The 72,089-nt window shown below is 33.0% G+C and overlaps 1 long non-coding RNA gene across 1 annotated transcript; it reads right to left on the bottom strand.

Moving 5' to 3' along the window:
* Positions 1-43,224: 43,224 nt before the first annotated feature.
* LOC138702255 (uncharacterized) lies at positions 43,225-63,520 on the bottom strand. The gene is made up of 3 exons (XR_011332826.1): positions 62,878-63,520; positions 43,737-43,801; positions 43,225-43,264 (listed from the first exon to the last, which is right to left on the bottom strand). It is a non-coding gene; the product is annotated as an uncharacterized lncRNA (long non-coding RNA).
* Between the last annotated feature and the right edge of the window lie 8,569 nt (positions 63,521-72,089).

Raw genomic sequence — 72,089 nt, 5'->3', positions numbered from 1 at the left:
ACTTTCATAAATGTAGAAAATAATGATATATTATTATTGTATTTTTCAAAATGAAAGCTTAACCATTGTTATAACTTTATGAAGATTTAAAATAAGACACATGTTCATGTAAACTTATTTCACAAAAATGTTTTTGACAATCATTTCCCAAAGTTTTCAACGACTTATGAATCTGTAGAATTTTATTTGCATTGGCGGACTTTGTGTTTTCCAGTCCTTAACTCTTTATGTCTACTTAGTGTTTGAAATCAGAGATAAAATAGACAAATTAATATTATTTGTTATCTTATTATATGGCTCAAAACCCCAGGATAACTTGCTCTACTTCCATCAGAGTACCTTGAAATTTTCCTCATCGTCTTAGGAGTTGGCTAATTGGGCATCTGTCTTGCTGAACTTGTAATTTTTTCCGTATTGAATAAAAAATATTCTTTATATTGACATGCATGCTTATTCTCAGTGATTACAGAATGAAATCTATATTTTTTAAGTTAAACAGTTTACTGTGAATTCCATGTGCCTCTGTTTATTTGCAGGTATGTTGATATGATGTCACGATGCTCTGACATCGCGAACTTTGACTAATCAGAAAGAAAAGTCTTCAGTTATGAAGTCAGTTCATACACGTGCGATGCATTGGATTGCAATACAAAGAAAAAATATATTGGATTGCAATACAAAGAAAAAAAATATTGGATTGCAATTGAGGGAGACATATTCATCTTCGTGAACATCGTTAAACACAGGTTCGTGAAATAAAGTTAATGGAAGTAGTTATATCACTTTCATAATGTAGGAAATAATGATGTAGGGGAGAGTTGGGTAGTATCAGATATCGGGTAATATCGGACAGTGAGTTTCTTTCATCTGCCACCAGATGATAGTACCTGAATGACATGGTTACGTTTCTGTGATGTCACATATGGAAACGTAACCATGTTATTCAGGTACTACCATCTGGTGGTACATGAAAGAAACTCACTGTCCGATATTACCCGATGTCCGATACTACGTAACTCTCCCCTATATTATTACCAAGCCCCGGATTCTTAGGTTCGAATCTATTCTGTTGCTATCTCGTTACTCTCCAAATATCGCTTTTCTTTTTCGTTTTATGGACAAACAAATACTTTCTTTTGAATATCCTTTTCAAATCCGGATTAATCACCATTAAATTATCGGTAGATGAATTTTGGAATTAGTTTTATTTCATTTACAAATTCATGGGCTGATTCTGCGATTTTCTGTTCGTCCTGGGTGTTTCAGTGGTTATCACGGATCTGAAGTTTATGGGTTCAAGTCTAGCCAAGGACGATGAATTTGTAAGAGTGATAAAATCTATAGCGTGGATTTCTTTAGAAGTGAAATTAAAGTTGGGAGTGCTCTGTTGTAGATGTACGGTACTAAAATGTAATTCCTTATTACTGAAAAAGAGAAGCCCAAAATTTACTAGACATTTCTTACCCGCATCTAAATTTGGAGGTAGGACAATGGGGCTCACCCACTTCAGAAGCACAGTGTGCGTGGTCTTGTCCCATCATCCATCTTCAGTCCATACCGTATTATACCTCCTCTCCCATCTCTTCTGTTATATCAGCCCCTCCTTGTTTACATTTTCCTCCGTATCTAATATATGTATTTTCATTTCATACAGATAGAAATTTACAGATTTATATTATTTACGTTGTCTAAATAAACAGAGATACAGTATACAGATAAATTCAAAATACAAATAAAGTAAAATAACAATACATGTAAGAAAAAGCAAAGAATATAATAATGTTCAACAAATTTGAGAACGGAATAAGCAGTGTTTGTAGAGGTGTTGTAATGTTACATCGTTGTTCAGACTCTGGTGTAATGGAAAAATCTTTCTTTTTGCAGGCAAAAGAAAATCGATGTGAAGTCAAAGTCATGTGTGGAATAGATTATGGAATGGAGGGCTTCCCAGACTACCTCAACAGTGGTAAGTGTTTTATTGGAATTATTAATATAATATTCTAAACTTTTGTTCTTTCGTTTTTGTATTATTTTCTTACTCAAAAGTAGGAGGCAGTAAGATAATCTCTAGATTCTCTCGAAATCATTGAAAAAGCATCGAGATCTGAGGGCCATTTAGCCAGCCATGTATGCACTTTACAATCATAAAATAATTCATATAAGAGATAAGGATTGCTATTGAACCTTTATCTTAAATTCGCCACAGATGGAACATAAGTTGAACTAATTTAAACATTTGTGAGACATATTAGCACCACAACTTAAATGAATTAACACAGAGGCACATGCAGAAGTTACAGTTCATTTTTTTACTGTTGACTTACCATTCACATATTTGAACATAGTTAAATTAATTGCAATGTTTAGAGGAATAAATATTAAAGTGATATATTCGAAATATACACAGCACCGAATAGCTGTACCTACTGTTACGTATTTACTTACTGTATTTTCAAGTATACTTACTCATTGACACGAGACGAAATTGTAGGAGGTACAGAACATTTGATGTCTCGCAAAAGAATAAATTAATTTGAAATTAATGATCGGTATAAAGTCATAGGCCAGAACAGCTTTGTTACTCTTAACTTCCAGAGCAATTTCTTATGAATATCCTTTTCAAATCCGGATTAATCAGCATTAAATTATCGGTTGATGAATTCTGGAATTAGTTTTACTTTATTTACAAATTCATCGGCTGATTCTGTGATGTTCTGTTCGTCCTGGGTGCTGAAGTTTATGGATTCAAGTCTGACCAAGGATTAATAATAATGTTTAATAAACTTGAGAATGAAATGAGCAAAATTTGTAGTGGTATTGTAATATTACATCGTTGTTCCGACTCTGGTGTAATGAAAAATCTTAATTTTTTGCAGGCATTAGAAAAGTGACGTGAAGTTGAAGTCAGATGTGAACTAGATAATGGAATGGGGAACTTCGCAGATGACCGCAACAGTGGTAAGTATTTTTGTTAGAATTTAGAAATTAATATCATTTTAATGATTTAAACAAATACAGAAATACCGATAAACACAAAATACAGTAGATTAAAATAACAATACTTATAAAAAACCGAAGTTTACAATAATGTTTAATAAATTTGAGAGCAGTGTTTGTAGTGATATTGTAATATTACATCGTTGTTCAGACTTTGGTGTAATGGAAAATTTTAATTTTTGCAGACAGGAGAAAAGCGATGTGAAGTTGAAGTCACATGTGAACTAGATTATGGAATGGGAAACGTCTAAGATGGCCGCCACAATGGTAAATATTTTTGTTAGAATTTAGAAATTAATATTATTTTCATGATGTAAATAAATACAGAAATACCGATAAACACAAAATACAGTAGATCAAAATAACAATACTTATAAAAAAAACCGAAGTTTATAATAATGCTTAATAAATGTGAGAGCAGTGTTTGTAGTGATATTGTAATATTACATCGTTGTTCAGACTTTAGTGTAATGGAAAATCTTATTTTTTTTCAGGAAGAAGTGGAGTCAGGTGTAAAATTACCTCAACAATGTAAGTGTTCAGGTTGGAATTATTTTGGTCATTATCTTGTAGAGGCGTTCTCAACCTAGTATTTAAATGACATTTGTTGCTCTCTTCATCCGAGTACAAGCGCTCCTAAAGTACTTTTTTTCAAAACAAACTTTGTTGTACGAACCGGAGAAATAGTTGCTAGCCATAAATATTCGGAGAAATAAGGATATACATTTTCAAAATTAGCTTTACAGGAAAGTTCCCTGAATTATTTGAGGATTATTTCAAGATTAATATTGCTTTTATAGAAGTAACTGAACGAGCTTAATAAATAACTTCAAGGTCAATAAGACATAAATTTGAGATATAAAAGAAATTATATTTTAATTTCAGTTAAAGTTAGATCTTTTGAGCAAATTCGAAGGACGTTTTGTTTAATATAATATATAACTCTTTTGAATTTAGTGTGGAATTAATAAGGGAAATCAAGGCTATTCAGGAGAATAATGTGGTTAGTAGTGCGGAACTTGATAGATCTCCGGTCCTCGTTAGTGCTAAAATATTTGTTAGAAAAAGGGAAATAGATAGTCTTTTGGGGTACAGAAGACATCAAAACTTTTAGTACTGCGTAGTTTTTCTCTTAAATGTTAGGCTATATTCGATACGAGCTATCTACGCGAAAACGCGTTTTCAGCTATTAAACACCTCAAGAACAAAGCACGATCACAATTAAGTGATCCACATCTGGAGGACTACTGCAGGCGACCTCTCCCTGGACATCACTGAAGTTCTGGGTTACATTCCAAGTTGAAGGATTTCCTCAACTTGGTGAGTGTTAAGAAATGCATCTATTCAGTAATTTACTAACACTGTTCGATTTCACGATGCTGGGTAGTTTGATGTGGGTGGTGCCCACTGTAGTAGAAAGGTTGAGAACGCCAAATGGAAATATGTATCTACTTAATAGAGAAATTAATATGTCCATATTTGAAATAAAAAACATAAAGACTGTCCACTTGAAGAAACGAGGCACGATAGAACGATTCAATAGAGATGATTATTTATAGAAGATTCATTTGAGCCTACTTGTTGGGTTGTTATTAAGTCTCCTTTACATCTATAGAACAGACAGAATTGAGAATAACTGAAAAAAAACAGACGTTACCTGACAAAGTTTGACTATACATCTTGAATACACAACTTTTAACACTGTATCACTTCGGAATATGTAGTTTATTGCTTTCACGTTTTAAATGCTAGGTAGGGTACCTTGTTGACTAGTTTCAGCCTGTTGTAGGCTATCTTCAGATCTGGGTGGTCCTGGTTTTCGCGCCTTATGATTGCGTTTCCTGTGGGGTGTGTGCTTGTTTGGTGAATGTGGAGTCAGAAAGCGTGTGTGTTCTGAAATTGAGTTGTGTGTTGCGAATATGATGCGAGTATGTTTTTATGTTCCTGTATATTTCGTATTGTTCTAGTATGGCTAGTTCCTGGTTTATTGGTTGAATGTGCTACCGGTTAAAAGTTTTCGATCACCTGTGGTTAAAACAGGGATTTTGTTTTGAATATTCTATCATACCATAATGCTAGAGAGAGGAAAATATTTATTTTATTGGTCTATTTAGTTTTTCCGATTGTACATTTAAATAAAGTATATAGTTGTTTTCATACCTGATCGAAAACTTTTGACCGATAGTGTATGTAGAATTCCCATGTCTGTGTTTATGTTGCTGGAGGTGTGGTTGGTTCTGCGTATGCTGTGATTTTGTATGGCGAAGATCAGGACTACGCAGTTCTAAAGATAGCTCAGAACAGGCTGAAACTAGTCAAAAAGAAACTGTAACGTAGTATTTAATACGTAAAAGCAATAAACCATATATTCCAAAAATCTATTCTATCTATGCAGCTATTCTATCAATCGTCTTTAAACACACAATTTCATCTCAAACAGCAGAAATAACTAAAATGCTCTCTCAATTAATATCACTCAATAAAAGAATTGTATTCCAATGGATACCATCCCATTGTGGAATCCTGGGAAACGAGAATGAGGATGCTTTAGCAAAGAAGGGCAGCACTGCTACTTACAGACCTGTTACTAAATCTACGTATTACTCTGTGAAGAGATTTATTAAATCTACATACTTAGACTTCAACAAACAAAATTTGATAACTCAATCCCAAGGGAAAAAATGGAACTCTCTGCATCAAAATCCACAGTTAATTCCCGATTTACCACGAAAATCGTCTGTAGCTTCATTTAGATTGGCAACAGGCCATGATTGTTTGGCTAAACACCTGCGTAGAATTGGAATATATCAGTCCCCTAACTGCCCATTGTGCAACTCAAACCAAGAAATTGATTCGGAACACCTCAAAATCTGTGCTTCATTGGCTGGTCATGATAATATCTTTGAAAAATATTGGAGTGCAAGAGGTCAAATGACTTTATTGTCAAACGCCTGGCATTAGAAAACAACAACATATATTCCAAAAATAAAGTTTGATATGGAGGGTGGAGATGAGGTCTGCAGTGAGATGGGTCGAAGTAGGTGTGGTCTGTGAACCAGATTCGGACTTAATATTTAAAGAACTTCTCGGATGATTTGTCCGAAAATGTTGTGTTCATAACTATCATAGAACTGGATGTTTGTGTGGCTGTGGGGAGTGCGTAATGAGTCAGTGAGAGAAGAAACTGGACGAGGAAATGAAAACCGGATTAGGATCAATAGAAAATCTCTCCCTAAACCAAACTATCCTAGAGGTTATTGGTACATAAGAAATTGCTATCTCCTTTGAAAGTGATCAGAGTACAGGAGTACAAAATCAGAATGAAGACGAAGCTTTTACATATTTAAAATAATACAATGTAGCTGTTGCCGAATTGTGGAATAGAAATATGGGAAGCTTAGTTAACACAGTCTTTTTGTATCAGGCTACCAGTGTGAATAGTGTAAGAAAGTTTAGCGTACTTGACCAAGAGAGCAGAAATAGCTAAAATAGCCAGAGCGTGGATTCCATTCTTTTTTTAATCTGTATTTTACGATACTTTATCAACTTTTTAATAATAATATATTTATTAAACACACTATGTACATGAGTCCAGAAAATAGTTCGATTAATTAAAATGTCTTAGTGAAACTTACAGCAGAGTCCATATAGGCCAGTTTTTATCTGATGCTTTTCCAATTCACTGCGGGCTAAAGCAGGGAGATGCACTATCACCTTTACTTTTTAACTTCGCTCTAGAATATGCCATTAGGAAAGTTCAGGATAACACAGAGGGTTTGGAATTGAACGGGTTACATCAGCTTCTTGTCTATGCGGATGACGTGAATATGTTAGGAGAAAATCCACAAACGATTAGGGAAAACAAGGAAATTCTAGTTGAAGCAAGTAAAGCGATAGGGTTGGAAGTAAATCCCGAAAAAACTAAGTATATGATTATGTCTCGTGACCAGAATATTGTACGAAATGGAACTATAAAAATTGGAGATTTATCCTTCGAAGAGGTGGAAAAATTCAAATATCTTGGAGCAACAGTAACAAATATAAATGCCACTCGGGAAGAAATTAAACGCAGAATAAATATGGGAAATGCGTGTTATTATTCGGTTGAGAAGCTTTTGTCATCTAGTCTTCTGTCAAAAAATCTGAAAGTTAGAATTTATAAAACAGTTATATTACCGGTTTTCTTTATGGTTGTGAAACTTGGACTCTCACTTTGAGAGAGGAACAGAGATTAAGGGTGTTTGAGAATAAGGTTCTTAGGAAAATATTTGGACTTAAGAGGGTTGAAGTTACAGGAGAATGGAGAAAGTTACACAACGCAGAGCTGCACGCATTGTATTCTTCACTTGACATAATTAGGAACATTAAATCCAGACGTTTGTGATGGGCAGGACATGTAGCACGTATGGGCGAATCCAGAAATGCATATAGAGTGTTAGTTGGGAGGCCGGAGGGAAAAAGACCTTTGGGAAGGCCGAGACGTAGGTGGGAAGATAATATTAAAATGGATTTGAGGGAGGTAGGATATGATGGTAGAGACTGGATTAATCTTGCTCAGGATAGGGACCAATGGCGGGCTTATGTGAGGGCGGCAATGAACCTCCGGGTTCCTTAAAAGCCAGTAAGTAAGTAAGTACTATGTACATAAGTATAATTAGGTAAAGTCAGCATCTTTTGCATAGTGAGATAGTGACAATGTCCTTTCTTTGCATTCGATAATGTGGTATGTATCGCAGGGTCCTCCATATATGGTGCACTGACATCCGTCGGAGGGACTATGGCATCCCTTGAGTAGGAATATTCGGTAATGTAGTCCGTGGGCTGCTACTCTCGTGATAGATGTCGCAGGTGGTAGTTGGCTTCCTTCCATTCGCTGCTTGTCATCACCAGGGTGCTGAGGAGTCCGTGGTTAATGTATTTTGCTTTCTCTCGCCTATCTTCCAGGAATCTGGTGCTTTGTGGTTTTGCTATAGGCTGTGAGTTGCCATCAGGTCCTCTGATGCTTTATCAACTGCTATAGTTATTTCGTATCTGTGTGAGGTGAAGTTGATAATGCCAGCGAAATTAGTCCAGCGTCGAACCCTGCTATTTTGTAAAAAGGACACCATTTCCCCCCCCCCCAAATTGGGGATCATGTAAAGAGATGAGGGGTCGCGAAACTATTTACAAAATAACACAAAAACGCTTTATTAATATTTGTACGGTATCTAGAAACGTAATGTTGAACATAAAATAAAAATATATTTGAGCAGTTACAAAGTAAAAAGTAATTAATGTGAAAATTGCGCCTGTTCTTTCAGAAAAGAGCCTCTTATATCTGGACTAAGTATTTAATACATACACAGTTATATCATTTTTAATTTAGAGATTTCTCAGTTTTGTTTTTATCGAAATCATAGACAAGAAACTTACATTGCATGAATAATAGGTTACAAATGTTATAAAAGATTTAGTAGATTCATTTGCAAATTCTAGGAATTATTTTATGCAAAAAAAAATTGGCCAATGCTTTGCGCAAAAAATATTTAGTTTTAACTTTCCGTCAGTAGTTGTAGGCTATGTGTTTCAATGAGTCTTTCTTTCTCTCCTTCTTTCTCTCCTTCTTTCCTTCCTTCTTTCTTTCTTTCTTTCTTTCTTTCTGTCTTTCTTTCTTTCTTTCTTTCTTTCTTTCTGTCTTTCTTTCTTTCAGTCTTTCTTTCTTTCAGTCTTTCTTTCTTTCAGTCTTTCTTTCTTTCAGTCTTTCTTTCTTTCTGTCTTTCTTTCTGTCTTTCTTTCTTTCTGTCTTTCTTTCTGTCTTTCTTTCTTTCTGTCTTTCTTTCTTTCTTTCTTTCTTTCTTTCTTTCTTTCTGTCTTTCTTTCTTTCTGTCTTTCTTTCTTTCTGTCTTTCTTTCTTTCTTTCTTTCTGTCTTTCTTTCTTTCTTTCTGTCTTTCTGTCTTTCTTTCTGTCTTTCTTTCTTTCTTTCTTTATTTATTTCTTTCTGTCTTTATTTATTTCTTTCTGTCTTTATTTATTTCTTTCTGTCTTTCTTTCTTTCTGTCTGTCTGTCTTTCTTTCTTTCTTTCTGTTTTTCTGTCTTTCTTTCTGTCTTTCTGTCTTTCTTTCTGTCTTTCTGTCTGTCTTTCTGTCTTTCTTTCTGTCTTTCTTTCTTTCTTTCTTTCTGTCTTTCTTTCTTTCTGTCTTTCTTTCTGTTTTCATTCTGTCTTTCTTTCTTTCTGTCCTTTTTTCTGCCTTTCTGTCTGTCTGTCTTTCTGTCTGTCTGTCTTTCTTTCTTTCTTTCTGTCTTTCTTTCTTTCTTTCTTTCTGTCTTTCTTTCTTTCTGTCCCTGTTTCTTTCTGTCTTTGTTTCTTTCTGTCTTTCTTTCTTTCTGTCTTTTTGTCTTTCTGTCTTTCTTTCTTTCTTTCTCTTTCTTTCTGTCTTTCTTTCTTTCTGTCTTTCTTTCAGTCTGCCTTTCTGTCTTTCTTTCAGTCTGTCTGTCTGTCTTTCTTTCTGTCTTTCTTTCTGTCTGTCTGTCTGTCTTTCTTTCTGTCTGTCTGTCTGTCTTTCTTTCTGTCTGTCTGTCTTTCTTTCTTTCTTTCTGTCTCTTTCTTTCTTTCTTTCTTTCTGTCTTTCTTTCTTTCTGTCTTTCTTTCTTTCTGTCGTTCTTTCTTTATTTCTTTCTGTCTGTCTTTCTTTCTTTCTTTCTTTCTTTCTTTCTTTCTGTCTTTCTTTCTTTCTGTCTGTCTGTCTTTTTTTTCTTTCTTTCTTTCTGTCTTTCTTTCTTTCTTTCTTTCTTTCTTTCTTTCTGTCTTTCTTTCTTTCTGTCTTTCTTTCTTTCTTTCTTTCTGTCTTTCTTTCTTTCTTTCTTTCTGTCTTTTCTTTCTTTGTCTTTCTTTCTGTCTGTCTTTCTTTTTCTTTCTTTCTGTCTGTCTTTCTTTATTTCTTTTGCCTGTCTGTCTGTCTTTTTTCTTTCTTTCTTTCTTTCTTTCTGTCTTTCTTTTTTTCATACTTTTTTTTTGCCAATTTAACGTAACGGATTCAGTAGGCTTATCCAGCAGTGACTGTCGTAATTGTTCGAGTTTCTTCCTGAAAATACTCAAAACACTGTTGTTTAAAATCGTACTTCTGGCGGTATCCACGGGTTTTGGGTAAAATTATAGTTGCTTGCAATTTTACAGAATTTGTATTTTTCGAGTAGAGTCTAGAAGCGGTATGGTTGTGGGGGGTGTGGTCGGAAACTGAAGTCTCGCCCAAAAGTGGGTCGCCCCTTCAAAAAGTTTGGGAATCACAGCCCTAGAAAATATCGGCACTCCTAAGTATGAAGGCTACACTTCTAACCACTATTTTACACTGTAATTTTATTAAACATCACTGTTGCTGTTCTACAAAGTAATCCTGAATATGAGCATTAACCTGCTAAATACTTTTCTACACTGAAATTTTAATAAATAGGCTAACATTGTTGCTATTCTTGTAAATAATACTTCTGAATATGACCACTACACTGCCAAATACTACTTTACATTGCAATTTTATTAAACAGCATTGTTGCTACTCTGCTAAACATACTCCACTTCTAAATGAGCTGTTCAGAGCAGAAATGTTGTAAGTCAAAATTGAGTAATGAGGTTTAAAGAAAAAATTCTGTACAATACAGCGCAAAGTAGCAATTAATATGTACTTTGTGCTATCCACTGATACTAATAGTTTAAATAAATTGAATATTAATTGCTACTTTGCGCTGTATTTTATAGAATATTTACTTTAACCCTCATTACCCATTTTTTACTTACACTACTTCCGCTCTGAACAACTCTAATATTGGGGTTATCTTTAATTCGCCACGTTTCAACTATTGAGAACGCCTGAGAACTCTGCACAACCCCAGTACAGCTGCGGCAGAGAAGTTGCCGAACAATTTAGGGTACGATATGAAATTTACTGTATTAAAAAAATAAACACAAGGGCGTTCAAAGCAAAGAAGGCAGGCAGGTTTTGTAAACAAACTTTTTTTTTTCGTACGGTACGTAACATTATCGACAATATATTGTCATTTCTCTGGAAGTTCATAAATTCCATTCTTCCAAAATGTGACTGTTTTCTGGTTGATAAACTGTTGAGTTTGCATTCTTCGAAGATGGCGAGGCTTTTTCCATTAAGGAAATTCTGCAGGGCTCTGAATAGATAAAAGTCGGAAGAAGCAATGTCAGGAGGATATGGCGGGTGGGGTAACACATGCCAATCGAAATTCCGAAATTTTTGACAGCTAACATAGAAGTATGTGATCTGACGTCGTGCTGAAAGACGACTCCATCAGTGTTGGTAATTCCGGTTATTTGTCTTTAATGGCTGCCTTGAGACGATCCAACTAGGAACAATATTTCTCTGACTTGATGGTCTTGTCAGTAGGAAAAAATTCGTGATATAGAATTTCTTTTCAATCCGACTAAATTTATAGCTTATCCCTGCTTATCCCCGCTAGTTTAGGAACTGATAGTGGTGGCTCCCCTTTCTTGCTCCAGGATTTTCTCCTTCGGACGTTGTACACAATGCACTTTTCTCCTGTTACCAGCCATTTCAGAAAAGTGTCATTTTGATTGCGTCTCAGTATGGAGTCGCTGATGTAAACGCGCTGAACCAAATTCCCTTTATTCAGTTGGTGGGGAACTCGTATGTCTCGGAGATTTATCTAACCAAGTTTATCAATTTCATATTGTGGTATGCCGATAAGCTATTAATATTTGACTATAATTATTTATTTACTGTGCCACTTTGCTTATCTTAAAAGTTAATTATTTACATTAACGTTTTCGATACATTTGTATCATCTTCAGATGTAGAGTGTTAAATGAACATTTATGATGAAAACCTTGCCTTATGGTGTGGAACTTATCATGATTTTCGGATCTTGCTAATGTGAATTGCTCTAACTTAACCTAATACACATGTCACATTAAGTTAAAATCACTTGCACTCCCTATAAACAATTTAAAAGATTTAAAATTATTTAAAAGTGATATAAAACTATAAATGTAATCAGGAATATAAAACGTTGTAGGACACTTTAAAACACTGTAAGCACTTGTTGGCTATGTTTGCTAGTTTTTAACTTCGTTAGATGGGGCTACTTCTGTTGATCTTGATTTTAACAACGAACTAAAACAAAGTGCTGTTTTTATCACTAACATGTCTATATTATTATTAACAATGTGTATTATTAAAGCATTTCATTCGATTTTGGTCAATAGATTGATGTGAAAATCATAGATATATGTTACTATGTATCGGTGGTTTGACATATATCTATGATTTTACATCAATCTATTGACCAAAATCGAATGAAATGCTTTAATAATACACATTGTTAATAATAATATAGACATGTTAGTGATAAAAACAGCACTCTGTTTTAGTTCGTTGTTAAAATCAAGATCAACAGAAGCAGCCCCATCTAACGAAGTTAAAAACTGGCAAACATAGCCAACAAGTGTTTACAGTGTTTTAAAGTGTCCTGCAACGTTTTATATTCCTGATTACATTTATAGTTTTATATCACTTTTAAATAATTTTAAATCTTTTAAATTGTTTATATGGACTGCAAGTGATTTTAACTTAATGTAACATGTGTATTAGGTTAAGTTAGAGCAATTCACATTAGCAAGATCCAAAAATCATGATAAGTTCCACACCATAAGGCAAGGTTTTCATCATAAATGTTCATTTAACACTCTACATCTGAAGATGATACAAATGTATCGAAAACGTTAATGTAAATAATTAACTTTTAAGATAAGCAAAGTGGCACAGTAAATAAATAATTATAGTCAAATAATTATAGTCTAACCAAGTTCGTTTAAGTGCCTGGCTACGCAAGCGTGAGGTAAATTTGGCTCCTGTGCCATCTCCGTGAATTGTTTAAAATACATAATACTATTTATTGTTTCCACGTCCGTAACTACAGGCGTCCAGTGCGAGGTTTGTCTTGTAGGGAGAAATTTCCAGCACGAAATAGAATAAACCACTTGTGACACACTCGATTCGTCACTGCATATTCTCCGTAAACAGCACAGTTTTTCTGTTGGTTTTGTGAGACTATTTTATCCTTACGAAAATAAAACTGCATAAGATGCCGAAAATGTTACTTTTTGCCTTCCATGTAATTTTTGTAAACACTCGTAATTCCACGCTGCTGCATCCAACGTCCTTCACAAACACGTACTGACCTATCCAATATTGCATCAGGTTGTTGAACTCTATGTGGCAGGGGTGTTCCGGCAACTATGATAACTTCGCTGTACAGAGGGTAGAGCGTCTTCAGGCGGAATACAGGGTGATTCAGATCACCCGTAATAGTCATTTATTTCGGAAACTAGTGAATTAAAATTTTCGAGATAAAAATATTTATTACTAAAGCACATGTGAACTTTCACTTCAGCTTGATTTCATCAATCAATCTTAACAGGAAGTAGGGCCAGTGGCGTATCACTTTAAAATTTCAAATGGGAGTAGTGGTCAAATATGATACCATTTGATAGAGCTCTTCAAAATAAACAACTTTCAGAGGAAACGTTTTTATTAATTCCTACTCTTTCAATGAGAAAACGTACAAAAAAAAGCAGTGGGTGATTCGGACCAACGTTGTCATTTATTTCGGAAACTAGTGCATTAAAACTTTCGAGACAAAAATATTTGTAACTAAATCACGTGGTCTTTCACTTGAGCTTGATTTCATCACTCAGCCTTAAAAGGAAGTAGGGTCAGTGGCGTATCGCTTTAAAGTTTCAAATGGGAGTCGGGTCAAATATGGTACCATTTGATAGAGCTCCTCAAAACAAACAACTTTCATTGGACACGTTTTTAACAATTCCTACTCTTTCAATGAGAAAACGTACGAAAAGATAATGTCATTAATACTGAGTAATGTTACGAAAAGAAAATGTAAACTAGATAAGTACATTTAATATTAACATGCAGTAGTACACACGTACAATTACCTGGCTGAGTGTACACCTGGTGGCCGGCAGGGGTCAATACAAGTAAACTACCCCTTCCCCTTTTCGTATTGCAACATTTCTCAATATTGATGGCATTGTTTTTCATACGTTTTATCATTGAAAGAGTAGGAATTAATAAAAACGTTTCTTATGAAAGTTGTTTCTTTTGAAGTGCTCTATCAAATAGTACCAAATTTGACCAGACTCCCATTTGCAATTTTAAAGTGATACGCCACTGACCCTACTTCTTCTTAAGATTGATTGATGAAATCAAGCTCGAGTGAAAGTTCACTTGTGCTTTAGTAATAAATATTTTTGTCTCGAAAATTTTAATGCACCAGTTTCCGAAATAAATTACTGTTACGGGGGTCTGAATCACTCTGTACATGAAACTTACGATAAAATGAACCAACTTATGGCATAACTCAATAACTATATTATGTACTGATAACTATAACATTAACCCACCGCTGAGGAGTAACTGTTAGCAAGTCTGACCATAAAAGTAACGGGCCTGGGTTCAAATCCTGGTTGGGACAGGTTACCTGCTTGAGGTTTACTCCGAGATTTACCCTCAATCCATTAAGAACAAGTTCTGGATAACTTTCGGCGCTGGACCGCGGACTCATATCGCTGACATTATCACCTCCATTTCACTCAGACGCTAGATAACCATAACAGTAGATAAAGCGTTGTAGAATTAAAAAAGTATTAAATTATAAGCAAACTCATTTATGCGTTTCATAAATGTAGGAAATAATGATGTGCGTTTAAGTAAAATTGTTGACGAATTCATACTGCTACATAGACAGCTGCAATAGGAATTGTGGTGCTGCATAATAAATGTCTAAATTCATGCTAGATCTTTTGTAACCCTGACAACACTTTAGTTGACTGTTTTACATAAGAAATGAATTTACCTTAATGCTTATAGGGCAGTAATAACGACGGAACTGTTGGAAAAACATTGTTCAGATTGATAAGAAGACATATTACATTCCAATAGGTCTTGTGGTACTTTTGTTTGTAATAGTAATTGACGACATTATTCTAATTCTTGGACTGCTGATGTCGTGACTCTGGTCTTGTATAATGATTGCTAAATCCAAGAAGCTAGGATTTATACAACTCTGACAGAATATTTCTTAGTGGTTTCTCATAATAATAATAATAATAATAATAATAATAATAATAATAATAATAATAATAATAATAATAATAATAATAATAATAATAATAACAATAATAACAATAATAATAATAATAATAATATAAAATAATAATACATAATAATAATTTATTTTTTATTTATTTATTAATATTTATTTATTAATTTGTTTATTAATATTTGTGTGCTGAAAAACGGCCATAGGCCAATTATAGTTCAGCACAACACACAAACAGGTGCAAGAATAAATAAAATAATATCTTAAATCAAGAAAAACATACATAAATAAAATTGAGAACAAGGACAGTAAATACTAATAAACTACAGTATACTTCGAAAGATCTAAATTCTTCCCATGCAAATTGGCATATTGTAATAATAATAATAATAATAATAATAATAATAATAATAGTAATAGTAATAATAATAATAGTAATAATAGTAGTAATAATAATAGTAATAATAATAATAGTAATAATAATAATAGTAATAATAATAATAGTAATAATAATAATAATAATAGTAATAATAATATAATAATAATAATAATAATAATATAATAATAATATAATAATAATATAATAATAATAATAATAATAATATAATAATATAATAATAATAATAAAATAATAATAATAATAAAATAATAATAATAATAAAATAATAATAATATAATAACAATAATAATATAATAATAATGTAAAATAATAATATAATAATAATATAAAATAATAATATAATAATAATATAAAATAATAATAATATATAATAATTTATTATTTATTTATTAATATTTATTAATTTATTTATTTATTAACATTTGTTTGCTGAACAACAGCCAGAGGCCAATTATAGTGCAGCACAATACACAAAGAGAAGATACAAAAGTGCAAGAATAAATAAAATAATGTCTTAAATCAAGAAAAACATACATATTAAATAAAATTGAGAAGTAGGACAGTAAATACTAATAAACTACAGTATACTTTGAAAGATCTAAATTGTTCCCATGCAAATTGGCATATTTTAAAAATAATAGTAGTAATTGAATTTACACTCTTTCTATAAGAGCAATTAAGACAACTGAAAAGTAGGTTAATTACTTTCCAAATTCAATGCATTATTTATTACATTCCAATACTCGCTTAAGTGTTGTAATGATGAATATTAGGAAAGTCCAGGATAACAGAGAGGGCTTGGAATTGAACGGGTTACATCAGCTGCTTGTCTATGCGGATGACGTGAATATGTTAGGAGAAAATCCACAAACCATTAGGGAAAACACGGGAATTTTACTGGAAGCAAGTAAAGAGATAGGTTTGGAAGTAAATCCCGAAAAGACAAAGTATATGACTATGTCTCGTGACCAGAATATCGTACGAAATGGAAATATAAAAATCTGGAATTTATCTTTTGAAGAGGTAGAGAAGTCTAAATATCTTGGAGCAACGGTAACAAATATAAATGATACTCGGGAGGAAATTAAACTCAGAATAAATATGGGAAATGCCTGTTATTATTCGGTTGAGAAGCTTTTATCATCCAGTCTGCTGTCAAAAAATCTGAAAGTTAGAATTTATAAAACAGTTACTGGTATATTACCGGTTGTTCTTTATGGTTGTGAAACTTGAACTCTCACTTTTAGAGAGGAACAGAGATTAAGGGCGTTTGAGAATAAGGTGCTTAGGAAAATATTTGGGCTAAGAGGGATGAAGTTACAGGAGAATGGAGAAAGTTACACAACACAGAACTTCACGCATTGTATTCTTCACCTGACATAATTAGGAACATTAAATCCAGACGTTTGAGATGGGCAGGGCATGTAGCATGTATGGGCGAATCCAGAAATGCATATAGAGTGTTAGTTGGGAGGCCGGAGGGGAAAAATACCTTTGGGGAGGCCGAGACGTAGATGGGAAGGTAATATGACAATGTATTTGAGGGAGGTGGGATATGATGATAGAGACTGGATTAATCTTGCTCAGGATAGGGACCAATGGCGGGCTTATGTGAGGGCGGCAATGAACCTCCGGGATCCTTAAAAGCCAGTAAGTAAGTAAGTAATGATGAATATTGTTTCACTGCTTCATACTGATATTTGAACAGCACAAATTTTATTCTTACTGCACTTTCGATAATTACAAGTACTACCAACACCACCTCATTCTAGTGCCGAGGTCATGGAAAGCATGGGGCTCTACCTCCAAGCCCCCCAAATGCCTTCATGGCATGTTATGGGGATGCCTTTACCTTTTACCTTTTACCAAATTCATACCAGAACTTAAGCAAGTCTGAGAGCACCTTTATCATCATGCAAAAAAAAAAAATACTGTACATAGAGCTGCATTAGTGAAAGAGTCATGGGATAAAATTGTTTGCAGACTGGAAATACTGGAATTGTAGCACTCCCGTGGTTTTAGGTGTGTTGTTGTTTTGAATAATTGTTGAAAACTTAATACTGCTACTTGGATACCTACAATAGGGAGTCTGGTTTTGGATAACAATTTTCTAAATTCATGCCAGGACTTGTACTGACAGTGGTTTTGTTTCGTGTTTTTACATAATAAATAACTTTACTCTGAGGCATATAGGGCAGTAATGATGACAGATTGTTGGACAAAAACTTTCCAAATTCATATCAAGATTCATTACAGTACCATATTGTTTGTGGTCTTGTAATATTGAATAGTGACGACATGTTTGTGATTTCTGGACAGGTGGAATAGGGACTTATGACTTTAACTATAACATAGCCTTTCTGCATTATGTTCACATAACACATGGTTTTACCACAGTCTAGTATATACAGTCACGAAGCTCAATACGTAGTAAATATGCAAACATTAGATAGGTGCTCACCACTAGGATAGCTAATATCGCCTCATTACAGGCAATGCAAAATAGTACCGGTACCGTCACAGTCTATTGTTTCTAGCACTCTCAAAACTCAAGCTTCGTGACTATATATAGTAGACTGTGGTTTTACTGTGATGCTTATGGAGCAGTGACGACAACTGAACTCTTGGATAAAATTTTTCCAAATCTATATCAAGATTTTTCAGATCCGAATGTTTGCTTATGTGCTCAAGTGCATACTCATTGTACTAAGTCAATATCTAAATATGGGATTGCTGATAGTAGATTTGTAATTACAGTTGCTCCTCAAAATGATATTTGCCCCCACGGGAGAACATAACCTATAAAAGCTGTTGCTATTGTTAAGAATAAAATTTGACTAATGTTTGACTACCGGTACTTCATATTGACAGTTCAACTGCAGCAACAAATTTAGATTAATTAGATTAGATGAGATCTTTATTAGCCGATACACAAGAAAAACGACGTAACATATAATATAATACAAATAAACTTAATTATAAATAAGCTTAACAATTTAATATTAAATGATATGCAAAAACATTCTTAAATATATAGGTTAAGCTCGGTGTTTAGTCTCCACTGTTCCAGCCAGTCTTTTCTCTGTTTAATTTTCCCTGTCTTATCTTCAACTCGGGTTATCTGGAACATAAAATGGTCAAGGGCAATATCAAGGAACATTAAATATTACAATTTTAAATTTAGATATTCATTTGTGCAAAATGGCATGTGTTAATAAAATGTTCTTTACCTCTTTTTTTTTTTTTTTAATTTTCTTATGTTAAGTTCTTTGACTTTTTGTGGAAGTTTATTATAATATAAATTGCTGCCTCTATGTGGTATGCTGTTAAGACTTCTGGTAGGCACAAATATTTTACTATTGAATTATTATTACAAAATTCATGCCAAGACTTGCTCTAGTCTCAGAGCCTATATTTGTCTTGTGCTTTTACATAATAATCTACTGAAACTCTTAGACATACAGTTACATTACCGACTGAGCCCTTATATAAATGTTCACTTCCATTCTTTTTGGGGTGTTGTTCTTTATAATAATAAATAATTGAGGACTTCGTACTGATACTCTGACAGCTGCATTAGGGATACTAGTCATGTATAATGATTTCCTAAGTACATGCGATGACTTTTATAGCTGTAACAGTGTTTTGCAGAGTGCTTTTATAAAAGATATGACGTTAGTGTGATAATTATAGGGCAGTAATAACGACTAACCTGTTGGATAAAAATGTTTCCAATTGATAGGAAGATTTATTACATTCCTATAGTTCTTGTGCTGTTCTTATTTTGAATAGTAAATGGCAATTTGATTCTGATTCTTGAACAACTGAAATAGTGACTCTAGTCCTGCATAATGATTGCTAAAATTTATACCAGGAATTTTACAAGTCTGGCATTATTTTGCTTGCTTGTTTTCCATATTAAATGAACTAACACTGATACTTACAGGACAGTAAAGTACTGAAGTTGAGGTTAATTATTTTCCAAATTCATGGCAATATTTATTAGATTTCCTTGATTGCTTATGCGTTGTAGTGTTGACTGATGTTTTACTACTTCGTACTGACAGTTGGACTACAGAAATAATTATTCTAGTGTTGGATTATTATTGCGAAATTCACGCCAAGAATTATGTAAGTCTCAGAGTACACCAATCTTGTGCTTTTACGTAACAATTAACTTAAACTACTGGGCATAGAACTGCATTACCGACTGAGCTCTTGCATAAATGTTTACAAATAAATTAGAAACATTATAATGGTAGCATTGCCATTCTTTTTGGGATATTGTTTTAAATAATTTTTGACGAATTCATACTGATGCTTGGACAGCTGCATGAGGGACACTAGTCTTGCGTAACTTTTTCCAAATTAATACAAGAACTTGTACAACTGACGGTTCCTTCGTTGAGTGCCTTTGTATATGAAATGACTTTCCTTTGTTGCTTATAGGACAGTAATGACGACTGAACTGTTGGATAGAAATTTTTCAAATTCATAGGTAGATTATTGCATTCCCATAGTTCTAGTGGTCTTGTAGTTTCGAATAGTAAGTGGCGACTTGATTCTGATTCTTGGCCATGTGAAATAGGAACTCTGGTATTGGATAATGATTTCTAAATTCACGCTGGGAATTTTACATCTCTGACAGTATTTTGCTCAGCGGTCTTTCATAATAAATGACTTTACACTGATAGATATGGTGCTGTAATGATGGCTGAAGTGTAGGTTAAATATTTTCCAAATTCGTAGCAAGATTAGTTATATTTCCATGCTTGTATAGTTGTTGAGTAATGTATGACGACTTCAGTCTGACATTTGGACAGCTGGAATAGGAATCTACTGTAAAATAATTATTGCCAAATTGATGCTAGCATCTTATCCAAATCTCAGAGCATCTTTTTTTATTTATTACATAGTAATGGACTTAATCTTACTATGCATGAAGCTGCAATACCGACTGAAACATTGCATAAATGTTTACAAATTGGAAAAATTAGAATTGTAGCACACTCATACTTTTGGAATGTTGATGTTTTGAATAATTGTTGTCGACTTTACTCTGGTACCGTACTTGGAGAACTGCAATAGGTAATTTAGTCTTGCATAATGATTTTCTAAATTCATTCCAGGACTTGTATAACACTGACACTGATTTTGTTTAGTGAGTTTCCATAATAAAAGACTTTACTTTGATGCTTAGAATGCAGTAATGACGACTGAACTGTTGATAAACATTTTCCAAATTCATAACAAGATTTATTACATTCCAATACATCATATGATATTGTAGTTTTGAATAGTAATTGACGATTTGATCCTGATTCTTGGACAGATGAAATAGAGTCTGTGTTCTTGCATATTAGGGCCTAATGCTTGTAACCAGTGCTTAGTTGCTGGTTTTTTTTTTTTTTTTTTTTTTTTTTCTTTTACAAATGTGCAGTAGGCTACTTTTGATTCATGGTATTTGATAATAAATGATTTTACATTGATACTTACAGGGCAGTAATGACGAATGATGTGTAATTACGTTAATTATTGTCCATACTCATAGCAAGATCAATTACATTGCCGTGCTTGCTTAGGTTTCGAATAATGTTCGTGGGACAACATTCTGACAATTGCAAAGCTGGAATAATCTCTTTTTTGAAATAATTATTGCAAAATCCATGTGACGCTTTAATGCTAGTCTCAGACTTCCCTTGTTTTGTGCTTATACAGAGCAATGGACTGAATCTGCTATACAGACAGCTGCATTACCGACTGAGTGGTAGCACAAATGTTTACAACATGAAAAAATTAGAATTTGAGCACTCCTATGCTATTTAGTGTGTTGTAATTTTGAATAATTTTTTATGACTTCTTACTGATACTTGGATAGATCCAATAGAGACCCTATTCTTGCATAATGAATTTCTAAATTCATGCCAGGATTTGTATAACCCTAACAGGGCTCTTGTTTTGTGGTTTACATAATAAATGACTTTGCTCTGACGCTTATAGAGCAGTAATGACAAGTGAACTGTTTGATAAAATTTTTCCAAATTCATAGAAAGGTTTCTTACTTTCCCATACACTTTGTCGGCTTCTTGTTTTAAATAGAAATAGATGACTAGATTCTGATAGTGATTCTGACATCTAAATTATGATCTCAATTCTTGGATATTAATAATTCCTAATTAATGCTAGAATTCTGAAATCTCTGACAGTACATTTGCTTAGGTGTTTTTAATAATAAATGACCATAAACCTGATAGTTATAGGGCAGTAAAAAGAGTGAAGTGCAGCTTAATTTTTTTTAAAATCCTTAGAAAGATCTATTACATTACCCCGCTTGCTTACGTGTACTGGTGTTGAATTATTTTAGGGGAGTTAATGCAGAGACTTGGACAGCTGGAACGGGGATTCCATTTTTGTACAATGATTTCTAAATTACTAGCATAATGTGTACAAGAAGACCGATAGTGCTTTACTCAGTGGTGTTTCATAATGAATTAATTATATTCATACTTAGAGGGCAGAAAATTCACTTGAACTGATGGAGAAAATTGATTTCCAAATTCATTACAAGATTTATTATATTCCCATTCTTGCTTAAGTGTACTGGTGTTCAACAATAATATTTGACGACTTCATGTAGATAATTGGACAGCTGCAATTGGGAATCCAGTTTTCCATAATCACTGATAAATTCATGCCAGGTTTCAGACAAAACTGACAGTGCTTTTGCTAATGGTTTTACATAGAAAATTACTTTACACTTATACTTATAGTGGACGAATGACAAATGAGGAGGAGGATAATTATTTATAAATTGAAAGTGAAATGTATTACATTCCAATGCTTGTTATGTTGGGTGGTGTTGAGCAATGTTTGACATTTCATATACCGGTACATAATTACACAGCTGAAATAGGGGCTCTAGTCTTGCACAGAAATTGCTAAATTCATGCCAGGACACTTACAAGACTGACAGTGTTTTTGCTAATGGTTTTTCATAGTCAATTACTTCACATTTATACTTATAGGGAAGGAATTACAACTGAGAAGTAGGATAATTTTTTCCTAACTAGGAGTAAAATTTATTACAATGGAATGCCTGATAGATTAAGTGTTGTTGAGTAATGTTTGACAACTTGATATAGACACCTGATAAATTGCAATAGCAGAGCTCTAGTCTTGCATTGTGATTGCTAAGTTCATGTCAGGACTTATGAAACACCGAGACTTATTAGCTTTGTGATTTTTCACAGTAACGTAATTTACGATCATTTTTACAGGACAGTAATGACGACTTGTGTTTAGTATAAATATTCTCTAAATTCCATGCAAGAGTTATTACATTCTCATGTCCCTAGGGGTTTAGTGGTGTCCAAAATTCTTGACGAGATCATAGCGACACATGGACAGCTCTAATAGGAATTCTAGGCCTGTACAATGATCGCCAAATTCTTGCTGGGAATTATACAATACAGGCAGTGCTTCTGTTTGTTGATTTTACATATAAAATCACCAAAACTACAATTCAGGAAGCTGCATTACTGACTGAGCTCATGTATTATATTTTTACAATTGGAAAAAATTTAGAACTGTAGATGTTGCATGGTTTATTAGGTGTTCTTGCTTTTAAAAGTAATTGACGACTTTATTCTGATAGTTAGACAGCTGCAATAAGGACTCTTAGTGTTGCAAAAATTTGAAAAATTTAAGCCAAGTTTCATACAGCACTGACAGTGCTTACATGAAAAATGACTGTACAGTCATACTGATAGGGCTGCAATTACAACTGAAGTGTCGATTAATTTTTATGAAAGTCATAGAAAGATATACTAGATTCCCATGTTTGATGAGGATTACTGGTGTTGAATGAAGTTTGGGGACTTCATGGAGAGACTTCGACAGCTGGATCAGGAATTCTGTTTTTGTAGAATGATTTCTAAACTAATACCATGATGTATACACGAAGACTGATCGTGTTTCACTATGGGTTGTTTGATAATAAATTCCTTATACTCATAATTGTAGGGGAGGAAAATCAATTCAAGTGTAGTAGGAAAATGTTTTCCAAGTTCGTTACAAGATTTACTAGATTCCCAGGCTTGCTTAAGTATAGTGATATTCCATAATAATATTTGACGAATTCATATACATAATTGGACAGTTGCAATAGGGACTCTAGACTTGGGTAGAAATTGCTAACTTCGTGCCAGGACCATTACAAATCTGACAGTGCTTCTGCTAATGGTTTTTCATAATAAATCACTTTACACTTACTCTTCTTATAGGGGAGGAATTAGAAATGAGATGTAGGATAATTTTTTCAAAACTGAAAGTAAAATGTATTACATTCGAATGCTTGAGAGGTTAAATGGTGTTGACTAATGTTTGACGATTGATATTGACAGCTGTTAAGCTGCAAAATGAGAGCTATATTCTTGCTTAATGGTTACTAAATTCATGGCAGGACTTATACAACGCTTGAAAGTTACTTAGAGTATTGATTTTTCAGAGTAGCTTAATTTACTATCATACTTATAGGGCAGGAATGTCGACTTGTGCTTAGTTGAAATTTTCTCTGAATTCCGTGCAAGATTTATTACAATCTCATGTCTGTAGGGATGTTGATGTGTTGAAAATTATTTGACGACAACATAGCAACATATGGACAGCTGCAATAAGGACTCTGGTTCGTTATAGTGATCGCTAAATTCTTTCCAGGACTTGTACAACACTGAAAGTATTTTTGTTTGCTGATTTTACATTGTACGAAATTACTAAATCTATTATTCATGAGGCTCCACTACAGACTGAGCTCAGGCATAAATGTTTGCAGTTGGAAAAATTTTAGAATTTTAGGTCTCTCATGCTTTTTTATGTATTTTAACTTTGAAAAGTAAATGACAATATTATTGGACACCTGCAATAAGGATTCCCGTTTTGGAAAAATTTGCAAGTTAAGATAGATCTGACAGAGCTTTTTTAAGTAGTTAAAAATGAGAAATGACTGTATAGTCAAACTGATAGAGGTGGAATGAAGACTGAAGTGTAGATTAATTTTTATGGTATTCATAGAGAAATGTTTTAGATTCTCATGCTTGATTACGTTTACTGGTGTTGAATAAAGTTTTGGGGATTTCATGCAGAGATTTCGAGAGCTAGAACAGGGATTATATTTTTGTACAATGATTTCTAAATTAGTACCATATTGTATAAAAGACTGATAATTCTTTGTTAACTGGCGTTTCATAATGAGTTACTTATACTTATAGACAGAGGACAGGGAAATCACTTGTACTGGTGTAACATTTTTTTTTTTTTTTTTTTTCCAAATTCGTTAAAAGATTTATTAGATTCTCATGCTTCCTGAAGTGTAGTGGTGTCCAATAATAATATTTGACGACTTCATAGAATTATTTAGCTTTGTGATTTTTGGCATTAACTTAATTTACGGCCATCCCTGCAAGGCAGGAATGAGGACTTGACTTTTGTGACTCTCCTGCTCTTTTAGGCATTTTCACTTTGAAAAGTAGTTGCCGACTTCATTGTTATATTTGGACAGCTACAATAAGTAGTCTAGTGTTGGAAAAATTTGCAAAATTTAAGCCAAGGTTTATACGGCACTGACAGTGCTTTTCTAAACAATTACAAAAAAAAAAAAAAAAAAAAACTGTACAGTCATACGATAGGGCCGCGGATTGACAAATGAAGTGTAGACAATTTCTTTCTTTAATTCATAGAAATATGTATTAGATTTCCAGGTTTGCTTACTGTTTAGGCTACTGGTTATGGATAATGTTTGGGGACTTCATGCAGAGGCTTGGACATTTGGAACAGGGATTCTTTTTCTGTAGAATGATTTCTATATTAATACTATGGTGTATACAAGAGTGATAGAGCTTTGCTGAGTGGTTTTTCATAATGAATTATTTATACTCATATTTAGAGGGCAGGAAAATCACTTGAACTGATGGAGAAAATTGTTTTCCAAATTCGTTACAAGATTGATAATATTCCCATGCTTGCTTAAGTATAGGCGTGTTCAATAATAATATTTGAAAACTGCATGTAGATCATTGGACAGCTGCAATAGGGACACTAGTCTAGCACGGAAATTGATAAATTGATGCCAGGTCCCTTACTAGTCTGACAGAGTTCTTGCTAAAAGTTTTCTCATAATAAATTACTTTACGCTCGTATTGGAGGACTTACAAGTGAGAAATAGGATAATAATTTCCAAGTTGACAGTAAAATTTATTACATTCCAAAGCTTGTTAGGTTAGGTGGTGTTGAATAATGTCTGACAACTTGATATTGACAGTTGGTAAACAGCAACAGTGAAGCTCTAAACTTGCATAATGATTTTTATATTCATGACAAAATTTATTCAACTGAGATAGTTATATAGCTTTGTGATTTTTGACAGTAAATTAATTTACGTTCATCGCTACAGGACAGGAAAGACCACTGGAGTTTAGTATAAATAATCCTTAATTTCATGCCAGATTTATTACATCCTCATGTCCCTAGGGGTGTAGTGGTGTTGAAAAATCTTAGACGACATCGTAGTGACACATGGATAGATGAAATAGGAACTCTAGTCCTGTATAGTGATTGCTAAATTCTTGCCAGGTATTATACAACACTGGCTGTGCTTTTGTTTGTTGATTTTACATACAAAATCACAAAATCTATAATTCAGGAAGCTGCATTACCGACTGAGCTCAAGCATTAATATTTACAGTTGGAAATAACTTAGAACTATAGCTGTCTCATGCTTTTTAGGATATTTTTTTTCCTTTGAAAAATTACTGACGACATTATCCTCATAGCTGGACAGCACCAACAAGGACTCTAGTTTTGGAAAAATTTTCATAATAAATGACTTTGCTCTGATGCTTATAGGGCAGTAATGACAAATGATCTGTTTCATAAAATTTTTCCAAATTCTTAAAAAGGTTTCTTACTTTCCCATACACTTTGTTGGGTTGTTGTTTTGAATAGAAATAGATGACTAGATTCTGATATTGATTCTGACATCTGAACTATGATCTCAGTTCTTGGATATTAATATTTCCTAATTAATGCTAGAATTATGAAAACTTTGGAAGTACATTTGTTTAGGTGTTTATAATAATAAATTTCCATAAACCTGATAGTCATAGAGCAGTAAAATGACTGAAGTGTAGCATAATTTTTTTTTTAATTTATAGAAATATCTGTTACATTACCCCACTTGCTTACGTGTTGAATAATTTTAGGGGAATTAATGCAGAGACTTGGACAGCTGGAACAGGGATTCTATTTTTGTACAATGATTTCTAAATTACTAGCATAATGTGTACAAGAATACTGATAGTGCTTTACTCAGTGGTGTTTCATAATGAATTAATTATATTCATACTTGGAGGGCAGGAAAGTCACTTGAACTGATGGAGAAAATTGATTTCCAAATTCATTACAAGTTTTATTAGATTCCCATGCTTGCTTAAGTGTACTGGTGTTCAATAATAACTTTTGACTACCTCATGTAGATAATTGGACAGTTGCAATTAGGAATCTAGTTTCCAATTTGACTGATAAATTAATGGCAGGTTTCATACAACACTGACAATGCTTTTGCTAATGGTTTTTCATAGTAAAGTAGTTTAACTTATACTCATAGTGGAGGAATGACAACTAACCAGAAGGCTAATTTTTTTTAAATTGAAAGTATAATGTATTACATTCCAATGCTTGTTATGTTAGGTGGTGTTGAGCAAAGTTTGACATTTCATATACCGGTCCATAATTACACAGCTGAAATAGGGGCTCTAGGCTTGCACAGAAATTGCCAAATTCATGCCAGGACACTTACAAGACTGACAGTGTTTTTCCTAATGGTTTTTCATAGTCAATTACTTCACACTTATACTTATAGGGAGGGAATTACAACTGAGAAGTAGGATAATTTTTTCCAAACTAGAAGTAAAATTTATTACAATGGAATGCTTGATAGATTAAGTGGTGTTGAGTAATGTTTGAAGACTTGATATAGACATCTGATAAACTGCAATAGCAGAGCTCTAGTCTTGCATATTGATTGCTAAGTTCATGTCAGAACTTATAGAACACCGAGAGTTATTTAGGTTTTTGAATTTTTCAGTTACTTAGTTTATCATATTCCTTACATGGCAGGCTTGCCGACATGAGTTTATTATAAGTAAGATTCTCTAAATTCAATGCAAGATTTATTACAATCTCATGTCCCTAGGAGAGTTCTGTTGTTGAAAAATTTTTGACGACATCATAGTGATACCATGGACGGTAGCAATAGGTAATCAAGTCATGTATAGTGTTTAATAAATTTTTCCCAGGACTTATACATTTCTGGCACTGCTTTTCTTTGCTGATTTGACATACAAAAAAAAAAAAACCAAACAAAAAAACAAACAAACAAACAAACAAACAAACAAAATTATAATTCATGAAGCTGCATTACCAACTGAGTTTGTACGTAAATATTTGGAATGGAAAAAATTTATAGTTGTAGGTCTCTCATTGTACTTCAGCTGTTTTTGATTTCAAGAGTAATTGACGACTTTATTCTCATAGTTGGACAGCTGCAATAAGGACTTTAGTGTTTGACAAATTTTTCAAAATTTAAGCCAGAGTTTATACAGGACTGACAGTGCTTCTTTGAAATAGTTTTACATGAGAAATGACTGTGCAGTCATATTGTCAAGGCTGGAATGACAACTGAAGTTAGATTAATTTTGTTGAAATTCATAGAAAGATCTATTAGATTCCCATGCTTGCTTCGGTTTAATGGTGTTGAATAAAGTTTGGGGAGCTCATGCAGAGATTTGGACATCTGGAACAGGGATTCTATTTGTGTAGAATGATTTCTAAATTAATACCATGATGAATACAAGACTAATAATGCATTCCTAAGTTGTGTTTCATAATGAATTAATTAGACCGATACTTAGAGGGCAGGAAAATCACTTGAACTGGTGGAGAAAATTGTTTTCCAGATTCCTTACAATGTTTATTAGATTCCCATGCTTGCTCAAGTGTACTGGTGTTCAATAACAATAATTGACGACTTCATATAGATAATTGGACAGCTGCAATAGGGATTCTAGTCTTGCATAGTACCTGTAATTGGTAAATTTATGCCAGGTCTCATAAGACTGACAATGTTTTTGCTATTGGGTTTTGTTAATAAATAATATTACACTTATCCATGTAGGGGAGGAATGACAACGGAGGAGTAGGATATTTGTTTTCCAAATTGAAATTAAAAATTTATTACATTCCAATGTTGGTTAGGTTAGGTGGCCCTGAGCAATGTTTGATAACTTCATATAGATAACTGGACAGTTGCAATAGGGATTGTAGCCTTGCACGGAAATTGCTAAATTCATATCAGGACCCTTACAACACAGACAGTGCTTTTGCTAGTGATTTTTCACATTAAATTACTGTACCCTTTTACATATAGGGGGCAAATTATAACAGAGAAGTGGGATAATTTTTTCCAAACTGAAAGTAAAATTTGTTACATTCAAATTTTTGTTAGTTTAATTGATGTTGGGTAATGTTTGATGGCTTAATATTGACACCTGGTAAACTGCAAGGCTGCATAATGAATGCTGACTTCGTGCCAGAACTTGTATATACAATACTGGTACCGAGAGTTATTTAGCTTTGTGATTTTTCACAGTAACTTATTTTACAATCATTCTTACAGGGCAAGAATGACGACATGTGTTTAGTATAAATATTCTCTAAATTCCATGCAAAATTTATTACATTGACATGTCCCTAGGGGTGTAGTGGTGTTCAGAATTTTTGACAACATCGTAGCGAAACATGGACAGCTGCAGTAGTAATTCTAGTCCTGTATAATGATCGCCAAATTCTTGCCGGGAATTATAGAACACAGGCAATGCTTTTGTCTGTTGATTTTACATACAGAATCATTAAATCTACAATTCAGGAAGCTGCATTACCGACTGAGCTCAAATAAAATTTTACAATTGGAAAAAATTTAGAACTCTACATCTTGCATGGTTAGTTAAGTGTTCTTGCTTTGAAAGTAATTGATAACTTTATTCTGATAGTTGGACAGCTATAATAACTAGTCTAGTGTTGGAAAAAATTGCAAAATTTAAGCCAAGTTTTATACAGCACTGACATTGCTCACATGAGAAATGACTGTACAGTCATACTGATAGGGCTGCAATTACAACTGAAGTGTAGATTAATTTCTATGAAATTCATAGAAAGATATACTGTTTTCCCATGTTTCATTATGATTACTGGTATTGAATAAAGTTTGGGGACTTCAATGAGAGACTTAAACAGCTGGATCAGGAATTCTATTTTTGTAAAATGTTTTCTAAACTAATTTCATGATGTATACACGATGACTGACAGTCTTTCACTATGAGTTGTTTGATAATAAATTCCTTATACTCATAATTGTAGGGCAGGAAAATCAATTGAAGTGTAGGAAGAAATTGTTTTCCAAGTTCATTACAAGATTTATTAGATTCCCGGGCTTGCTTAAGTGTAGTGGTGTTCCATAATAATATTTAACGACTTAATATAGATAATTGGACAGCTGCAATAGGGACTCTAGACTTGCATCCTAATAGCCAAATTCAACCCTGCTCTCATATAAGACTGCCAGTGTTTTTGCTAATGTATTTTGATAAGAAATAATATTATGTACACTAATACTTGTTGGGGAGGAATGACAACTGAGGAATAGGATATGTTTTTTTCTTTTTAATTGAAAGTAAAAGCTATTACATTTCATTGATTGTTTGGATAGCTGATGTTGAGCAATGATTGACGACTCGTATAGATAATTGGACAGCTGCAATAGCGATTCTAGAATTTCGCAGAAATTGCTAAATTCATGCCAGGACCCTACACAAGACTGACAGTGCTTCTGCTGATGGTTTTTCATAATAAGTCACTTTACACTTACTCTTCTTATAGGGGAGGAATTAGAACTGAGATGTAGGATAATTTTTTTCCGAACTGAAAGTAAAATGTTTTACATTGCAATGCTTTATAGGTTAAGTGGTGTTGACTAATGTTTGACAACTTGATATTGACTGCTGGTAAGCTGCAAAATGAGAGCTATAGCCTTGCATAATGATTCCTAAATCATGGCAGGACATATACAAAACTTGAAAGTTACGTAGATTATTGACTTTTGAGAGTAGCTTAATTTACGAGCATGCTTATAGGGCAGGAATGTCGACTTGTGTTCAGTTGAAATATTCTCTAAATTCCATGCAAGATTTATTATAATTTCGTGTCCCTAGGGGTGTTGTGGTGTTGAAAATTATTTGACGACAACATAGTGACACATGGACAGCTGCAATAGAGACTCTAGTTCTTATAGTGATTGCTAAATTTTTTCCAGGACTTAGACAACACAGAAAGTGCTTTTGTTTGCTGATTTTAAATTGTACGAAATCACTAAATCTATCATTCATGAGGCTCCAATACAGACTGTGATCATGCATAAATGTTTACAATTGGAAAAAAATAGAATATGAGGTCTCTCATGCCTTTTCTTTTTTATGTATTTTTACTTTGAAAAGTAAATGACAACTTTATTCTCATAGTTGGACAGCTGCAATAAGGATTGTGGTTTTGGAAAAGTTTGCTAAAGTGAAGACAGCACTGACAGTGCTTTTTTAAATAGTTTTACATGAGAAATGACTGTACAGTTATGCTGATAGAGCTGGAATGAAAACTGAAGTGGAGATTAATTTTTGTAGAATTCATAAAGGATTCTCTTAGATTCCCATTCTTGATTACTTTTGCTGGTGTTGAATAAAGTTTTGGGGATTTCGTGCAGAGATTTGGACAGCTGGAACAGGAATTCTACTTTTGTATAATGACTTCTAAATGAGTACCATTTTGTATAAAAGACTGATAATTCTTTGCTAACTGGTGTTTCATAATGAATTACTTATACTTTTAGATAGAGGGCAGGAAAATCACTAGCACTGGTGGAGAAATTTTTCTCTTTTCCAAATTCGTTAAAAGATTTATTAGATTCTCATGCTTCCTGAAGTGTAGTGGTGTTAAATAGTAATATTTGACGACTTCATAGAGTTATATAGCGTTGTGATTTTTGGCATTAACTTAATTTACGATCATCCCTAAAAGGCAGGAATGATGACTTGACTTTTGTGACTCTCCTGCTCTTTTAGGCATTTTCACTTTGAAAAGTAGTTGCCGACTTCATTGTCATATTGGACAGCTACAATAAGTAGTCTAGTATTGGAAAAATTTGCAAAATTTAAGCCAAGGTTCATACGGCACTGAGAGTGCTTCTCTAAATAGTTTTACAAAAAAAAAAAAAAACTGTACAGTCATACGATAGGGCCGGATTGACAAATGAACTGTAGACAATTTCTTTCTTTAATTCATAGAAATATGTATTAGATTCCCAGGCTTGCTTGCTTACTGTTTAGGCTACTGGTTATGGATAATGTTTGGGGACTTCATGCAGAGGCTTGGACATTTGGAACAGGGATTCTTTTTCTGTAGAATGATTTCTATATTAATACTATGATGTATACAAGAGTGATTGAGCTTTTCTAAGTGGTTTTTCATCATGAATTACTTATACTCATATTTAGAGGGCAGAAAATTCACTTCAACTGGTGCAAAAAATTATTTCCAACTCTTACAAGATTTATAATATTACCATGCTTGCTTAAGTGTAGGCATGTTCAATAATAATATTTGGCAACTTCATATAGATAATTGGACAGCTGCACTAGGGTTTGCAGTCTTTCATAATAATTCTTAAATTCATGCCAGGTCTCATATCAAGACGAACAGTGTTTTTGCTAATGGATTTTGATAATAAATAATATTCCACTAATAATAGTAGGGGAGGAATGAAATTAAGGATTGGGATAATTTTTCTTCATATTCAAAGTAAAAGTTATTACATTCCAATGCTTGTTAGTTTAAATGGTGTTCAGCAATATTTGACGACCTCATGTTGATAATTGGACAGCTGATATAGGGACTCTAGTCTTGCAGAGCATCTACACAATTCATGCCAGGACCCTTACAAGGCTAACAGAGCATTTTGGTAGTGGCTTTTGATACTAAATTTTTTTACACTCATACGTATAGGCGAAAAATTTCTGCTGACATGTAGGATTATTTAAAAAAATTGAAAATAACATTTATTAAATTTCAATGTTTGTTATTGTGAAGTGACGAACATTCCTTGACAACTTCATTGCGATACATGGTAACGTGCAGTGGGGGGGGGGGGGGTGGTTCAGTCTTACATTATTATAGAATTACTCATGTCAGGACTTATATAAAACTGTAACTTATTTAACTTAGTGATTTTTCACAATTAGTTAACTTACTATCATCCTTACAGGGCAGGAATGACGACTTGAGTTTAGTACAAATATTGTCAAAATTCCATGAAAGATGTATCACATTTTCATGTCCCTAGGGGTGTAGTGTTGTTGAAAAATCCTTGACCACATCATAGTGACACATGGACAGCTGCAATAGGGACTGTAATGCTGTTTGGTGATTGCTAAATTGTTACCTGGACTTATACAACACTGACAGTGCTTTTGTTAGCTGATTTTACACACGAAATGGGTAAATGTACAATTCATGGAGCCGCATTACCGAATGAGCTCGTGCATAAATATTTACAATTGGAAAGATTTTATAACTGTATGTTTCTCATGCTTCTTTAGGTGTCTTTGCTTTGTAAAGTAATTGATGACTTTATCCTCATAATTGGACAGCTGCAATAAGGACTGTAGTATTCGAAAAAATTTACAAATTTTAAATGAGGACTTATACAGCAGTGACAGTGCTTTTTTTAAACAGTTTTACATAAAAAATGACTGTACAGCAGTAGCAGCCGGTGATCGAAATCCTCGGTGAGGCCAGATGCAACTAGTTTAATTGCCTCCAATAGGAAATGTTTGTTTATGATATTAATTATTATTGTTATTATATTATTATTATTATTATTATTATTATTATTATTATTATTATTATTATTATTATTATTATTATTATTATTATTATTATTATTATTATTATTATTATTATTATTATTATTATTATTATTAGTGATTGTTTCAGTGTGATGAAGCAACCCATATGTGTTGAAATTCCCCTTTCTTTCTTTTCTTTTTACTTTTTTTTCTTTGACAGCAACAAACAAGGCCAAGAGAAGTTTATTTTGCATCACATTACCACATAACCATTTATGTTGCCCATACCAGGATGCAATAGAAACTCGCGTTTTAAGATTATGTGTCAGAAAAATTATCAGCGATGTCGTAGGTATCTCGGTAGTCTCTCTTTGTATTTAAAACTTCCTTTCTTTCAGTATTATTTCTTCTCAAAAAAGGACACTCTAACAATGAATTAACTGCACCAGCATTACTTCTCTCATTTGTTTCTGTTTATATTTTCCCGAAAAACATAACAACATTGGCCCACATTGACTACTGTACTACACCCTCGCTTATATGTCATAAACTGAGACATAAGGGGAGAGAATGGTGTGGGTCTCTGCCTGCCAAAGAGCTGGAATTTTGTTATTTATGGCCCAGTTAGGAAGACAAGTCACCACTGCTATTCCCACCCCACTCTACCCTTGAGGCCGGCCCATGGATGGGACGAGTGAAATCTGACCAGGCCAGCCGAATTGTACCTCAGCTACAACGTTTTAAGCGCAAACTCAAAGCCCGCAAAAGGACATGAAATGCCTTAAGCGAGACCCGGCACGAACGATTCTGGCCTCAGGAACAAATTTTACTGCAAAACAGGTCTATATACATCACAAGCCAGACCCGGAACGAGCGATCCCGGCCTCAGGAACAAATTTTACTGAAAAACAGGTCTATATACATCAAAGTTTTCAAATGCTTCTACAGCGATATATGCTTTCTTTCAAATAACTAATACATTATATGAAAACACAAAATTTGATTTCAGTTAAGCCAAGTGACTGAGGCCTGGCCTCACTTGCCTCAGTAAATCAGCCGCCACTGCTGTACAGTCATAGGGTTGGAATGACAACTGAAGTGTAGATTAATATTTTTGAAATTCATAGCAAGGTCTATTAGATTCCCATGCTTGCTTACGTTTACTGGTGTTGAATAATGTTTGGGGACTACATATAGAAACTAAAGACAGCTGGCACAGGGGTTCTATTTTTGTAGAATGGTTTCTAAATTAATACCATGAGGCATAAAAGAATGAGACTGTTTTTAAGTGGTTTTTCATAATGAATTATTTATATTAATACATAGAGGGTAGGAAAATTACTTGAACTGGTGAAGAAAATGGCTTTCCAAATTCTTTACGAGATTTATTAGATTCCCATGCATGTTTAAGTGTACTCGTGTTGAATAAATTATAGTTGGCAAGTTCATATAAATAATTGGACAGCTGCAATAGGGAATCCAGTATTGCATAATAATTCGTAAATTCATGCCAGGTCTCATATAAGACTGACAGTGATTTTGGTAATGGATTTTGATAATTATATTACACTTATACTTGTAAGGGAGAAAGGACAACTGAGGAGTAGGAATTTTTTTTTTTTTTTTTCATATAGAAAGTGAAATGTATTACATTTCAATGCTTCTTAGATTAGGTGGTGCTGAGCAATGTTTGACGACATAATAAATATATAATTGGACAGCTACAACTGGGACTCTAGCCTTTCAGTGTAATTGTTAAATTCATGCCAGGACCGTTACATGACTGAGGGTGCTATTGCTAATGTTTTTTCATAATAAATTACTTTACACTTATATAAATAGGGGAGGAATTACAACTGAGATTAAGATAATACTTCCAAAGTGAAAGTAAAATTTATTACATTCAAATACTTGTTAGGTAACGTGGTGTTGAGTAGTTTGACGTCTTGATATTTACACCTGATGAACTGCTATAGGCGAGCACTAGTCCTGTATAATGGTAGCTGAACTGTTGGCAGTATTTATACAACACAAAGAGTTATTTAGCTTTTTGATTTTTCACAGTTACTACTTAATTTACAATCTTCCTTACATGGTAGGCTTGCGGACTTGAGTTTAGGATAAATGTTCTCTAAATTCCATGCAACAAGACTTATAGCATTCTCATGTTCCTAGGGGTGTTGAAAAATTTTTGACGACCTCATAGTGGCACATGGACAGTAGTAATAGGAACTCTAGTCTAGTGTAGTGATTGCTAAATTTTTGCCACAACTTATATAGCACTGACAGTGATTTTGTTTGTTGATTTTACATTAAAAATTTTAGCCAGAAATTACAGTAATTTTTTTAAATAATCTTACATGAGAAATGACTGTACAGTCATACTTATATTGCTAGCATGACAACTTAATTCATAGAAATATTTATTACATTTCCATGCTTGCTTACAATTACAAATAATATTAATAATGCCTAAGGACTTGATGCAGACAATTTGACAACTGGAATAGGGATCGTATTTCTGTAGAATGACTTCTAAATTAATACCATGATGCATACAAGAATAATATCGCTTTTTAAGAGCTTTTTCATAATGTATTACTGGTACTGTACACATGTGTAGAGGGCAGAAAAATGATTTGAGCTGGTGGAGAATATTGTTTTCCAAATTCCTTACAAGATTGATTATATTCCCATGCTTGCTTAAGTGTAGTGGTGTTCAATAATAATATTTGACGACTTCATATAGATAATTGGAGAGGTGCAATAGGGATTCTAGTCTTGCACTGTAATTGTTAAATCCATGCCAAGTGTCATGTATGACTGACGTTCTTGCTGATGGATCTTGATAAAAAATAATATTACACTTATATTTGTTGGGGAGGTAGGACAACTACGGAGTACGACAATTGTTTTCCATATCTTGTTAGTTTAGATGATGCTGAGCAATGATTGACGATTTCATATATATAATTAGACAGCTGCAGTAGGGATTCAATTTTTGCATAGAAATTGCTAAATTCATGGCAGGACCATTGCAAGACAGAGTACTTTTACTAGTGATTTTTCGTAATAAATTACATTACACTTAAACGAATAGTGGAGGAATTGGAACTGAGATGTAGATATTTTTTTTAATTGAACGTGAAATTTATTACATTTCAATGCGTGTTATTTTAAGTGATGTGAGTAATGTTTACTGACTTGATATTGACACATGGTAAACTGCAATAGGGAAGCTGAGATCCTGCATAATGATAGCTAAATTATTGCCAAAACGTATACAACACCGAGAGTTATTTAGGTTTTTGAATTTTTCAGTTACTTAGTGTATCATATTCCTTACATGGCAGGCTTGCCGACATGAGTTTATTATAAGTAAGATTCTCTAAATTCAATGCAAGATTTATTACAATCTCATGTCCCTAGGGGAGTTCTGTTGTTGAAAAATTTTTGACGACATCATAGTGACACATGGACGGTAGCAATAGGTAATCAAGTCATGTATAGTGTTTAATAAATTTTTCCCAGGACTTATAACATTTCTGGCACTGCTTTTGTTTGCTGATTTGACATACAAAAAAAAACAAACAAACAAACAAACAAAATTATAATTCATGAAGCTGCATTACCAACTGAGTTTGTACGTAAATATTTGGAATGGAAAAAAATGTATAGTTGTAGGTCTCTCATTGTACTTCAGCTGTTTTTGATTTCAAGAGTAATTGACGACTTTATTCTCATAGTTGGACAGCTGCAATAAGGACTTTAGTGTTTGACAAATTTTTCAAAATTTAAGCCAGAGTTTATACAGGACTGACAGTGCTTCTTTGAAATAGTTTTACATGAGAAATGACTGTGCAGTCATATTGTCAAGGTTGGAATGACAACTGAAGTTAGATTAATTTTGTTGAAATTCATAGAAAGATCTATTAGATTCCCATGCTTGCTTCGGTTTAATGGTGTTGAATAAAGTTTGGGGAGCTCATGCAGAGATTTGGACATCTGGAACAGGGATTCTATTTGTGTAGAATGATTTCTAAATTAATACCATGATGAATACAAGACTAATAATGCATTCCTAAGTTGTGTTTCATAATGAATTAATTAGACCGATACTTAGAGGGCAGGAAAATCACTTGAACTGGTGGAGAAAATTGTTTTCCAGATTCCTTACAATGTTTATTAGATTCCCATGCTTGCTCAAGTGTACTGGTGTTCAATAACAATAATTGACGACTTCATATAGATAATTGGACAGCTGCAATAGGGATTCTAGTCTTGCATAGTACCTGTAATTGGTAAATTTATGCCAGGTCTCATAAGACTGACAATGTTTTTGCTATTGGATTTTGTTAATAAATAATATTACACTTATCCATGTAGGGGAGGAATGACAACGGAGGAGTAGGATATTTGTTTTCCAAATTGAAATTAAACATTTATTACATTCCAATGTTGGTTAGGTTAGGTGGCCCTGAGCAATGTTTGATAACTTCATATAGATAACTGGACAGTTGCAATAGGGATTGTAGCCTTGCACGGAAATTGCTAAATTCATATCAGGACCCTTACAACACAGACAGTGCTTTTGCTAGTGATTTTTCACATTAAATTACTGTACCCTTTTACATATAGGGGGCAAATTATAACAGAGAAGTGGGATAATTTTTTCCAAACTGAAAGTAAAATTTGTTACATTGAAATTTTTGTTAGTTTAATTGATGTTGGGTAATGTTTGATGGTTTAATATTGACACCTGGTAAACTGCAAGGCTGCATAATGATTGCTGACTTCGTGCCAGAACTTATATATACAATACTGGTACCGAGAGTTTTTAAGCTTTGTGATTTTTTACAGTAACTTAATTCACTATCATTCTTAGTAGGTAGGAATGATGACTTGAGTTTAGTATATATATTCTCTAAACTCCATACAAGATTTATTACATTGACATGTCCCTAGGGGTGTCGTGGTGTTGAAAAATCTTTGATGATGATATAGTGACACAGGGAAAGCTGTAATAGGGAATCCAGTCCCATATAGTGATTGCTTAATCTTTTGCCGGGACTGATAAAACAGTGACAGTGTTTTTGTTTGCTGATTTTAGTTACGAAATCACAACTTCTATTATTCATGAATCTGCATTACCGACTTAGCTCGTGTATAAATGTTTACTATTGGAAAAAAATTACAATAGCAGGTCTTTCGTGCTTTTTAGGTGTTTTTGCTTTGTAAAGTTATTGATGACTTTAAGGTCATAGATAGACAGACAGACAGACAGACAGACAGATAGCTGCAATAGGGACTCTAATGTTGGACAAATGTGCAAAATTTAAGCCAGGGTTTATACAGGACTGACAGTGCTACTTTTAAATAGTATGAGAAGAGACTGGGCAATCATACTGATAAGGCGGGAAATAAAACTGAAGTTAGATTAATTGTTTTGAAATTAATAGAAAGATCTATTAGATTCCTATGGTTGCTTAATTTTACTGGTGTTGAATAATGTTTGGGGATTTGATGCAGTCTTGGACATCTGGAGCAGGGATCTATTTCTGTAGAATGATTTCTAAATGAATACCATGATACATAGAAGACTGATAGTGCCTTGCTAAGAGGTGTTTCATAAGGAATTACTTATACTAAGAGGGCAAGAAAATCGCTTGAACTGATGGAGAAAATTGTTTTGCAACTTGCTTGCAATATTTGGTAGATTCCCATGCTTGACTACGTGTATTGGTGTTGAATAGTATTATTTGACGACTTCATATTGACAATTGTTCAGATGTAATAGGGATTCTATTTTGCATATTATTTGATAAATTCAAGCTTGTTCTCATATAAGAATGACATTTTTTTTTGCTAATGAATTTTGATAATGCTTGTAGGAGAGGAATGACAACTGAGATGCAGAATGTTTCTTTTCCAAATTGAAATTAAAATTTTTTACATTTCACTGGTTGTTAAATTAGGTGGGGCAGAGCAATATTTGATGACTTCATATATATATAATACAATTGGACAGCTGCAATAGGGATTCTAGACTTGCACAGAAATTTGTAAATTCATGCCGGACCCTTACATGATTGACAGTGCTTTTGCTAATGGTTTTTCATAATAAATTACTTTAAACTTATTAATATAGGGGAGAAATTATAACTGAGATATGGGGAAATTTTTTTTTCCAAACTGAGCGTAAAATTTATTAAATTCCAATGCTTGTTAGGTTAAGTAATGTTTGACGGCTTGATATTGACAGCTGGTAAACTGCAATAGGGGAGCTGTAGTTTTACATAATGATTGCTAAATCAAGATGTATTGCTAAATTGTTACCAGAACTTATACAACACCGAGAGTTACATAATTTTGTGTTTTTTTCACAACAACTTATTTTACTATCATTCTTAACTTATATGGCTGGAATGACGACTTGAATTTAGTATAAATATTCTCTAAATTTCGTGCAAGAATTATTACATTCTCATGCCCCTAGGGGTGTTGTGATGTTGAAAGGTCTTTGACGACGACATAGTGACACATGGACAGCTGCAATAGGCACTGTAGTCCTGTATAGAGATTGCTAAATTTTAGTCAGGATAGATAAATTACTGATACAGTAGTGCTTTTTTTTCCTGATTTTACATAAAATCACAAAATCTACTATTCATAAAGCTGCATTACCGACCGAGTTGATGCATAAATGTTTACTATTGGAAAAAATTTAAAATGCAGGTCCCTCATGCTTTCCTAGGTGTTTTTGCTTTGAAAAGTAATTGACGACTTTATGCTCAGCTGTAAAAAGGACAGTAGGGTTCGACAAATTTGCAAAATTTAATCCAGGATTTATTCAGGACTGACAGTGCTTCTGTTAAATAGTTTTACATGAGAAAAGTCTGTGCAGTCATGCTGATAGGACTGGAATGGTAACTGAAGGTTAATTAATTTTTTTTTTTTTGAAATCCATAGAAAGATCTATGAGATTCCCATGCTTGCTTAGGTTTACTGATGTTCAATAATATTTGGGGGCTTGATGCAGAGACTTAAACATCTGGAAGAGGGATTCTATTTCTGTAGAATGATTTCAAAATTAATACCATGATGCATAGAAGACTGATAGTGTTTCGATAAGTTGTGTTTCATAATAAATTAGATATGCTCATACATAGAGGGCAGGAAAATCATTTGAACTGGTGGAGAAAATTATTTTCCAATTACCTTGTAAGATTTATTAGATTCCCATGCTTGCTTAAGTGTACTGGTTTCAATAATAATAGAGATACTAGACTTGCAGGTCTGATACAAGATTGACAGCTCTTTGGTAATTGTTTTTAATAATAGATTACATTACAGTTCTTCTTATAGAGTAGGAACTACATCTGTGGAGTTATCATATTGCAATGTTAAGTGGTGTTGAGCATTGTTTGACGACTTCATATAGACAATTGGTAAACTGGTATAGGGGTCTAGTCTTCCATTATGATTGCTAAATTCATGCCAGGTCTTACAGAACACTGACAGCTGTTTAGCTTATTGGTTTTTCATAATAACTTGTTTTAGGCTGATACTTAAAGGGCTGGAATGACGACTTGAGTGTAGTATAAATATTCTCCAAATTCCATGCAAGATTTATTACATTCTCATGTGTGTATAGGTGCAGTGGTGTTGAAAAATATTTGACGACATCATAGTGACACATGAACTGATGGAACAGGGACTGTAGTTCTGTATAATGATTGATGATTTCTTACCTGGACTTGTACAACACTGACAGTGCTTTTGTTTGCTAATTCAACATAGAATATGACAATCTACAACCCATAAAACAACTTTACTGACTGAGCCATTCCATAAATGTTTACAATTGGGAGAATAATATATTGCTTTGTTAGGTTTTTATGGTTTGGAAAGTCATTGACGACTTTATTGTCACACTTGCACAGCTGCAATAAGGACTGCAGTGTTGCATTAATGTGGAAAAAAATCAATGCTTTATACGACATTGACGGTGCTTTTTTGAAAGAGCTGTAGGCTACATGAGAAATAAATTTACACTACTTCCTAGAGGGCAGGAATGGCAACTGAAATGTAGAGTAGTTGTGATCTTGTGGTTTTGAGTAAAATTTTCGACTTGATTCTGATACTTGGAGAGCTGCAATATGGCTCTGATCTTCCATATTGATAACTAAATTCTTTCTGGGACTTATTCTACTCTGACAGTACTTTTGTTAAATGGGTTTAAATTTTGAAAGGCTATACAGTGATTGTTACAGTGCAGTAATGACGACTGAAGTGTCGGAAAATTACTTTGCAAATATGTGACAAGATTTAGTATATTCTCATGCATTCCTTAAGGGACGTAGTGTTCAATAATGATAAACTATTGAAACTGTCCACCTGTGAGTAGGAAGTAGAGTCTGCACTGTTGATTGATCATTGCCAAATTAATGTTGGGCCTTACGCAAGTTTGAGAATTTCTTTGTCTTGTAGTTTAACATAATGATTGATTGAAATGACAGAACATAGAGCTGCATTACCGACTGAGCGCTTGGCGAAATGTTAACACATTGGAAAATTAATAATTCTAGCACTCTCATGTTTTGGGGTGTTGTTTGAATAACAGTTGACAATTTGATAAAGATACTCGGGCTGTTTCTAAATTCATGCCAGGACTTACTACAGAACTGTGATACTGTTTCCCCCTCCCCGACATAGTGGCTAAATTTATTCTGTTATTTTTATAGAGCAGTAAAGGCGACTGAAGTGTTGGATGAATATTTGCGAAATTGGTAGCAAGATTTACTACATTAGAATGTTCTCTCTTGTCTCGTTGTTTTGAATAGTAATTGTCGAATTGATCGTGACTCTTGGACAGCTCCAATAGGTTTCTGTTCATGTGTAATTATTGCTAGATTCAAGTTGGAATTTATACATCTGATAACACTTTTGCTTAAAGAACTTGGATTATAATTTGCTGGACACTGATGGTTATAGGGCAATAATGATGTCTAAAGTATCAGATACATATTTCCTAAATTCATAGCAAGATTTATGACATTCTCATGTTTGCTTATCAGTTGTGTTGAATAATGTACCGTAGTAGTAGTAATTTGTAGTGTTGAATAATGTAGTAGTAGTAGTAATTTGTAGTGTTGAATAATGTAGTAGTAGTAGCAGTAGCAGCAATGTATTCACCATAAAGATTTTTAGAAATCACAGCTTCGTCAATCTTATTTCTAGGTCTTCATCTAGTTTCTGATTATACCATAGGCATATTTATGAATCAGTAATATAGTTATTGCAGGACATCTGCTGACATGATTTAGGAAGGATTTCAAGTAAGATAGTAACTGTATTTCCACTGAGCTGAAAGAGGAAAGTTAGCAATTAGTAAATTAGGAATTGTAGCACTCCTATGCTTCTTGAGGTGTTGTTGTTTTGAATTGTTGAGGACTTGGTATCGTTATTTGAACAGTTGTAACAAGGATTGTAGGCTTACATTAATTATTTGTTAAAGTATTGATAGGTCTTATAAAAGCAGCAATGTATTCACCATAAAGATTTTTAGAAATCACAGCTTCGTCAATCTTATTTCTAGGTCTACATCTAGTTTCTGATTATACTATAGGCATATTTATGAATTTGTAACATAGTTATTGCCGGCAGGACATCTTCCGACATGATTTAGGAAGGATTTCAAGTAAGATAGTAACTATATTCCCACTGAGCTGAAAGAGAAAAGTTAGCAATTAGTAAATTAGGAATTGTAGCACTCCTACGCTTCTTCAGATACTGTTGTTTTGAATTGTTAAGGACTTGGTACTGATATTTGAACAAATGTAACAAGGATTGTAGTCTTGAATTAGTTATTCGTTAAAGTATTGATAGGTCTTATAAAAGTCTGACAACGATTTGTTTAGTTTTTTACGTGATAAATGACTTTACCATGATAGTCATAATGTAGTAACGAGGACTGAAAATTTGGTGTACCGGTATATAATTTGCAGATTCATAGGAAGATTATATATATATATTCCCATATGTCTTGATATCTTTTTGCTTGTAATAGTAATTGAGGACTTTATTCAGACACTAATACTGCTGGAATAGGAACTCTGGTGTTGGATAATGATTGCTGAATTAATGGAGGGATCAGTTAAAGTGTGACAGTAATACTATTTTTTCAATAATTTTACATACCTAATAAATGGCTTCAATGTGACTGTTGAAGTGCAATAATGACGTGTGAACTGTTGCTAAATATTCTGAAAATACATAGAAAGATAAGTTAGATAAGACAGGATAAGATAGACTAAGTTCTGATAAAGATAGAATAAGATAGTCATAAGTTTAGAAGAGCAGAATAAGATAGTTGTAAGTTTAGATAAGTAGAATAAGATAGTTATAAGTTTAGATAGCAGAATAAGATTGTTGTAAGTTTAGATACAATAGTAAGCAGAATAAGATAGTTGTAAGTTTAGATAGTAAGCAGATTAAGATAGTTGTAAGTTTAGATACGATAGTAAGCAGAATAAGATAGTTGTAAGTTTATATACGATAGTAAGCAGATTAAGATAGTTGTAAGTTTAGATGGTAAGCAGATTAAGATAGTTGTAAGTTTAGATAAGATAGTAAGCAGAATAAGATAGTTGTAAGTTTAGATAGTAAGCAGATTAAGATAGTTATAAGTTTAGTTAGTAAGCAGATTAAGATAGTTGTAAGTTTAGATACGATAGTAAGCAGATTAAGATAGTTGTAAGTTTAAATAGTAAGCAGATTAAGATAGTTGTAAGTTTAGATATGATAGTAAGCAGATTAAGATAGTTGTAAGTTTAGATAGTAAGCAGATTAAGATAGTTGTAAGTTTAGATACGATAGTAAGCAGATTAAGATAGTTGTAAGTTTAGATAGTAAGCAGATTAAGATAGTTGTAAGTTTAGATACGATAGTAAGCAGATTAAGATAGTTGTAAGTTTAAATAGTAAGCAGATTAAGATGGTTGTAAGTTTAGATATGATAGTAAGCAGATTAAGATGGTTGTAAGTTTAGATATGATAGTAAGCAGATTAAGATAGTTGTAAGTTTAGATAGTAAGCAGATTAAGATAGTTGTAAGTTTAGATACGATAGTAAGCAAAATAAGATAGTTGTAAGTTTAGATAGTAAGCAGATTAAGATAGTTGTAAGTTTAGATAGTAAGCAGATTAAGATAGTTGTAAGTTTAATTAGTAAGCAGATTAAGATAGTTGTAAGTTTAGATACGATAGTAAGCAGATTAAGATAGTTGTAAGTTTAAATAGTAAGCAGATTAAGATAGTTGTAAGTTTAGATATGATAGTAAGCAGATTAAGATAGTTGTAAGTTTAGATAGTAAGCGGATTAAGATAGTTGTAAGTTTAGATACGATAGTAAGCAGAATAAGATAGTTGTAAGTTTAGATAGTAAGCAGATTAAGATAGTTGTAAGTTTAGATAGTAAGCAGATTAAGATAGTTGTAAGTTTAGATAGTAAGCAGATTAAGATAGTTGTAAGTTTAGATAGTAAGCAGATTAAGATAGTTGTACGAGGGGAATCCAGGAAATAACGACCGTTCGCGCATATCCGCCGCGCAGCTGACTCCCCTTCCTTGTTTGAAGGTCAACTGGCTTCCTTAACATATGTTCTCATAATGTTGTGAGTACTGGTTGCAACAAGTCGCCATTGTGCATTTTGTGTTACTTCAAAATGAACGACGTGATTGATAATCCCGCCGACTGTGAGGTGAGGAGTGTGATTCGATTTTTGAATGCCCGACATTTGAAACCTGCAGAAATTTACAGGCAATTGAAAGAAGTGTATGGTGATACTGTAATGAATGAAAGAAATGTGAAAAAATGGTGCGAAATGTTCAACAATGGGCGAACAAATGTCCACAATGAAACTCGACCCGGACGCCCATCACTCATCACAGAAGACCTGAAGACTAAAGTGAACGACAGAATCTTGCAAGACAGGCGCACATCACTCGACGAATTGCATATTGCCTTTCCTGACATCTCTCGTTCTGTGCTTGGTGAAATTCTGTCGCAACATCTTGGCTACCACAAAATCTGTGCACGATGGGTTCCACGGCAACTGAGTGACCAACACAAAACTCAGAGAATGGCCTCAGCATTGACATTCTTGATGCGATATCAGACAGATGGAGACGCCTTTCTTGATAAAATTGTGACTGGTGATGAGACCTGTGTGTCTCACAACACCCCTGAGACCAAGCGCCAATCACGTCAGTGGCATCATCCCTCATCACCCAAGAAGCCGAGAAAATTCAAACAGACTCTCTCAACACAAAAAGTCATGGCTACTGTCTTTTGGGATTGCAAAGGTGTTCTTTTGCTGGATTTCATGCCAAAAGGCACTACGATCAATGCAAATCGTTATTGTGAAACTTTACGAAAACTACGGCGAGCCATCCAAAACAAGAGGCGAGGAATGCTTTCGAGAGGAGTTGTGCTTCTTCACGACAACGCCATCCCGCACACTGCTGCTTCAACTCGAGAATTGCTGGACCAATTCGGTTGGGAAATCTTTGATCATCCGCCCTATAGTCCAGACCATGCTCCTAGCGATTTTCACCTTTTCAGTAAGCTGAAAGACTTTCTGGGTGGTACGCGTTTTGGAAGTGATGTAGAGTTGAAGAAGACAGTGAATACTTGGCTTAATGAACTGGCGGCAGAGGAGTATAACACGGGAATTCTAAAGCTAGTGAACAGATACGACAAAGGTTTAAATGTAGGTGGTGATTATGTAGAGAAGTAAAGGAAGCTTCAGTTATGTAACAGACTTTGTTTTTTCAAATAAATATATATTTTTTTAAATATTACAACAAAACGGTCGTTATTTCCTGGATACCCCTCGTAACTTTAGATACGATAGTAAGCAGAAGAAGATAGTTGTAAGTTTAGATAGGATAATAAGAAGATTAAGATAGTTTTAATTTTAAATGCGATAGTATGCAGATTAAGATAGTTGTAGGTTTAGATACGATAGTAAGCAGAATAAGATAGTTGTAAGTTTAGATAGTAAGCACATTACGATAGTTGTAAGTTTAGATACGATAGTAAACAGATTAAGATGTAAGTTTAGATAGTAAGAAGATTAAGATAGTTGTAAGTTTAGATACGATAGTAAGCAGATTAAGATAGTTGTAAGTTTAGATAGTAAGCAGTTTAAAATAGCTGTCAGTTTAGATTGTAAGCAGAATAAGATAGTTGTAATTTTAGATACGATAGTAAGCTGACTAAGATAGTTATAAGTTTAGATAGTAAGCAGATTAAGATAATTGTAAGTTTAGATAGTAAGCAGATTAAGATAGTTGTAAGTTTAGATACGATAGTAAGCAGATTAAGATAGTTGTAAGTTTAGATAGTAAGCAGATCAAGATAGTTGTAAGTTTAGATAGTAAGCAGATTAAGATAGTTGTAAGTTTAGAAACGATAGTAAGCAGATTAAGATAGTTCTAAGTTTAGACAGTAAGCAGATTGAGATAGTTGTAATTTTGGATAGTAAGCAGATTAAGATAGTTGTAAGTTTAGATACAATAGTAAGCAGATTAAGTTAGTTGTAAGTTTAGATAGTAAGCAGATTAAGATAGTTGTAAGTTTAGATACGATAATAAGTAGATTAAGATACTTGTAAGTTTAGTTAGTAAGCAGATTAAGATAGTTGTAAGTTTAGATACGATAGTAAGCAGAATAAGATAGTTGTAACTTTAGATAGTAAGCACATTAAGATAGTTGTAAGTTTAGATACGATAGGAAGCACATTAAGATAGTTGTAAGTTTAGATAGTAAGCAGATTAAGATAGTTGTAAGATTAGATACGATATTAAGCAGAATAATATAGTTGTAAGATTAGATACGATAGTAAGTAGATTAAGATATTTGTAAGTTTAGATAGTAAGCAGATTAAGATAGTTGTAAGTTTAGATGGAAAGCAGATTAAGGTAGTTGTAAGTTTAGATAGTAAGCAGATTCAGATAGTTGTAAGTTTAGAAACGATAGTAAGCAGAATAAGGTATTTGTAAGTTTAGACACGATACTAAGCAGATTAAGGTAGTTGTAAGTTTAGATAGTATGCAGATTAAGATAGTAGTAAGTTTAGATACGATAGTAAGCAGAATAAGATAGTTGTAAGTTTAGATAGTAAGCAGAATAAGATAGTTGTAAGTTTAGATAGTAAGCAGATTAAGATAGTTGAAAGTTTAGATATGATAGTAAGCAGACTAAGATAGTTGTAAGTTTAGATAGTAAGCACATTATGATAGTTGTAAGTTAAGATACGATAGTAAACAGAATAAGATAGTTGTAAGTTTAGACATTAAGCAGATTGAGATAGTAGTAAGTGTGGATAGTAAGCAGATTAAGATAGTTTTAAGTTTAGATAGTAAGCAGATTAAGATAGTAGTAAATTTAGACAGTAAGCAGATTAAGATAGTTGTAAGTTTAGATACGATAGTAAGGAGATTAAGATAGTAGTAAGCTTAGATATTAAGCAGGATAAGATAGTTGTAAGTCTAGATACGATAGTAAGCAGATTAAGATAGTTATAAGTTTAGATAGTAAGCAGAATAAGATAGTTGTAAGTTTAGATAGTAAGCAGATTAAAATAGTCGCAAGTTTCGAAACAATAGTAAGCAGAATAAGATAGTTGTAAATTGAGATAGTAAGCAGATTAAAATAGTCGTAAGTTTAGATACGATAGTAAGCAGAATAAGATAGTTATAAGTTAGGTAGTAAGCTGATTAAGATAGTTGTTAAGTTTAAGTACGATAGTAAGCGGAATAAGGTAATTGTAAGTTTAGATACGATAGTAAGCAGATTAAGGTAGTTGTAAGTTTAGATAGTATGCAGATTAAGATGGTCGTAAGTTTAGATAGGATAGTAAGGAGAATAAGATAGTTATAAGATTAGATAGTAAGCAGATTAAGATAGTTATAAGTTTAGATAGTAAGCGGATTAAGTTAGTTGTAAGTTTAGATACGATAGTAAGCAGAATAGGATAGTTGTAATTTTAGATACGATAATAAACAGAATAAGGTAGTTGTAAGTTTAGATAGTAAGCAGATTAAGATAGTTGTAAGTTAATATAGTAAGCAGATTAAGATAGTTTTAAGTTTAGATAGTAAGCAGATTAAGATAGTTGTAAGTTTAGGTACCATGGTAAGCAGATTAAGATAGTTGTAACTTTAGATAGTAAGCAGATTAAGATAGTTGTAAGTTTAGATACGATTGTAAGCAGATTAAGATAGTTGTAAGTTTAGATACGGTGGTAAGCAGATTAAGATAGTTATAGGTTTAGATAGTAAGTAGATAAAGATAGTTGTAAGTTTACATACGATAGTAAGCAGATTAAGATAGTTCTAAGTTTTGATAGTAAGCAGAATATGATAGTTGTAATTTTTAGATAGTAAGCACATTAAAATAGTCGTAAGTTTAGATACAATAGTAAGCAGAATAAGATAGTTGTAAGTTTTGTTAGTAAGCAGATTAAGATAGTTGTAAGTTTAGATAAGATAGTAAGCAGAATAAGATAGTTGTAAGATTAGATACAATAGTAAGCACATTAGGATAGTTGTAATTTTAGATAGTAAGCAGATTAAGATAGTTGTAAGTTTAGATAGTAAGCAGATTGAAATAGTTGTAAGTTTAGCTACGATACTAAGCAGAATAAGATATTTGTAAGTTCATATTGTAAGCAGATTAAGATAGTTGTAAGTCTAGACATTAAGCAGATTAAAATAGTTGTAAGTTTAGATACGATAGTAAGCAGAATAATATAGTTGTAAGTTTACACACGATAGTAAGCAAAATTAGATATTTGTAAGTTTAGATACAATAGTAAACAGATTAGAATAGTTGTAATTTTAGACAGTAGGCCTAAACAGATTAAGATACCGGGTAGTTTTAAGTTTAGATAGTAAGCAGATTAAAATAGTTGTAAGTTTAGATCCGATAGTAAGCAGAATAAGATAGTTGTACGTTTAGATACGATAGTAAGCAGATTAATATAGTTGTAAGTTGATATAGTAAGCAGTGCCGTATACTGGTTAAAGGGTTCGGTCTACCGCTGACCCTATTATTACACAAAATATATGTAACAATTACTTTAATTTTAATTACTATGGTAAAACTAATAATACAAAATTATTACATTATGTTATATTATAAACTTTTTCTTTTGTAATTTCCTTGAGCTACCCCCGGTAGCCCGCAAAATACACCCCTGATAGTAAGCAGATTAAGATAGTTGTAAGTTTAGACAGTAAGCGGATTAAGATAGTTGTAAGTTTAGATACGATAGTAAGCAGATTAAGATAGTTGTAAGTTTAGATGCTAAGCAAGCAGATTTAGATAGTTGTAAGTTTAGATAGTAAGCAGAATAAGGTATTTGTAAGTTTAGATAAGATAGTAAGCGTATTAAGGTAGTTGTAAGTTTAGATAGTATGCAGATTATGATAGTTGTAAGTTTAGATAGGATATTAAGGAGAATAAGATAGTTATAAGTTTAGATAGTAAGAAAATTAAGATAGTTGTAAGTTTAGATACGATAGTAAGCAGAATAAAATAGTTGTAAGTTTAGATAGTAAGCAGATTATGATAGCTATAAGTTTTGATAAGATAGTAAGGAGAATAAGATAGTTGTTAGTTTAAATAGTAAGTAGATTAAGATAGTTATAAGTTTAGATAGTAAGCGGATTAAGATAGTTGTAAGTTTAGATACGATTGTAAGCAGAATAAAATAGTAATAAGTTTAGATACGATTGTAAGCAGATTAAAATTGTTGTAAGTTTAGATACGATAGTAAGCAAATTAAGATATTTGTATGTTTAGATGGTAAGCAGATCAAGATAGTTGTAAGTTTAGATACGATAGTATGCAGAATAAGATAGTTGTAAGTTTTGTTAGTAAGCAGATTAAGATAGTTGTCAGTTTAGATAGTAAGCAGATTATGATAGTTGTAAGTTAAGATACGATAGTAAGGAGACTAAGATAGTTGTAGGTTTTGTTAGTAAGCAGATTAAGATTGTTGTAAGTTTAGATACGATAGTAAACAGAATAAGATATTTGTATGGTTAGACAGTAAGCAGATTGAGATAGTTGTAAGTTTAGATACGATAGTAAACAGAATAAGATATTTGTATGGTTAGACAGTAAGCAGATTGAGATAGTTGTAAGTTTAGATACGATAGTAAACAGAATAAGATATTTGTATGGTTAGACAGTAAGCAGATTAAGATAGTTGTAAGTTTAGATACGATAGTAAACAGAATAAGATATTTGTATGGTTAGACAGTAAGCAGATTGAGATAGTTGTAAGTTTCGATAGTACGCAGATTAAGATAGTTGTAAATTTAGATAGTAAGCAGATTAAGATAGTCGTAAGTTTAGATACGATAGTAAGGAGATTAAGATAGTAGTAAGTTTAGATAGTAAGATTAATGAGATAGTTGTAAGTTTAGATACGATAGTAAGCAGACTAAGATAGTTGTTAATTTTGATAGTAAGCAGAGTAAGATAGTTGTAAGTTTAGATAGTAAGCAGATTAAAATAGTAGCAAGTTTAGGAACAATAGTAAGCAGAATAAAATAGTTGTAAATTCAGATAGTAAGCAGATTAAAATAGTCGTAAGTTTAGATACGATAGTAAGCAGAATAAGATAGTTGTAAGTTCAGATAGTAAGCAGAATATGATAGTTGTAAGTTTAGTTAGTAAGCATATTAAAATAGTCGTAACTTTAGATACGATAGTAAGCAGAATAAGATAGTTGTAAGTTTAGATGCTAAGCAAGCAGATTAAGATAGTTGTAAGTTTAGGTACGATAGTAAGCAGAATAAGGTATTTGTAAGTTTAGATACGATAGTAAGCAGATTAAAGTAGTTGTAAGGTTAGATAGTATGCAGATTAAGATATTTGTAAGTTTAGATAGGATAGTAAGGGGAATAAGATAGTTATAAGTTTAGATAGTAAGCAAATTAAGATAGTTGCAAATTATGATAGTTGCAAGTTTAGATATGATAGTAAGCAGAATGAGATAGTCGTAAGTTTAGATACGATAGTAAGCAGATTAAGATAGTTGTAAATTTATACAGCAAGCAGAATAAGGTAGTTCTAAGTTTAGAAAAATAAAATTTATTCTGTCACACGCTAATAGTGTTAAAATTGTTAAAAAGTTATTCACCTTCGACAGACGGCCCGTTTCGACGCTATTTGTCTTCGTCTTCAGTGTCTCTTGAACCACTCAAGAGACACTGAAGACGACGACAAATAGCGTCGAAACGGGCCGTCTGTCGACGGTAAATACCTTTTTGACAATTTTAACATTTTTAACATGTGACAGAATAAATTTTATGTTTTTAACAAAGTGTTCACGAGAACTTTAATCAATGTCAGTTTAGATAGTCAGTAGATTAAAATAGCCGCAAATTTAGAAACAATAGTAAGCAGAATAAGATAGTTGTAAATTTAGATAGTAAGCAGATTAAAATAGTCGTAAGTTTAGATACGATAGTAAGCAGAATAAGATAGTTGTAAGTTTAGATAGTAACCTGATTGAGATAGTTGTTAAGTTTAAGTACGATAGTAAGCAGATAAGGTAATTGTAAGTTTAGATACGATAGTAAGCAGATTAAGGTAGTTGTAAGTTTAGATTAGTATGCACATTAAGATAGTCGTAAGTTTAGATAGGATAGTAAGGAGAATAAGATAGTCATAAGTTTAGATAGTAAGCAGATTAAGATAGTTGTAAGTTTAGATACGATATTAAGCAGAATAAGGTAGTTGTAAGTTTAGATAGTAAGCAGATTAAGATAGTTGTAAGTTTATATAATAAGCAGATTAAGATAGTTTTAGGTTTAGATAGGAAGCAGATTAAGATAGTTGTAAGTTTAGATACCATGGTAAGCAGATTAATATAGTTGTAAGTTTTGATAGTCAGCTGATTAAGATAGTTGTAAGTTTAGATACGATTGTAAGCAGGTTAACATTATTATAGGTTTAGATAGTAAGTAGATTAAGATAGTTGTAAGTTTACATATGATAGTAAGCAGAATAAGATAGTTGTAAGTTTAGTTAGTAAGCATATTAAGATAGTTGTAAGTTTAGATAGTAAGCAGAATATGATAGTTGTAAGTTTTGTTAGTAAGCAGATTAAGATAGTTGTAAGTTTAGATACGATAGTAAGCAGAATATGATAGTTGTATGTTTAGATACAATAGTAAGCAGATTAGGATAGTTTTAATTTTAGATAGTAAGTAGATTAAGATAGTTGTAAGTTTAGATACTGGTAGTAAGCAGATTAAAATAGTTGTAAGTTTAGATACTGGTAGTAAGCAGATTAAAATAGTTGCAAGTTTAGATAGTAAGCAGATTAAAATAGTTGTAAGTTTAGATCTGATAGTAAGCAGAATAAGATAGTTGTAAGTTTAGATACGATAGTAAGCAGATTAAGGTAGTTGTAAGTTTAGATAGGATAGTAAGGAGAATAAGATAGTTATATGTTTAGATAGTAAGCAAATTAAGATAGTTGTAAGTTTAGATACGATAGTAAGCAGAATTAGATAGTTGTAAGTTTAGATAATAAGCAGATTAAGATAGCTATAAGTTTTGATACGATACTAAGCAGAATAAGATAGTTGTTAGTTTAGATAGTAAGCAGATTAAGATAGTAATCAGATTAAGATAGTTGTAAGTTTAGATAGGATAGTAAGCAAATTAAAATATTTGTAAGTTTAGATAGTAAGCAGATTAAGTTAGTTGTAAGTTTAGATATGATAATATGCGGAATAAGATAGTTGTAATTTTTAGTAAGCAGATTAAGATAGTTGTAAGTTTAGATAGTAAGCAGATTAAGATAGTTGTAAGTTTAGATACGATAGTAAACAGAATAAGATAGTTGTAAGTTTAAACAGTAAGCAGATTGAGATTGTTGTAAGTTTGGATAGTAAGCAGACTAAGATAGTTGTAAATTTAAATAATAAGCAGATTAAAATAGTTGTAAGTTTAGATAATATATTAAGCAGAATAAGATAATTGTAAGTTGATATAGTAAGCAGATTAAGATAGTTGTAAGTTTAGATAATATAGTAAGCAGAATAAGATAGTTGTAAATTGATATAGTAAGCAGATTAAGATAGTAGTAAATTTAGATAGTAAGCAGAATAAGATAGTTGTAAGTTTACATACGATAGTAAGCAGATTAAGATAGTTGTGAGTTGAGATATTACCGTAAGCAGAATAAGATAGTTGTAAGTTTACATAGTAAGCAGATTAAAATATTCGCAAGTTTAGAAACAATAGAGAGCAGAATAAGATAGTTGTAAAGTTAGATAGTAAGCAGATTAAAATAGTTATAAGTTTAGATACGATAGTAAGCAGAATAAGATAGTTGTAAGTTTAGATGCTAAGCAAGCAGATTAAGGTAGTTTTAAGTTTAGGTACGGTACGATAGTAAGCAGAATAAGGTATTTGTAAGTTTAGATACGATAGTAAGCAGATTAAGGTAGTTGTAATTTTACAGATAGTATGCAGATTAAGATAGTTGTAAGTTTAGATAGGATAGTAAGGAGAATAATATAGTTATAAGTTTAGATAGTAAGCAGATTAAGATAGTTGTAAGTTTGGATAGTAAGCAGATTAAGATAGTTGTTAGTTTAGATAGTAAGCAGATTAACATAGTTATAAGTTTAGATAGTAAGCAGATTAAAATAGTTGTAAGTTTAGATACGATAGTAAAGAGATTAAGATAGTTGTAAGTTTAGATACGATAGTAAAGAGATTAAGATAGTTGTAAGTTTAGATACGACAGTAAGCAAATTAAGATATTTGTAAATTTAGATAGGAGGCAGATTAAGATAGTTGTAAGTTTAGTTACGATAGTAAGCAGAATAAGATAGTTGTAAGTTTTGTTAGTAAGCAGATTAAGATTGTTGTAATTTTAGATAGTAAAGAGATTAAAATATTTGTAAGTGTAGATACGATAGTAAGCAGAATAAAATAGTTTACGTTTAGATACGGTAGTAAGCAGATTAGAATAGTTGTAAATTTAGATAGTAAGCAGGTTAAGGTAGTTGTAAGTTTAGATACGATAGTAAGCAGATTAAGGTAGTTGTAAGTTTAGATACGATAGTAAGCAGAATAAGATAGTTGTAAATTTAGATACAATAGTAAGCAGAATAAGATAATTGTAAGTTTAGATAGGAAGCAGATTAAGGTAGTTGTAAGTTTGGATACGATAGTAAGCAGATTAATTTAGTTGTAAGTTTAGATAGTAAGCAGAATAAGATAGTTGTAATTTTAGATAGTAAGTTAATTAAGGTACCGTAGTTGTAAGTTTTGATAGTAAGCATATTAAGATAGTTGTAAGTTTAGATACGATAGTAAGCAGAATAAAATAGTTGTAGGTTTAGATACGATAGTAAGCAGATAAGTTATTTGTAAGTTTAGATAGTAAGCAGAATGAGATTGTTTTATATTTTGATGGTAAACGGAATAAGATAGATCTTAGTTTAGATAAGCAGAATAAGATAGTTGTAGTTGTAAATAAGTAGTGTAAGATAGTTGTAAGTTTAGATAAGCAGAAGAAGATAGTAGTAAGTATAATAAGCATTGTAAGATAGTTGTAAGATTGCATAAGCAGAGTAAGATAGTTGTAACTTTAGATAAGCGGAATAAGATAGGTTTAATCTTAAATAAGCAGAATGAGGTAGTTGTATGTTTAGACAAGCATTATAATTTAGTTGACAGTTTAGATAAGCAGAATAAGATGCCCGTAAGTTTAGATAAACACGATACGATTGTTGTAAGTTTAGATAACAGAATAACATAGTTGTAAGTGTTGATAACCAGAATAAAATAGTTGTAGATTTAGGTAAGGGTAAGAAGATAGTCCATGCTTGTTGTGGCTTTGTTTTGAATGAAGTTGTAATTGTGTTTCTGGTATTTGTATATTTTCAATAAGGGATAATGGTTGCTAAATAGTTGATGGGCTTTATTGATCTGACAGAACGTTTGTTAAATGGCTTTACATATGAAAACGTGTTATTGTTGAGTAATGACGTGTGAACTGTTGGGAAATTATTTCGGTAATATATATATAAGAAGATATATTACATTCAGATGCATTTTTTACTTGTTGTATTATTGAATAATGATAGAGTACTTCATAGTGACAGCTGGACATCTTCAATAGAATGCGTGATGTAGAAAAATCATTGCCAAATTAATGCCGGGACTTATCCAATTTGGAGAGTATATGTTGTTGTTGTTGTTGTCTAATGCCGGGCTTTGGCAACGAAGCCATTAGCGTTCTTGCTCTCCAATATTTCTCTATTTGGAGAGTATACTAGTGTTGTATTTTTACATAATAATTGACATAAATTAGATGACACAGAGCTGCATTACTGACTGAGTTGTTGTGGAAGTTTTTAAGTGATATTTTTACAACCTTGTACGAACATCTCATTTTGTTCAGCATATGAATGAAATGAAGGTTATAATGCCAGTAATATGAGTCCGGGTTTCAAAACTGTTAGTTATCCAGCATTTGCTCATGTTAGTTTGAGGGAAAAGCCTGGAAAAAACCTCCACTATGTAACTTGCCACCACCAGGATTGGAATCCGAGCCATCTTGTGTCCTGGTCGGTCAGACAGAGTACCGGTAACCATTGCTCTACAGGTATGGGCGACTTGAGGAAATGGTAACATAATTGAAAATTTGTAACTGTAACGCTTGCATGCTTATTGTGGTGTTGTTGTTTTGAATAATAGTCGAGATCATGATATGGACAATTGGGTTGCTGCAATAGGGATTGCAGTGTTGCATAATGATTTTGTATATTGATGCGAGGACTTGCACAACTGTGAGAGTGTTTTTTTAATACTTATTGAATAAGTTATGTTGTTAGTTATAGAGCTATAAAAACAACTGAACTGTTGGATGAATATTTTGCAAGCTCGTAGCAAGATTTACTGCATTCTTATGCTTTTCGTTGTGTTATTTAGAATAGTAATTTTGGACTTTATAGTCCATTGTGATTCTTGGACAGTTGCAATACGGTTGGGATCTTGCATAATTATTGCTAGATTCTAGTTGGAACTTATACACGTGTGACAATACTTTAGTGTAATTACAGAATTGACATTATAATTTGCTTTACTCTGATGATTATAGGGTATTAGTGACGTCTGAAATGTTGGGTGAATGTTTCCTGAATTCATGGCAGGATTTAATACATTGCCATGCTTACTTGTGAGTTGTGTCGAATATTGTGTCAGTACTTGGTACTGTATTGATAATTGGGCAGCAGGAATAGCGACTGTACTGTTGAATATCTATTTAGATATACCTTTGTCTTGTGCCTTACATGAAAATGAAGGCTGATTACAGCAATTAAATGTAAATTTTTGTCTTTGTTTTTATCCTTATATAAATGTGTTGACATACATCATACTTGTTTATTTGTCAGTGTTTGTTTATTTGCCTATGTATGTTTATTTGCTCATAATTATTTGTTTATTTGTCTATATTTATTTGTGCCAAGTTCATTTGTTTGTACATGTGTGAGTGTTTATATAATGTAATGTGACGATGTCATATCTAGGTTTTGTACACTGATTTTTGAGAAATATTATTATTATTATTATTATTATTATTATTATTATTATTATTATTATTATTATCGTTTTTGGGGTGTTATTTTGAATTACAGTGGATGTATTGGTTTATTTGTGTATATTTATTTTTCCTGAGTTAATTTGTTTGTACATGTGTGAGTGTATGTGTGAGTGTGTATATAATGTAATGTGACGGTGTCATATCTAGGTCTTGTACACTGATTTGTGAAAAATATCATCGTTTTTGGGGTGTTATTTTGAATTACAGTGGATGTATTGGTTTATTTGTGTATATTTATTTGTGCCGAGTTAATTTGTTTGCACATGTGTGAGTGTGTATATAATGTAATGTGACGATGTCATATCTAGGTCTTGTACACTGATTTGTGAGTATTATTATTATTATTATTATTATTATTATTATTATTATTATTATTATTATTATTATATCATCGTTTTTGGGATGTTATTTTGAATTACAGTGGATGTGTTGGTTTATTTGTGTATATTTATTTTTCCTGAGTTAATTTGTTTGTACATGTGTGAGTGTGTATATAATGTAATGTGACGATGTCATATCTAGGTCTTGTACACTGATTTGTGAGTATTATTATTATTATTATTATTATTATTATTATTATTATTATTATTATTATTATTATATCATCGTTTTTAGGATGTTATTTTGAATTACAGTGGATGTGTTGGTTTATTTGTGTATATTTATTTTTCCTGAGTTAATTTGTTTGTACATGTGTGAGTGTGTATATAATGTAATGTGACGATGTCATATCTAGGTCTTGTACACAGATTTGTGAGAATTATTATTATTATTATTATTATTATTATTATTATTATTATTATTATTATTATATCATCGTTTATGGGATGTTATTTTGAATTACAGTGGATGTATTTGTTTATTTGTGTATATTTATTTTTCCTGAGTTAAATTGTTTGTACATGTGTGAGTGTATGTGTGAGTGTGTATATAATGTAATGTGACGATGTCATATCTAGGTCTTGTACACTGATTTGTGAGAAATATCATTGTTTTTGGGGTATTATTTTGAATTACAGTGGATGTATTTGTTTATTTGTGTATATTTATTTGTGCTGAGTTAATTTGTTTGTACATGTGTGAGTGTGTCTATAATGTAATGTGACGTTGTCATATCTAGGTCTTGTACACTGATTTGTGAGAAATAGTATTATTATTATTATTATTATTATTATTATTATTATTATTATTATTATTATTATTATTATTAATATATCGTTTTTGGGGCGTTATTTTGAATTACAGCGGGTGAATTTGTTTATTTGTCTATATTTATTTGTGCTAAGTTCATTTGTTTGTATATGTGTGAGTGTATGGTGACAGTGACTTTTCTGCTGCTTTTACAAAAGAAATTACTTGAACGTGTTAATTGGAGGATAGTAATGATGAAGTTTTGGATGAAATTTTTCCAAATGAATTTTTCCACGTTTCAAAAGCTGTTGAAGCAGGAAAATACTGGTACAAAATTGCCAGTTGTGATTTCGTGGCCTGATTTCATGGAGTTTTCCATGTTTCAGAAGCTCTTGAAGCAGGAAACGTTTCAAAAGCTGCTGAAGCAGGGAAACACTGATAAAATATTGCCGGTTGTGATTTTGTAGAGTGATTTCATTTAGTTTTCCACGTTTCAGAAGCTCTTGAAGCAGGAAATGTTTCAAAAGCTGTTGAAGCAGGGAAACACTGATAAAATATTGCTGGTTGTGGTTTTGTGGACTGATTTAATTTAGTTTTCCACGTTTCAGAAGCTCTTGAAGCAGGAAAAGTTTCAAAAGCTGTTGAAGCAGGGAAACACTGATAAAATATTGGCGGTTGTGATTTTGTGGACTGATTTAATTGAGTTTTCCACGTTTCAGAAGCTCTTGAAGCAGGAAAAGTTTCAAAAGCTGTTGAAGCAGGGAAACACTGATAAAATATTGGCGGTTGTGATTTTGTGGACTGATTTAATTGAGTTTTCCACGTTTCAGAAGCTCTTGAAGCAGGAAAAGTTTCAAAAGCTGTTGAAGCAGGGAAACACTGATAAAATATTGCCGGTTGTTATTTCATGGACTGATTTCATTGAGTTTTTCACGTTAGAGAAGCTCTTGACGCAGGGAATGAGTGGTAAAATATTGTTGGTTGTGATTCCATGGTGTGATTGGAATGAGTTGATCTATGTTTGAAAAGCCTTTGAAGCAGGGAATGAGTGGTAAAATATTGTTGGTTGTGATTCCATGGTGTGATTGGAATGAGTTGATCTATGTTTGAAAAGCCTTTGAAGCAGGGAATGAGTGATAAAATATTGTTGGTTGTGATTCCATGGTGTGACTGGAATGAGTTGATCTATGTTTGAAAAGCCTTTGAAGCAGGGAATGAGTGGTAAAATATTGTTGGTTGTGATTCCATGGTGTGATTGGAATGAGTTGATCTATTTTTGAAAAGCCTTTGAAGCAGGGAATGAGTGGTAAAATATTGTTGGTTGTGATTCCATGGTATGATTGGAATGAGTTGATCTATGTTTGAAAAGCCTTTGAAGCAGGGAATGAGTGATAAAATATTGTTGGTTGTGATTCCATGGTGTGACTGGAATGAGTTGATCTATGTTTGAAAAGCCTTTGAAGCAGGGAATGAGTGGTAAAGTATTGTTGGTTGTGATGCCATGGTGTGACTGGAATGAGTTGATCTATGTTTGAAAAGCCTTTGAAGCAGGGAATGAGTGGTAAAATATTGTTGGTTGTGATTCCATGGTGTGATTGGAATGAGTTGATCTATGTTTGAAAAGCCTTTGAAGCAGGGAAACACTGGTAAAAGTTACTGGTTGTGATTCCTTGGCCTGATTTCAGTTAGTTTGTAAGATCTAAGATGACTTGGAAATCTTGATTCTTTTCTGCTGGTGACGTTTCTTTTTCTGTATTAAGGTGCATATTCACAGCATACGATGTTGCAATGTTATATAGCATGGAAATTTTTCACTACACTTTGCAAAATATATCAATTTGAATTGAGAAAATATTTAAATGTAATGTAATGTAAAAGAATATAATTTGTAGTTGTAAGTAAATAAACATGTAATTAAACTGAAATAAAAATTACTGCAGAATATCTTGATATGATTAATTTGCATCTGCTAATACTTGAAAGTATTTAAATGTAATATAATGTAATGTAATGTTATATAAAATAATATAATTTGTAGTTTTAAGTAAATAAACATGTAATTAAATTGAAATAAAAATTACTACAGAATATCTTGATATGATTCATTTGCATCTTGTAATACTTGAAAATATTTAAATGTAATGTAATATAATATAAAATAATATAATTTGTAGTTTTAACTAAAAAAAATGTAATTAAACTAAAATAAAAATTACTGCAGAATATCTTGATATGATTCATTTGCATCTGCTAATACTTGAAAATATTTAAGGAGACTGGAAACACCTTTTTTCTTTTCCTTGCTTACCATGTTCTTGCTCGGCATCACTGGAGATTCTTTCATGATTTTGTAGATATCTTGTTTCTTCTTCAACACTTGTACCTCTATCTTGTCCCCAAAGTATGTACTGCTTACAGATACAGTGACTGTCGTGTGAGATTTTTTGTAACATATGACCCGTTGATTAGTCATTTTGATTTGGAGCTTAGAGCGAATAACCATATTATGTGAACTTGAAATTGGGGATGAAATGTTGATATAATGTAGTAAAAATTTATTTTGATCAATTTGATTAAGAGTCATTACTCTGTGATTAAATTACTGATATCTTCATAGGTTAAATGTACAGCTTTGCACTCCCTCCTTTCTTTAGCATTTTTATTTACTTGTCTATCTTGAAGTCCGTGTGAGCAAACAATTTGAGACTCTTTCCTTTGCTTCTTTGACTTGAATCTACATTTTCGGCCACCATACAGTTCTATGACTTGTAATATTATCTTCTGATCCAGACATTTAGTATAATAGAATGTTACACCTCTTTAAGACCATTAAAAGTAAACTACAATCACAGTCTAGTATTATACAGTGACGAAGCTTGAGTTGTGAGGGTACTAGGAACAATAGACTGTGCAGATACTATTTCGTATTATCTGTAATAAGGTGATATTTACTACGTATTGAGCTTCGCGACTGTATATACTAGACTGTGCTACAATCAGTAAACAAAATTAATCTTGGTTGCTCCTGGTACAACAATGAACTATAAATTTATTTATATAAATGCTATCTCAGACAGCACACATGTTCCTGGAAAGTGCTTGCGCAGTATAACATCTACTTATTCATGCTGCATTTATCGAGTTTGCTTTATTTAAATTAAATCATTTATCGAGTTTTGAAAAAACCTATTAATTAATTAATTATAATTAATTAATACGAAGTGGGGCACAATTGTGCCGCACATAATTTTCAGAGGCTTAGTTAATAATATGTGATTTTGGTTTTGCTTTGGGCTACATGATGATATTCAGCAATTTCTACTGGGTGTTCAGTTCAAAGTGTGTCATGGCTCGCTGTATGCCGTCATGTGGCTAGCCGATGAGCCTAGAGAATTCAATCTTCCTACACTTCTGCAGAGGTGTATAACCTATGAGGCAGAGAAGTTGCCTAGCAAGTACGGCGTTCATTCTGAAGAGTACGTACCGATGCGTACGATAATGCCGGTAGTGGCAGGAATGTGAACTGTTTGGAAATACGTACTGTCGGGATATGGGGAGAGAGTTAAGACGATTACTTACGTATTTGTTGACATTAACTTCGACGGTCAACATGGACACGGAGCATTTGATTTGTGTTGTGGAATTTTACCGTATGCAACCGATGATAACAAATACCCTGTGTAGGACTTGCCGGCGCAAAACACAGTTCGAAAGAGGTTATGGTAGCACACAGACCGTACAGACCGCCATCTGTTGCTACGACGTTCAAGTTATACCGTACACGTTCTCAAGTTCAGATTGAAGAACGCCTTAAATAATAGGCAACTTCTCTAACATATAAGCTGAAACTCGCTTCAAATCGGCGACCCAACAACAGTGACGTCATGACACACTTTGAAATGAACACCCAGTAGTTGACAATGTAATTATGTATGAAATGCTTGCAAGATGTTTATAGCATACAATAATTGAAAAATGAAGACAGGTAGGCTACAGTTATGCTCTGCTTGATATACGAAGGGTTAAAGTAGCGGACATGGAGCTGCATTAGCAACTGACTTGTTCCATAAATGTTTAGAATTTGGGGGAATTGGAATTATAAAAGTTCCATTGTTCTTTTAGTACAGTATTGTTTTTGTTGTTGTCATCGTCGTCGTCGTCGTTGTTGGTGGTGGTGGTGGTGGTGGTGGTGTTGCTTTGAATAATAGCTGAGGAGTCCATGCTGATAGCTGGACAGGTGCTATAGGGATTCTAATCTTGTATGATTTCTAAATTCATGCTGGACTTATAGAACTGTGACAGTACCGGTACTGTTGTTTATTGGTTTTACGTAATAAATGACTTTAGACTTACATTTATATGGCAGTAATGACGTTTGAAGTATTTGAAAAATAATTTCCATTCATTGATTCTAGTTGACGTTAACACTTGGTTGAAAACATAAAATTGTCGAGTCACACGTTAAAAAGTGTTAAAATTTATTAAAAAAGGCTACATACCTTGGACAAACGGCCTGTTTCGACTGGTGTTGCGTCTTCATCAGTGTCCCAGAAACTACTGTTTATCTTGAATTCTGCTATTTGCATTTGTCAGTTGTAGGGGTGGAGGTGTGTTGCTCTTATGGTGGCCATAGTTGTTTGTGTGTTACGCATATCGTGATATCGGACAATGTGTGGGTATTGAACTGTAATTGTGTATTGAGTATATGTTATTGTATGTTTATATATTTCGCATTGCTCTAAGATGTTTAACTGTGAACTTTTTGGTGTGATGTGTAAAATTTCCATATCTGTTTCTATATTATTGTAGTCATGATTATTGTTGATAATATGTTGTGCGTAATTTGATGAGATGTAGGGTTTGGTTATAGCTTTAATATGTTCGTTATATATTGTTTGAAAGGATCTTCCTGTCTGTCTTATGTAGAAATGTGGGCAACTATTGCATTTTAGTTTGTAAACTGCAGTTGAATGTTTGATGTGATTATTTAGATATTTCTGTGTTGTGTTATTTGTTTTGTATGCTGTCTTGTATTTTAGTTTTCTGAATGAAGTTGCAATTTTGTGAGTATTGGTCTCGTGATATGTTAATGTTATGTGTTTATTCTCACGTGGTGTTTATGTTGGCTTGTTCTGTTTTTGTTTTTTTTTTGCCTTTTTTATTAGTGTGTCTATCATGTTAGGGTTATATCCATTGTCTTGTGCTATATATTTTATTGTGTTTATTTCTTCAGTGTAGTTGTCATTGTTCATTGATATGTTAATTAATCTGTGTGTCATTGTACGGACATTGTATGGGATTGTTTGATGAATTGTGTATATGTGTTGTGGTTGTGGTGGGTTTCCTTTATATTTTGAATTCATGTCTGTTACTTGCTTTGGTTTAAGAAGTTTATAGCTTGGTTATGTTCTGTTTCTATTGTATACTTTAATTTGGGATGTATTTTGTTGAGGTAGGTTTTGTTTTTGTCTTTTGTTTCCATTATATAGGACTATTATGTCATCTACATATTGATGCGAGTACCGGTATATTATTTTCTCTGCGTGTTTGTTGTTGTCAGTGTTTAGTATGTGTCTTTGTTCTTTGTTGTGAATGAAGATTTCAGCTAATATGCTTGATATAGGTGAACGCATTAGTAATCGTTGAGTTTGTGTATAATATTTATTTTGTTATGTGTGAAATAATTTTGTTTTGTAATAATGTCTGTAATGTGTACAATTTCGTCAATGTGACTCTGTAGTATGTTGTTTTTGAAAAGCATTTTTGGAAATACGTGTTTAAAGTGTTTCTGTTACCCGTACCGGTGTGTTTGTATATAGATTTTCGATGTCAAATGATGCTAATGTTGTGTTGTGTGGAATATGTTTGTGTTTTATTTTGTTAACTAGGTGTATGGTGTTGATTATTGTTGTTGGGTTTCCAAATTTTATACTATTTCTTATAGTGTTGTCTACCATAGCCTATGTATTTCACAATATAATTTCCAAAATGATAGCAATATATATTACGTAGGTTGACATGCTTCTCGTGGTCTTGTTGTTTTGAATAGTATTTGTGGTCTTGATTGGGGAGCTTGGACAGCAGCAATAGGGACTCTGAAGTTGCTTAAGGGGAGAGGATGGTATTTTTTGGTGAAAAATGAGTAAATTTGAAAAAAAAGAAAAAAGAAAAAAATTCTTTAAAATACTCTGTGATGTGTGAAATGCATAGCATAACATTTTGTGGGTATTTGTGCCCTTACCGGATGTTGAGTCGGCATTTTTAAACTTCCTGCGTTATGGATTTTTTAAATCACTCGCCCACTTTTATTGTTGTTTCCGGTAAATTAAATGTAAAAAAAAAGAAAAAAAATCTTTAAAATACTCTTTGATATGTGTGGAATGCATTGCATAACATTTTGTGGGTATTTGTGCCCTTATCGGATGTTGAAACGCCATTTTTAAATTTCCTGCGCTATGGATTTTTAAATCCTATGTATTGTGGGTCTCTATCACCACGGCATGGCACGTCCTCAGGTTGTGGATAGAGGAGACGGCCTCCAGATATGGAGGGTAGCTGCGAATATATTGAATAAGCTGTTGTGGACAGCCAATAAGGGGTGGTCCTCCAGTTTGGGGGTTGGGCGAAGGGCTAACAACCCATCACCGTAAAAAACCAGCTTGTTACGAATCCTTCAAATAATATGGGAAATGCCTGTTATTATTCGGTTGAGAAACTTTTGTCATCTAGTCTGCTGTCAAAAAATCTGAAAGTTAGAATTTATAAAACAGTTATATTACCGGTTGTTCTATATGGTTGTGAAGCTTGGACTCTCACTTTGAGAGAGGAACAGAGGTTAAGGGTGTTTGAGAATAAGGTTCTTAGGAAAATATTTGGGGCTAAGAGGGATGAAGTTACAGGAGAATGGAGAAAGTTACACGACGCAGAGCTGCACGCATTGTATTCTTCACCTGACATAATTAGGAACATTAAATCCAGACGCTTGAGATGGGCAGGGCGTGTAGCACGTATGGGCGAATCCAGAAATGCATATAGAGTGCTAATTGGGAGGCCGGCAGTAAAAATACCTTTGGGGAGGCCGAGACGTAGATGGGAAGATAATATTAAAATGGATTTGAGGGAGGTGGGATATGATGGTAGAGACTGGATTAATCTTGCTCAGGATAGGGATCAATGGCGGGCTTATGTGAGGGCGGCAATGAACCTCCGGGTTCCTTAAAAGCCAATAAGTAAGTAAGTAAATAAGTATGGATTTTTAAATCACGTGCCCACTTTTATTGGTTTCCAGTAACATCATTTTTGTTTGCTACATTTCCAGACAAAAATGGATATAATTTCTGAACTATTAAAGATACATGCATGAAATTTAGAACACAGATTCTTTAGACTATTAGGAAACGTTTCTCTGTAACAGAATTTTGTTACTTGATTTCATTTTAAACATACGTCCGTTTGTTTGCAAGAAAGGAAATCAGAAAATTGTTATTAAATTTTAATTGTTTATTTTACAAACGTAGGAACTAATATGAAAATTCTGTTAAAGACAGTTTGTAAAACATGCTTTTGCAAATACATTGCAAAAAAAAATTGAATCTATCTTTAAAAATGGTTTAGATATCGGTTTTAGTACAATCGTGCATTGGGTATATTTTGTTCAAATTTGGGCCGGCCCGCCCCCCCCCCCCCAAATAATTTTTATTTTTTTTTAATACTTATATTTGGTTGAGTTGCCACAGCTATAAGCTCTCTATATACAAAAAATTAATATTTTACACCAAATAGGAAAAAAGTTTTAAAAAATACCATCCTCTCCCCTTAAAGGAGCAGTCTGCGATAAAATTCCATATTTCGATTATATTATAGGATGTTTACCAAAGTAATCCTTGGATTAACTGCGTTTGTCGCATCGCTCTACGCCTTTTAGTTTGCGAAATATTAAAGGTCTTACTGAAAGCTCTGACGTCATGACCACTGATTGCTTCATAAGACTACGTTGTAGTTCCATTTGACATACAGCGTAGAACGAGTAAATATATATTCATACGTTACAGTCAGTTATTATTAACACACTTAGGACCTATCACATGCATGTACTGTAATAATAATAATAATAACTTACCCATTTTGAATTTCGTACTCATAGTGATTAGAACAACTTGGGTCTGGTAAGGGTTCAAACTGAAAAGGTTTAATATGTCGATCCATTATAATCTAAGTCAACGCCTTTACTGAGTGAGTGAATGTATGTGAGACGTGAAATATTCGTTATGAATGGACTGAAAATACGTATTTATCTCACGTCAACAATAAATTAGTACATGGTTTATATTATTCTATTGCGTCATAGTTGTTGAGTCACAAGGTTTAGGCACGAAGCTATGTTTGGGGGAACCTCTAAAACATGTGGATCATCGAATTGCGGCAGTTGATAACCAGAACTACTTCCAAGACATTTTTCTGTATAGTATCTTCTCTCCACAGATTTTTCTTCCAGCTGTATGTTTTGTCTTCCACCCATCGTTTAGTGGCTTTAGAGTTCTGGAGTCTGGAGCCAGTTACATCTCTTTTCACGTTGTAATTATGGTCCATTATCGCAATCATAGTTCTTGTTACCATTCCACCATATGGAAAGTGTTTTCTCTTAGGAGTGTAAAGCAATCTCTCGTTATGGTATGATTCAAATTTGCTGGTGTGACAAAATTGATTAGTCCGATTTAGATCTTTTAAAAGGGCAGGGTTACATACAACTTTTTTCAGAGCATTGTAATCGCTGGATCCAGGTTCGATCCATTCCCTCTCGCTATTGTATGGGTGAATGTTTGCACATTTTTTGTTATGTCTCTGTTTCTCCCCATTCGTGTATATTACAAACATGATTTAATACAGAAATGAATCTGTCTTCTAAGTCGTCAGAATCACCTTCACATGTAGCACAGGACCACATAGGTGATTTATGATGCTCTCTTTCCACATTTGTGCGGCGGCTTTAAGCTTTTTGCCATGTGCCAAATGTCAAATTGATAGCCCATCCATTCATATTTGATCCTTATCAATTTCCTAATTCCTCTATGGCGGTCCGATAGAAAGAGGGTAATGTTCATTTTTTTCTTTTAGGCGATCTAGAACTTTTTCGCATGCTGCTTTGCTTACAATTAGACCTTTTTGCAGAATTACGAAGTCTATAATCTTATGTGAATCGAGGTCCATTACACTATAAGTCACATATTTTGCACTGTAACTAGGTGAGTCAAATTGGCCATCACCGCGATTCGCACGTTTTTATCTTTTAGGGAATTGATAAGTTATTCATGAATCTGAAAATAAGTACATCTGACTATTGTTTCTACGAATTTTGAAATTATTTTATAAAATGTTGTCTTGCCGATGGAACATAGTTGCAAAGTTTTTGAAAAATTTTCCAACAATTTGTATCTTATATTGCACAAGTATAACGCAGAACTCACTGCTATGTTTCACCTCTGTTCAGACTTGCACTCCCAATTACGGGCATTCTGGCACACTGCATTAACTTGCAGCAATGGTCCTATTGTTTCTACCAAATATTTGTAAAAGAGGAATGACAAATATTACAGAAGGAAAAACAAAATTTGTAACGTTGACTAGAATACAAAAAAAAAAAAAAAAAAAAAAAAACAAACACACACACTTTTTGACTCCCTATTTACTTTCTGTTTCATGTGCAGCGTCCTCGGAACCTGATGAATTAGAATTTGAAGTTTCTTCTTCTATTTGAAAATATGTCTCTAAGTCAGTTTCTGCTCCCCCACATCTGATTCACCACACACATTTCTTAGCGTCTCGCACCCTATCTCACACTGCACAGCTTTGTTTATATTAGGTTCCTGTGAATTTTCAACCTCATCGACACACACACACAAGCACGCGCGCGCACGAGCACACACGCACACACACACACACACACACACACACGTCAAAATTTTCAGCTATAGGTGCATCACTGCAACTTGCTATTGCTTCTTCGACGACCTTATTTCATTTATAAAACAGAGGAGCCCGTAGTATCAGAACTGTCTTGGGGAGATTCTCCTTTCAAAAATAGGAAAGGGACAGAAGTTTTCTTAATTTTCATAGGAGTTCTATTGTCTTTCATTAAACGTCTTTTTAGTAAAGACGATACTTGAAAATCAGTTTCACGGAAATGACTGGAACATACAACAGTAGTTTTCGATAGTGTAAAACCTTTTCTGTTGATTTTCTTCACCCATGTTTTAAATCTTTGCAGTAACTTTTCTCTGTTCGGAAATACATGAAATGATATCCCTTCTTCATGTTCTGTTTTTGTTGTTCCCTTTGAACACGAAAAATCACAACACCACGGAATTTTAAACTGTATTACGATACAATTTCTTCTGTTTAGCCTCTGTAGTTGAAAATCGTTGATATAAAAGAAAATACGTCTACATAAAACCACAACATTGGTATGTGTGATGAATATTTAAATACTTATATAGTCACAATCATGCTGGTTTTATGATTAAATGAAAAGCAAAACATGACTTGACACAATCATAACTAAGTCCGAAATTCTGTTCACGTTTACTATGGCGAGAGAAGATGATTTATTTTAATACAAAGCGCTGCGCTGCACTCGCCGATGTTCTTGGTCTACTACGCAATCACACCAGTTCAGTGGCTGTGACATCATAAGTATTCGTGCGGAGTCAGTAACTCAAGAACCATGCCTCGCATAGACATGCGGCAAATTGCATTCTACTTAGATTGAAAAACGTGTTTGATTAAAGCCAACTTAATTTTATCGCGGACTGCTCCTTTAAGGATAGGTAAATTGGTGCCAGGGTTTATACAAGTGTGGCAATTGTTTTGTTTTGTGGTTTGGAATAATAAAATGGAGTTACATTTACAGTTATAGAGGATTGCTGAGGAACTGAATGTAGGATAATTATATTGCAACTTTATAGGAAGGTTTATTGCATTCCCATGATTGTTTATGTGTCGCAGTGTTGAATAATGATTGGGTACCAGTAATTCATTGCAGGACTTGTCCAAGTTTCATATTGAAATGTGCATATTTATTTAAGAGCTACTTAGGCATTGCAGCCTGAAAGAGGAGAAGCTCGTGCTTCTGCGCAGTTCAGTGTAGTTGTAGAAAATATTGTAGAAAATTGAAGAGTAGGCCTATTTATTCAGTACAATAGCGTTAATATGGAGTAAATTAAAGACAGCATGTAAAAATAAATGCAAATTGAAAAAATATATATAGAAATATAGAAAGTACAACATTCCATGTGTATTAAACTTGAATTTGAAACTGAAAGAGCTTTAATTCAGTATGATAGGATTAATATAGAGTAAAATACAGACAGCATGTGTGTTAAACTTGAAGTTTCAATTGAAAGAGCTTGTGCTTTTACATAGCTAGTAATTGACTTTATCTTGTATTGAGAGAGCAGTATTAGTGACTGAGATCTTCCATTCAAGTGATTATGGAATTTTTCTTTCTTTCTTTCTTTCTTTCTTTCTTTCTGGTCTTCAGTGTGAATCGGCTAATTTTTTCACTTCACTATGAAGTTGTAGGATGCATAAATTAGTGTTGGTACAAGTGCAATATTTTGTATGACAGAACATTTTCAGGCCTGGAATGTTGTGTTGTACAACAGATTGTACTTGTTCCATCATGTTTATTGCTCTTTCCTTTGTTACCTTTCTTGTCCAGAGTTTAAGTCCTGCTGGTATAGGTGGCAGCGGAGAGCTTTGGTGGATTCTGCATGGACTAAGCGGAAGTCCGTGTGGAACTCATCAGAGTTCTGCGCTGTTTATAAATTTATTTAAAGTTTCTCAATGATATGATTTATCATTTGTTGCAAATTAATATTTGCTAATACATCTTACTAAAGAAAATATATGAACGTTTTCGCGTAAATGGCATCATCAGATATTGAAATGTTATAATAATATCTAAAATGTAAGTCCGATATAGTTCACTGTGATAAACTTAACAAAAAATGACAATAATGAAAATCATGAGTTACACTGTAATTATGTAATAAGAGTGTAATACCGATGTAAGAAATGTATTCAATGTGATTGATTTGTATATGGTTTTTGGTGACTTGCTGAAAATGTAATATGTAAAAAATAAAATACAAATATAAAATACATAGAACTGATGTTACATATTTAGTGTTTGTTGCATAATGATAAAATAGAAAGAGTTTGTACTTATGTATATGTGATACAGTTGACATGAATTTTATGCAAGTATTGCTGATGTTGTAATTACTTACTTACAAATTACTTTTAAAGTACGTGAAGGTTCATTGCCGCCTCACATAAGCTTGCTTTGTTCCCTATCTTGTGCAAGATTAATTCACTCTTCATCATCATATCCCAACTCCTTTAAATCCATTTTAATATTATCCTTCCATCCACATCTTGGCCTTCGCAAAGGTCTTCTTCCCTCTGGTCTCCCAATATGCATTTCTGGATTTGCCCATATGTGCTACATGTCCTGCCCATCTCAAACGTGTGGATTTAATGTTCCTAATTAAGTCAGGTGAAGAATACAATGCGTGCAGTTCTGTAACTTTCTCCATTCTCCTGTAACTTGATCCCTCTTAACCCCAAATATTTTCCTAAGACACTTATTCTCAAACACTCCTCTGTTCCTCTCTGAGAGTGAGAGTCCAAGTTGCTGATGTTGTAATAATGTATGTTTTTGTATGTGATACAATTTGTTTTGTTGGAATGTTGTATGTATGTATGTATGTATGTATGTATGTATGTATGTATGTATGTATGATTGTTTATGAGATGATTTTTGACTTGTATTATGTATGTGTGTGAGATGAGTGCAGTGTTTATTGATATTGATATGTTTTAAAGTATGCCAATTTGATTTTGGTCGTTTTGGATTTGTAATCAGTGTGTACATGTATGTATGTATGTATGTATGTATGTCTCTTTGGCCTGTTTTCGGCCCATGGCCTCCCCAATTCTTCCTCTCCATTCTTGTCTATCCCTTGCCGCCATCTTCCAGTTCTGCAATTGCAGGAAACTGGTAGTGTTTTCTAGAACCGTATCCTCCCATGTATTTCGTGCTGTTCCAACAGGTCTTTTTCCTCCATATTGCCCCTCTTAAGTTCTTCTTGGTATCCTTCCCTTCTCCCTCCTGACTGTATCTCCTGCCCATTGCAGTCTCCTAATCGGTATGAAAGTTGACAAAGCTATATCATTGTACAAGGTGTATAAGTAATGATTATATTGGATTTTCCATTTTCCTTCCCTTACTACCAGTGTGTACATGCGATGAATTTATGTGAAGTATTTAAAGAGATGAAAAGTTTGAGTAATTATATTATATGTATGTGTGTTTTGAAGCGTGTGATGTGTTCTCCTCGTGGTTTTTCTGTGTACTCATTACATATAAATCATGATTTTAATTATTGTAATTTATTGTTATGTTTGTCACGGTGAACTATATTGGACTTAGGTTTTAGATATTGTTATAACATTACAATATCTGATGATGCCATATAGGCGGAAAATATTTTCTTTAGTAAGATGTATTAGCAAATATTAATGTGCGACAAATGATAAATCATATGATTGAGAAACTTTAAATAAATTTATAATCTTGAACTGATTCATTTATTTGAAAAATGAAAATGAAAATGAATTATAAGATTCTCCACTGTTGTCTATATCAGTG

The sequence above is a fragment of the Periplaneta americana genome, chromosome 6 (genome assembly GCF_040183065.1).
Source record: "Periplaneta americana isolate PAMFEO1 chromosome 6, P.americana_PAMFEO1_priV1, whole genome shotgun sequence".
Lineage (NCBI taxonomy): Eukaryota > Metazoa > Arthropoda > Insecta > Blattodea > Blattidae > Periplaneta > Periplaneta americana.
Note: the sequence above shows the minus strand (reverse complement) of the source record. Positions and strands in the feature narration are given on the sequence as shown.